The following is a 60,948-nucleotide window of genomic DNA, read 5'->3' as shown; positions in this document are numbered from 1 at the left end:
CTATAGAAACCGAACAAGAGCCCAAATTCGAAAAGGCTGGGTTCAAGCCTGTCACACCGAGACCACAGTTGCTGAGGTCGGCATTAAGGCTCAGTAGGCACTGTGCCTATTTCCTGCCATCCACTGCACAAAAGAACTTGGGAAAATGTTTTCGTAGTAAAGGAATCTGGGTTAAACTGCAAAGTAGGGGGAAAATGCTTTATAAAATGTTCTGGACTTCAAAAGAACTACCCTAGCATAGAAGGGGCCTTCTTGTTCCAGAATCACAAGTGAGCCTCCAGCACAACTCTGTTGAAAAGGGAACTTGTGTGGAAAAGTTTGAACAGATTTGGCCCTGTGCCCAGCTCGGCTCCGAGCCACATTCCTCTGGTCCTGACTACGTTCAGTTTGCTTATTATGCTCCTGTTAATACCTCCTCACAGCTTGAGGAGCTCCTGCACAAGAGCCAAGATTCAGATTCCTGCTCCCCAGTTCATGAAAGAGATAATGAGAGATTGGAGACTCAGCAACTTGCAAGAGGCTGTCCTGGAGGGGGGTGGTGGTGGTGGCTGTAGGCTGGGGCGGGACTGCCCCCAAAGTTCTTAGCCACCTCTGTCCTTTCGTATTGCAGTGAGTTAGAGCCCAAGTGCAAATACAAAGGCTTCTTACATTATTTTTGAGACTAGGTCCCTCTGTGTGGCCCTCGGCTGGCTTTCGAGTAGCTATCCTCCTGCCTCATCCTCCCGAGTGAGTAATGCAATTATCAGGTGCACCGGGTCGCAATCCTCTGACCTCATTCTTTAGCCCTTTCTTCACCCTGCACATCCTTCTTTGGGTGCCTTGTCTCTACATCGGAGTGTCTGTAAGGGTCTTAGGAAAGTGTAGTAAACTAATGGGGACTGGCTCTGGAACAAATGCTGCAGAGTCCTGCCTGGCTAGCTAGGGGTGGGGCAGGAGCAATGGGTTTGCGCGCCACCTCGAAGTTATTCAGAGGCCAGGGAAGGGGACTCTGCGCCCAGAGGTGTGCGAAGGCAGTAGGCACCTCGCCACGCGGGTGGCTGGTGCAATCCCCTGCTCTCTTGCGTTGACTGCTAAGGCGGGTTGAAATTCTAAACTCCAGGAGGAGCAATTGATCACACGCTCCGATAGTGAGCGCGGCCAATGGGGAGGCGAGCTTCTGAGTGAGAACCAATCAGTGCGCGTCCTGAGACAGCGAACTAATGGAGCGCCGACTCTGCAAGCTGAAGCCCGCCCTGCCTTTGCATCCGGAGACGCGGGCTGTTCGCGTGGTCTTTGCTCCTGCCACTTTCCCTTCTGTCGCCTTAGCACCATGGAAGCCACCAAGCAAGTGGTTAACTTTGGGCCCGGGCCTGCCAAGCTGCCATACTCGGTAAGATGGCTGGGGTTCGGTCGGAGTGCTGGCATCGGGATGCGGGGCGTCGGGATGCGGCTGTTGAGATACATCGGTGAGCCGGAATGCCACCATGGGGAGATAGTTGCTAAGGCCGAAGTGCGCTCCTATGCACAGGTGTTTACCTGCAGCTTCAGTCAGGGCCAGCCTCCCGGCGGTGTAGCCTCAGCGGCTCCGGCGTGCACCGGCGTGCACCGGCGAGCGTGGGAGTGTGAATGAATGAGCGGTCGGCTGGCAGGCCAGGGGGCGAGCACGGCTCCTTCCGGGGAGCGCAGTAAACTCTGGGCGCTAGGAACGTAGTCCTCAGAACTCAGAAATCGAAAAACTGCCGGTCTCTCCCTTTTGGCCCCCACCGAACTCACCCAGTCCTCAAACCTTTCTCCTGGAAACCTACTTGTCTCCGCAGACTTTGAAAGGCTTTGGTCTGTTTGGCCAAGGTCCATTCACTTGATCCCGGTGCCATCCCGTCCCGTCCTGCGCGAGTTCCTCCCGCACCCCAGCTGTGTGGAATGAGATGCCTCTCGTGGCCTGCAGCCCATGGACCAGCTGCCCAAGCTGCTATCTGATAACCGGTTGCCACAACGCGCAAGCATGGCCAAGAATTGTACAATTATCTTTTGTTGAACCCTGGCGATCTCCCCGGGACACCACGGTCTCTGTTGGGTAGAAACAGGATCACACAGTGTGAGAGGGAGAAAGTTGCCTTACTTTTGTGGCAACAGCCGCACAATCGCACAATCGCCAGGGTTTATTCTGCACTCACTGTAGTCATCTTCTGTGACGTTCTTTGCTAGAACAGTGGGAACTTCTGGAGGCCTCCCCCAACCCCACTCCTCTGTGTTTTGGAGAGCTGGGTTGTTTTTTTTTTTGTTTTTTTGTTTTTTTTGCCAGGTTGGGTAAGGCAATGTCTCAGTACAGGCTAGCCCAGAATTTACTTTGTACCACAAACTGGTTTTGAACTATTCCTTCCTCCACCTCCCAAGAGAGGGTATCTTAATTAGGGCTACTATTGCTGTGATAAACACTGACCAAAAGCAACTTGTGAAAGAAAGGGTTTATTTCACTCACAGCTTTCTATAACAGTTCATTATCAAAGGCAGTGAGTCCAGGAACCTGGAAGCAGGAGCTGATGCAGAGACCATGGAGGGGTGCTCCTCTGCATGACTTTCTCAGCCTTTATAGGCTTAAGCACTTAGGACCACCAGCCCAGGGGTGGCACTACCCACAATGTCAAGTTGTCACAAAACTAGTCAGTGTGTAGGAATTATGGATGTGCGGCTAACTTTAATGCAGGAGTCTTCTCGATTTAGGTGAATTATAAAGATTTGAGAGACTTTCAAAATTTTTGACTGTCCATAAAGAATAATGAAATTTATGAAATGCTGTGCCTGCAGCTGGAGAGATGGCTCGGGGCTCTAGCATTTGGCTAGAAGTCTTTTTTTTTTTTTTTTAAAGTGGTTTTGGTTGTAAAATAAATTTTTTTATTTTGAAAATCATGTGTATTCATGTGCGGGTGTGGGCACATGAGTTCATGTGCCTGGAAGTGAGTTAGAGGTGGTTGTGAGCTGGCTGATGTGGGTTCTGGGGATCACACTCCAGACTCCTGGAAGAACAGTATGTGCTTGTCCCAGGCTGAGCCTTCTCCTCCATGACTCTTCCTCCCGTGAGTTAAAGGAATGCACTTGGATGGGTGCAGAGCTGGACAGATGGCTTAGCACCAAGAGTGGAGGGCCCAAGCTGGATCCCAGCACCCACTTTGGTTGGTTCACAACCACTTGTAAAACTCAAGCTCCAGGGTACTGGATATCTTCTGGCTTCTGAGGGTATGTGTATAAATAAGTGAATAATAAAGTAAATCTATAAAAAGGAAAGAGAAGACTAACAAGTTCAAAGGTGGTGTCAGGTGGGTGGTGAAGGGATCTGCTAGAGCTCTTGCCATTTGCAAAAGCAGGTCCTGTTTAATCCTGTTTAACACACAAAACACAAGAATCTGTTGCAGGCATTTAAAAACAGGAATGTATTCACTAAAATTTACTCAAATGTTTATTGATAGATACACAGAATTTACATATTGGTATACATGTATATTGCACACACATGTATATGGCCAATGTAGTTTCAACATATAATTTTTTTAAAAAGATTTATTTATTATTATGTGAGTACACTGTTGCTGTCCTCAGACACACCAGAAGAGGGCATTGGATCCCATTACAGATGGTTGTGAGCCACCATGTGGTTGCTGGGATTTGAACTCAGGACCTCTGGAAGAGCAGCTGGTGCTCTTAACCACTGAGCCATCTCTCCAGCCCAATTTTTTTTTTTTTTACACTAGATCGGCAGGATAGGATTCAGACCCTTTGACAAGGGTCTTCCACTACTAGTTAAAGTTACAGAACTTCTGTCTATGCCGGTTCTTAGCTAGTATCTCTTTTTGTTTGAGATAAGGTCTCATTATATAGCCCTGACTGACCTGTTACTAATTATTTAGACCAGGCTGGCTTCAAACTCAGCTATCTGCTTGCTTCTGCTTCCCAAGTGCTGTGATTAAAGGCATGTGCCACCACACTGTCTTGATGCCATCTCCGATTTGGATTCTTTATCACAGGATCTTTTGCAGTTGGTGTTTAATTTTAGAGCATTTATTTATTTATCTGTCGTTTTTTGGAGAAAGGGTCTCTTTACAACGCTCTGGAACTCATGTAGACCAGGCTGGCCTTGAAACTCAACAGAGATCCATCTGCTTCCGTCCTCTGAGTGCTGGGCCTAAAGGCCTGTGCCACCACACCTGGCCTGAGCCTTTCTTATGAATATCTTTTATTTACTTGCCAGGATCCATTTCTTGTCTCAGCCACATTCAACATGGAGACGTTCTTATTTAGCCAAACTGAGCTCTCTGGAGGTTTTAATGCTGTTTTTTTTTGTTTTGTTTGTTTTTCTTGGTTTAGATAAGGAGGATATATCTATCTATCTATCTATCTCCTGTTTTCTATTTATCCCCTCCACCCTTCCTTCTACTTCTGATTCCTTTATTCCTTTCCTTCCTCTCTCCTAATTTCCTTTCTCTTGGTGCTGGGGATTGAACCAAGGGCCCCCAGAGCGCCCAACACATCTTAAACCTCTGAGCTACATCCTTCCCTTCTGTTTTCCATTGCATGATAGGGGAATTGATATTGCTTATTTGATTTAATAGGAGAAATTTATGTGAATGATCGGTTTCCCAGTTAACGTCACATCAATAAATCCTCATGGCCCTTCGAAGGCTGCCTTATCAGAATGGAATAAATGTAGCCCACAACTGAATGAAAATCTTTCAGTGTGGGTTGAATACATGTTCTCTCTCCTCCACCTCCCCCCAGCTTTGCTGCAAGTGAGACCTGGGTTTCCTGTGTGCTAAGCAACTGCTCTATCTCTATATTTATCAATACTTTTGATTCTCATGAGGCCTCAGCTCCTGGAGTTTATCTTAATTCCCAGCAGGTTCTTTCCACTGCCACCCTGTCAGAATCCTTACTGCCCCCCACCCCCAACTGACCTTCCTGTATGATTTGGACATAGTTTTTGTTCCTGTTGGCCTCTGAGCTGAGAACTTTGTATGTTTAATAAGTGAGCCTTTAAGAGAGGGGTGAAAGGGATTTCTAGGGGGCATGTTTTCTAGGAAATCGGTAAATTTTTGTCTTTGCAAAAGCAACTTGACTCAACCGTGTCACCTAACTTCAGGCTCTGCTGGTATAAGTTGTGCCTGTGAGGCTCTGGAGAGGGCAGGGAGGGGCTTGGCTGGGAACAGACGCCTGGCACCTTCCAGGCCTCTGCTTAGCTGTCCCCACCTCCCAGGTGTGAGTGAGAGGGAAAGTTGTGCACAGAATTTTGAAATCTTTCTTTTCTTCTCCCAGGTATTGTTAGAGATACAGAAGCAGCTATTGGACTACAAAGGCCTTGGCATCAGTGTGCTTGGTAAGGTTTACTTTTGGATTCTGTTTTTATCCCCAGTTTAAAAAGGGGCAATCCTTCCAGCCCAAGCTTGGCTCTGTATGGCCTTCCATACAGAGCAATAGGTTATAGCTACAATAGGAGATCCTGTCTTAGAGGGGGGGAAAAAAAGGCGGGCATGATGACACACGCCTTTAATCCCAGTTACAGGTCCGTTTAGCTTTAAAGTCTTGGGTCACAGGTTTGCTGGAATCAAGGCTAACAAAACTTAAGTGTGCTCGAGAACTTTAGGCATAGCTCACTGGGTCGTACTTGGTTTTTACTGAACACAAGATGTGAGATTAGCAGATACTATACCTTTGCATAAGGGGCCACCAAGTATATGTAATATTGCTTCACATTCAGTGTAAAGTTTTTTATTATACTTAAATAAAAAGTTATAAAGCTCACAAGCTTCTAGGAAGATCTTGCTCATTAGTAATTTCTTTATTAAATCTTTATGTTGTTTAGGAAGAGAACCTCCAAACTCTAAAATTTACACATCTATCTATTTTCTTGCAAGTTGTACGGGCTGCACTGTGCGAGGGGACTGTCTTCCTGTGTTAATTTTTGTTCCTCTGTGTTGGGGCTATTCTTTTTTTTTTTTTTTCTTTTCTTTTTTTTCGGAGCTGGGGACTGAACCCAGGGCCTTGCGCTTGCGCGCTCTACCACTGAGCTAAATCCCCAAACCCATGTTGGGCTATTCTTAAGTATCTTTCTTGTTGTTTGTTTGCTCCTGTTTCCTTTTTTTAAATTTTGATACAGGGTCTCTATGTATCTAACTATGTAGAACTGGTTGACCTGGACTGGCAGAGATTCTCCTGTATGTGGCTCCCAAGTGCTGGGACTATAGGCGTTTGCCATCATGTCAGCTTTTTTTTTCCCCCTAAGATAAAATCTCCTAAAGTAGTCTAGACTGGTTTCAGACTCTTGACAGAGGCAATCCTCCTGCCTCAGTCTCTGAACACTAAGGTTATAGGAGGAAGCCACCATGTTTGATCCTTCTTTTTAAAGACAGAATCAGCTACTGGCTCAGGTTGACCTTGAATCTAAGCCCTCAACCTCCTGAATGTGGGATTAGGGAAGGACGTGGGTATGCCATCACTCCTGCTTAGATCTCTGGTAGAGCAGGGTCCGATAAGATCAGTTAATGTGGCACTTGAAAAATCACTGTGCTGTGACCATAGGAATGAAATGTTACCGTTTCAGCATTAGTGTGAGCTCAGGAATTGTCCAGCCAGTGAGTGAGGATGTGCCTACCATCTAACTCAGAGCTTTCCTTAACAGTATTTCTCCATAAATTTTACAACCATTTTTATTTGGTATTAATACTTGAACTCTTTGTTGTTACTCTTTTGTTTTTGTTTCTTTGCTTCCACAGAAATGAGTCACAGGTCACCAGATTTTGCCAAGATTATTAGCAACACAGAGAATCTTGTGAGGGAATTGCTGTAAGTTTTAACAAGTGTGTGTGTGTGTGTGTGTGTGTGTGTGTGTGTGTGGGTGTGTGCGCGCCTGAGTATATGTATGTGCATCACATGGGAGCATGTAGAGGTCAGAGTAAGTGTTAGATCCCCTAGAGCTGGAATTCCAGACCGTTGTGACCGGTGCTGGGAGTTGAAGCTAGGTTCTCTGTGAGAGCAGTAAATGCTCTCGACCAGTGCGATCCAGCTCTCTGGCCCTATATTGTATGGTTTCTTAAAAGACTGACTTGTTAGTTTGTTCTCTGTGCCATAAGCCTGGGTGTCTACTACATTATTCTCTATACTGAGCACTTTGTTTAGAATGTCCGCAGTGGCCAAAATCATCATGATTTCAGCAAAGATCTAGGCCAGCTCTTACTGACCTGCTTTACTCACTGCTCATCCCCATAGTTGGGATTGGCCATAGTTGAATTCTGAGGGTTGCGGGGCAGAAGTGGAATTCCCTAAAGAAAAGCAGGGCATTTGGACCATCGTCAGTGTCAAAGTCATCAGTGTTAAACCTGTAAACAAATGACTACATTGGCTAAGGCAAAGTGGTGGCGAGATTTTACCGTATTTCTTTTTCTTTTAAGGTTTGGATGTGTGTGTTAGTATGTATGTGTGCACTCACAGAGGCCAGAGGAGGACATTGGATACTCTGGAGCTGGAGTTACACATTTGTGAGCTGCCTGAATGTGGGTGCTGGGAACTGAACCTCTGTCGTCTGCAAGAGCAGACTGAGTTCACCCACAGAGCCATCTCCCCAGCCACTGTAGCGTTAGATGGAAAGTGTGCATTTAGTGGAGCAGCCCTCACCCTCCATATATGACGTGTTCGTTTATGTGTTTATGGTCCCGTGTTCTTATGCCCAGAGCTGTTCCCAACAACTACAAGGTGATCTTTGTACAAGGAGGTGGGACTGGCCAGTTCAGTGCCGTCCCCTTAAATCTGATTGGCCTGAAAGCTGGAAGGTGTGCCGACTACGTGGTGACCGGGGCTTGGTCAGCTAAGGCTGCGGAAGAAGCCAAGAAGTTTGGGACTGTGAACATCGTTCATCCTAAACTTGGAAGTTACACAAGTAAGTTCTGGGAACCGAAGCTGCCCGGCGAGATGGTGGCCAGCCATCGTCCTTTCTGTTCTATTGCTACTCTCCTCCTGACAGTGGTGATCTCAGTTAGATTGTGTGGCTATGGCGGTCTCCTGACTCCTCCTTCAGAATGATGAGCGTCTTGCTTACCCGAAAGCCCAGGAACAGCTTGGTGTTTTTATGGGGAGATCAAGGGCCCCAGGGATGCTGCCATGTTTTAGTCGCACCTTATTTCCTCCATGGTAGACTGTAGTCTGGAACTCGGTCCCTTTTCTAGGAAGATGGCTGCAGTTGCTTTTCAGCTTGTAATAGTCTACGTTTCAGTGCCCTTGCTAGAACAACCCAATAATAGTATCATATACCCTGCTACGAAGCACTCACTGATTCTGCCTGAGTCACCTTTTACCCCTACCGGTATACATTTGATTGGCTCTGCTGGAACCACAAGCGCCCAGAATGGGTAAGCACTGGGGTCCTAAGAAGAAGAAGCTAGTAGACACCAGCAGGTATAGGGTAGATAGATGGATACTTGATGACAAGGAAACTTTCAGATGACCGCCATTCCTTTTGTTGGTTTGTTTGGTCTTTTGAGACAGGGTCTTTCTACCTTGTTTGTCCTGGTGGTTTTGATATAGCACAGGCTGACCTTGAACTCAGAGCAGTGTTTTTTGCCTTAACCGTTCAAGGGTTGGATTAAGTGTGCGCACCAGTACACTTGGCCCCTCTGTGCTTCATTGGAATGCTGTGTGTGCCCAGTAAATGCTAAGAGGGTGATGGGTTTTCCCCAGCTTCGAGCAGTGATGGCAGGAATGAGTGGATAAGTCCTTGTTCTCGTCTGGTGCTTTGGAGTTAGTCTTCCCCTCAGGAAGCTAACCAGTCTCCTGGGTGACATCTGTCTGCATGCAAAAAAAGGAAAGAAGTATGCGGAATCTCAAATTTGCCCTCTGTGACAGAAATTCCAGACCCAAGCACCTGGAACCTCAACCCAGACGCCTCCTATGTGTACTTCTGTGCAAACGAGACTGTGCATGGCGTGGAGTTTGACTTCATCCCTGACGTCAAGGGAGCAGTGCTGGTCTGTGACATGTCCTCAAACTTCTTATCCAGGCCAGTGGATGTATCCAAGGTAGAGTATGAAAGGTTGGTTTAGGGAACCAGTGAATGTTTCTTTGAGCTCTTTTGGTAAATGAGCACACAGGAAAGACTTTGGGGAGTCTGGAGCCAGGATAGATGTCAGTAAATAGCTGACAGCTGCTTCTTTTATTATTACCTCTCTGAATAGGTATCTGTGCTTGGGGCCTACGTCAGGCCTCGGGAACTTGCCCACCTTTGACAGTGGCTCTTGAAAACTTGTTGGGCAAAACAGTGGGAGTGGCACGCACACTCCAAAGTCAGGTTACCAAACCCTGGTGTTTGTTCCTGTGTGAGCTTGAATGAGAGAGGTGCATGTATAGAGTCAGAGGGCAGCTTTATGGAGTTGGTTCTCTTTGTCCACCTTCATGTGGCTCCTGTGGTTCCTGAGATTCCTGGTGTGGCACTCAGGTTACCAGCTGAGCCATCTCCATTCTCTGCCTTCTTTTGTGGTGGTGGTGGTGGTGGTGGTGGTGGTGGTTCTGAGGAAGGTCAGAAATCCTGCTAGACAATTCTAAAAAGAGTTGTAACAGTTGTGCCACTCTCCCTCACCCTAATTTGGTAGTTTTGAGCCAAGGTCTTTACATGATCTTATCCTTCACTGTCCTAGAACTCACTGTGTAGACCATGCTGGCTTTGAACTCACAAGAGATCCTCTGCCTATGGTGCTCCCCTTTTTAATGTGGTAAAATATGTTTAAAACAGAATGTATTATTATACTCATAGTTTAAAAATTTTTTTAAGTCAACCAGGTATAGTGGAGTGCACCCCCTTAATTCCAGAGCTTGGGAGGCTGAGGTAGGCAGATGTCTGAGTTCAAGGCCAACCTGGTCCACACAGTGAGTTCAGGACAGCCAGGACCACACAGAGAAAATCTATTTCAAAACAACAAAAATTAAGTCTAAGTACAGTGGCACCAACCTTTAATCACAGCATTCAAGAAGCAGAGGCAGGGGGATCTCTTTAAGTTTACTGGTAGCCGGGTTTATAATTTGAGTTCCAGGCTAGCCAAAGGTATGCAGTGAGACTCTTTAATGTGTGTGTGCTATACATATATACATACATACATACATACATGCACGCACGCATGCACGCACGCACGCACGCACACACACACACACACACAATTATTTACCTACTGTTACTATGTCTGTGTGCAGGATGCACACTTGCCGTGGCATGCATGTGGTCGGTGGGCTCTTTACCGTCTGGACTACCTCACCGGCCCCATTTTGTCTGCTTGTAGGCGTGCAGCTCAGGGGTGTTAAGCACATTCACATTGCTCCGCAGCCTTCACCTCTGTCCAACTCCAAGAACTTTCAGATTTTGTACTGAAACTTTGTCCCATTAAAATTTCACACCCCAACCTTTGCCAACCACTATCGAGCTTTGTGAATTTGTACTCAAGGGACCTCCAATAAATGGGATCATATTTGTCCTTCAGGGCTTCGCTTAATTCACTGGTGTCTTCATGGCTTTATGTTGTGGCCAATATCTGAACTTTAGTTTTAGACTAATGTTCCATTATTTATGTTTATAACATTTGGTTTATAGCCATATTCTATGTCTTTAAAGAAGGGTCTTACTACATGGCTCAGTCCAGGCTACTGTCACCTTTTGTGCTGGGACTGCACATGTTTGGCTGCCCCAAACCATGTCACTTGTAAACCATACACCCTAAACCTACTTGGTTTCCCAAGGATTTCATGGGGGATAAAGAGGCAGGTCGTATCTCGCATAACAAAATGTCAGACATTGGTATATTTGAAAATCCCCCTGCAGTGAGTGTCTTACCCCTGTTGTTTGCAGTGCCCCCTTCAGATCAACTCCTGAGTCTCTCTACGTGGAAGTTCATATTGATTAATTTTGACCTAAATGTCTTTTAGATTGATTAATTTTATTTTGCTGAGCGGATGCTTGGCCTGCCTGTATGCGTGTGTACAGAAGAGGAGGACACTATGTGAGTCCTGGGAACTGAACCCAGGTCCTCTGAGAAGCAATAAGTCCTCTCAACCACTGACCCATTCTGCAGCCCATTGATTTACATTTGTAAAAATTTATATTTTAACCATTTCAATATTTAATGGAAATATGTAACTGAAATATTTGTCATTTCAAATTATGAAAACATTAGTAGTTGTGCAAAATAATTTTTTAGATTAAAAGATAGTATTTCATTTCGGTTACCAAAGATTGGAGGCCCCATTTTATTTTATTTTTCAATGTTGTGTGTGAAGCCCAGGCTTTATGCATGATAAGCCTGTTTTATTACTGAATTATACCTTAGTCCAGAGGGTCTTATATACCAGATTAGCTTTGAACTCACTATGAAGCCAAGGGTGACTTTGAACTCCAGATCCTTCTGCTTGCATTTCCCAAGAACTGGGATTAACAATTGTGTACCACCAAGCCTGAACCAGAAGGCCTATATTATTTAGTTAAAATAATTTCTTGTTATATGTATATTAGTGTATGTATATACAGGGGCCATGTGTGCTCTTTGAGTCCTCAGAGGTCAGAAGAGGGTGTTAGAACCCCTGGAACTAAAGTTAGAGATGTTTGAGTAACGCGTGTGGGTGCTGCGAAACAAACCAGGATCCTCTGTAAGGGCAACAAGTGCTCTTAACTACTGAGCCATCTCTCCAGCTCTGAGAGGGCCTGCTCTAAAGCCTGGTTTGGAAGCAGGACAAGGATTGCGAGAGCACGAGTATGTCGCAGGGCTTCACAGTCCTGGGTGTGGGAGACTTCTTCTGGGCAAAGGCCAGGCCTCAGGTCTCAGAAGTGCTGGCTTGCTTTTTGGGTAGAGATTTCTGTAGTATGACATGCTCCTAGGCAGAAATGGGTCGCTTCATTGAAAGCTGTTAGGGGAAAGCTAGATCCGTGCGTGGCTTAGGGTTGACTGACTACAGATGCTTCTAAAATAGCCAATGTTTCTTTCTCTTTTTAAAGTTTGGTGTGATTTTCGCTGGTGCTCAGAAGAATGTTGGCTCTGCTGGGGTGACGGTGGTGATTGTCCGTGATGACCTGCTGGGGTTCGCCCTCAGAGAGTGCCCATCAGTCCTTGACTACAAAGTGCAGGCTGGGAACAACTCTTTGTATAACACACCTCCGTGCTTCAGGTAACTCTGGGACTCTGGAGTCTTCCGTTCAAGCAGAGGCAAAGTGGAGTGTACCTCATTAGCCAGTGACCCAGGAGCCCCAGACACACTTTAGCAACCTTTGTCCAGCTCGCCTCTAGGCACTGTTTGGTCAGTTTTTCTTGCTACCAAGATGACAGTCTTGGTTTTTGCTTGCTCTCGATAATCTAGGCACCGACCGTTGACCATTAACCCACAAGGTCTCTACAGATAAAACACCATGGCCCATGTCTCAAACACGGTGACTTTCCAGGAGGAACAGGGTCAGGCTAGGGCAGGTGTGCTGGAATTCTCTCCTTCTGCTGGAGAAAATGCCTCTCACACACACCAGAAAGGGAAGAGTTTGCTGTTAAAATCCAAGTGGACATTTCCCTTGTGTTTCTGTGTCACCCACCTGATACAGAACAGTCTCCTGTCTCCACCCCCACCCCCAGTGTTCTGGGATTAACTCTCCTGATCATTCCTTACTCTTGGACCTTGGACTGAACATGTTTGTACGATGAATGTTGTCCAAGGGGTGGGGTGGGGTTCACTTCTATTTCGCATTACCCTGCTTATTTTTGGGGTTCTAGGCAGTGGAAAACTGAAGCCACGGGTACCAATGGGGACCCAACAGTTGGATTCCTAGAAGAGCAGTTGAGGTACCAGGCTGTGTGGGCAGGAGGTTAGAAGGTAGACCTACATCCCTGCCTTATGGTCCTCCAGGGGGAAGCATTAGAAGACCGAGTTTAAAGAGAGGCGATGGGCATGTTTACATGTGGTTTGTTAAGTTACACTGAACACTTCCTGTGAACAGTGAGAGAACAGGCCAGCTGTCTGGTGGGAAGTGGAAAAGGCTGGAGACCTAGAAAGTCCACATGCCAGCCCCTGGGCTAAGCCTCTGAAGGCCTTGGCCTCCTTTCTCAGATTGTAGTGGTGTCTCCAAGCACCAAGGTTGGTGAATATGTAGATTGAAAGTGAGCAGATGCAGAACAGGTGAAAGGTAGGGCTTGGAGGTTATCCCAGTACCCCCTGCTCATTCTTACCTTTGTTGATTAGACAACGTGACTTAAGTACTCAAAGTTCCCTATAGTGCTTTGTCATTCATGGATAGAAAATGGCTCACCAAGACCCACCTTCCCGTGGAGATGAATGGGTGTTCAGGGCAGGGGAGGTACCCTCAACCCTCTCCACTCCACACGTAGGCAGGTAAGGATGGAGACTTGTCCAAGTGATGTTCTTTGTTTTCTTTGTTTGGTCAGAGCCCTGAGACTGTGGGCCCTGGGAACTGTTTGACTCTTCTGGATACACTGGGCCATGAATTGTTATCGATAGCTTTATGCAGGAACTGGGCTGGAATGCAGGAGTGGGATGACATCCTTTTTAACACACTGGTAGAACATTCTCAGTCCTTTTAGAGAAGATATTAAACAGCCCTTTGAATTTCATAAAACACTTCTTATGCATATCGAGATGTTAAGCATTGTTTTTATCTCCAATGTGAGGGAAAAATGTCTTTTATCCAATTATCTTATTTCAGTTGGTGACAATATAGACATGGCGACATGCGTGTATCCCCTGGCTTAGGAGACAGAAGAATCGGGAGTTCAAGGTCATTTGCCAAAGGTTTAGCTAATGCAGGGGTGACAGATAGCCTGTGCAGAGGCTCTTTGGGGAGGGGCGCAGCTGGAACCCTCAGGTGATGGGAGCTGACCTTAGGGCCAGCTGTGTGAAGGCGTTCACAGGCTTCTAACAGAGGTATGAGACCCAGATCCCATCTGGAGCTCATCTGCAGCCTGGAGACTTCTGGTGACCTTTCCTAAACTCTGACACTAACACGCAGGGTATAATTTATATTGTTTTAATATATTATATATATAAATAGCACCCACTCTTAGCAAAAGTTTCCAAGTTACTAGGGAAACACTGCCTGCCTATCCAGTCACTCCTCATTAACCATCAAAGACTCTTCAGGACCCCCCCCCACCCCCCAAGGAGTCCAAAGTTCTTAGGTGGTCAAATCTCTTTTTTAAAAAATGGCCTTGCATAGCTGTGCACACCCTCCTTCATGCTTTAAGCCCTCTTTAGGTTATTTATGATACCTAATGTAAGTGCTCTAAGTAACTTATATACTGTATTGGGAAAGTAGTAATGACAAGGAAAGGATTTGTTTGCATTCATTCTAGACTCTGATTTTGAAATCTTTTTCTGTACAAGGTTGGCTGAACCCATGGTTGCCAAATTCAGGAGTTTGAAGAGGTCACATGTATGCCATCATGTGTTAATTGTGTCAGTGAACTGTGACCCACGCTCTTTAGACTTGTGTGGTTCCCTTTTCAACCCAACAGTGCACTGTGGGCATTCTGCTGTGAGGTTAAATGCAGGTTAGATGCTGCCCCTTTCCACCGACCTTTTCATGGCTGGATGCAGAGGACATTTCAGCTAGGCTAGGTGGTAAGCTATTCAGTGTGTTTGTAGGTAGCCAGCTTAGAAGTAGAGGCATCAGTCAGTTAAAAGTGTTCACCCATGGTGGAAAGAATTGGACCCAAGCTGTGGATCCACCTAGCATTGTAAGGCTTCGGTGGTTTCAAGAGCTTTGGCTTTAGAGGATAGAGGTTTGAGCTAGTAAGGTAGAAGCCCAAAAGACCGGTGATAAGCATTCACCCGGGCCCTAGCAGTGCTTAGCCAGGAGCGGGGTGAGAAAGCAGGCAGCAGCTTTCTCCCCAGGCTGGCTTTATTTTCCGAGCAGCCTGCTTCCTTCAGATCCAGCTGCTGCTCGCTGAGGCCTTGGAGACCCAGGCTAAGGGGCCTGGCTGCAGGCAGTCTGTAGAAGTGTGTTGGCTTTCTGCTGCTTTGGCCTGCTCAGGTCCTAAGAAATGTATGGGCAGCAAGCCTGAATACAGGCTCACGTGTTGACCCTGAGGTCTGCCTGAGACAGGCCCTATCTGGTTTGGATTTTCTTAGAGGATCTACAGTTTTGAAACAGGAATAACAAAGCATCAGGTAAAAAGTGACCATGGTTTCCTAAAAGTGTTAGTCAGGATTCTACTTGGCTCTGGTAGCCTGGGAGGTTCTGTGGTTCATAGGTGAGTGGGCTGTAGACGCAAGTAGGAGCAGTTTGCGGTTATGTACTTCTTGTAATGTCCCTGTGTGTCTGGTGTTGCTTTCTGTTGCCTTCTGGGAAGAAACTCCTGGATTCTTGGCCCACCTGGTTGAGACAGCGAATGACCAATCAGTCCACGTCAGAGGTTTCTGAGGGCAGCCCTTGGGCTGTCAGAGCTCTGCAGAGCTTTGGCTGCTGGCCCCAGGCCCTGTGTAGAGCACGGGGTTTGTGGGAGATAAGAGATTTTACACTTGGCTCAGAAAGGGATAGTCCTTGTTAAGGCTGGGCCTCTTAGAACCAGGAACACAAATCTGCCATGGCTACTGCAACATGTTAGTCAACAGGGGCATCCCTGTCACCATTTTTGCTCAGCCTTCCTTCCCATCAGACTTTACAGCTCCCATAGATCACTTTTATTCTACACCTGGACACAGCTACACTATAGAGGGAATGGAGCTGGGAGCTGACATCTGCAGAGTCCAAGCTCAAGGAGGACAGGAGACCTGCTCCTGCTCTCTGGGCTTTCAGTGAGGGGTATGTGGGATCTTTTTAAAGGGAATCAGAAGATCATTGGCAAACACCTGCCATTCTCAAATTCCATTTAATTCCAGCCTAGTGTGGGTACCTAACGGCTACCATTTGTGTCGGCTGCTCTTGCCGGATTCTGTGCCAAGCATGGGTTTGTGGGAGATAAGAAGTCTGAACACTTGGCTCAGAAAGGGATAGGCCGGTGTTTTGTGGCTGGGCCTCAGAACCAGGGACACAAAGCTTACACCATCTAATCTCCAGTTCTTTTCCTTTTTCTGCTTCATTTTGTGAACAGTCTTGATCTGTAGTTCAGGTTGGCCTTGAGCTCTCTATGTAGTCCAGGCTGAACATCCTTCCGCCTGCCTCAGGGGCAGAACATATGGGGTAACAAGATAGACTAGGCCACTACCAGGTGTCCACCACAGGTAGTGATGACACCGTGTCCTCAAAGGTAAAGGCAAGGCTTACATTTTTATGGTGACTAGTCCTGTGTGGTGCGTCTGGATGGTGATGGAATCTGTGGTGTCCATCACTGCCCACCTCTGCCAGGTGAGGCACTGACCTGGGACTCTGGGATAGAAAAGAACAGTGTGTGCTTCCAGCCCTCCAGCATTAGAGTCTGAGACATAGACACGGTCACAGAAGTTTAGAATAAATAAGTGGAGTGGTCAAGCAAAAGCAAGGCAGACCCCACAACCCTGTGTGGATCACACATAGGACCAAGGGACTCGGGGGATTCAGGAGGTGTGGAGAGCTGGCTTAGGGTGGGGTTGGGAAGACAGTCCAGAGCAGGGGTTCTCAACCTTCCTAACCATGCCACCCTTTAATCCAGTTCCTCGTGTTGTGCCGACTCCCAGCCATAAAGTTATTTTCATTGCTACTTCATAACTGTAATTTTGCTATTGTTATGAATTGTAATGTAAATATATGCGTTTTCTGATGGTCTTAGGCAACCCCCGTGTAGGAGTTCTTCAGTCAGGGTTGTTACCTGCTGGTCTAAAGAGATGGGGATGTGTGGTCCCCATTTGCAGGGGGCCTAGAGGGGCCTCTTTAGAGTATCACATGAGCTATGGCCGCATTGTCCTAGTCTGTGGCACGCTCTTCAGTGGTCTGCTTTTATCCATTTGTAACGATGCTAACAGTGTCAGTGTGACTCCCAATACCGGTTTGCTTACATGTCCTTTTGGCTTTCGCAGAGGTGAGCTTAATGGTGTTATGTTTTACCCCTGCTTTAGCATCTACGTCATGGGCATGGTCCTGGAATGGATCAAGAACAATGGTGGGGCCGCAGCCATGGAGAAGCTCAGCTCCGTCAAATCCCAAATGATTTATGAGATTATTGATAATTCTCAAGGATTTTATGTGTAAGTCAATGCGTTGTATCTCTTATGAATTGAAAACTTTTCCTTGAAACTTACCTGGTGTGCTGGTGATGATGGTCCCATGCCTCATGGGCAGAGGTGGGGAAGTTCTTTGCTCTTACACCCCATGCTGGAAAATGCAGCAAATGCAGGTCATGTTCCCAAATACTCTGACCTGGGGAAGTGCGCATTGCTGTCCGAGATAGGACCCCTCTCTACTCCTTCCTCCCTTGTGACACTGGAAAGCTGTTGCAGGAAGCTATCAGCTTTGCCTAAGGTTTCCTATTGGTCCCTCATGTTGTAAATCCCTGCTTCTGATAGCCATCTCCCTGTGTGGGCTTATGTTCGTGCACACACAGACACTTTGCTTTTAGAGGTCAGAGAACAACCTCCTTGTCAGCCCTCCCTTTCCATTTTGTTTGAAACACGGTCTCTTTGTTCTTCATGGTAACATTTACCAGGTTAACAATCCCATGAGCTTCCAGTGATTTTTCTCTCTCTTCTTAGAAGTGGTGGGATTACAGATGCGTTCTGCCCCATCAGACATTATGTGGGCTCTGGGAATTTGAACTCAGGTTCTCACACAGTATAAACCATCTGCCCACTGAACCCCCTTCTATCAAAGTTCACTGCCTCCTTTCTTGTAGGACAGGTGTCTCCATCGCTCACCTGCAGTCTGAGTGAGATGGGCTATGGCGGTATTTATCTAGTTAAATATTTTCATGCCGGGGATGGGCGATCATGTGTTGCTCACTGGCTGCATCTGTGAGGTCTACACCATACATAGATCTTGTAGGCGCTGCCTAGGGCTGCTGTAAGAAAACATCCATGAACTTAGCAGCTTTTAACAACAGAATTTCTTAGTTTTAGAAGCCCAGAGTTTAAGATCACGATGTCTTGGGTTTGGTTCCCTCCAGAAACTCTTGGAAGAATCTCTTTTCTCTTCTAGCTTGTTCTTGGCTTAAGCTGCATTATCTTGGTCTTGGTCTCTAGGGCCTTTTCCTTTTTTGTTTTTTGTTTTTTTTTTTTTGTTGTTGTTATTGTTTTTTACAAAAGTAAACCATATGAATTATGTGTCCCCAATACGTCAGGTTTTTCATGTTTTCACTATGTATCCCAAGCTGGCCTTGAACTTTCTATGTCCCTCAGACTGGCCTTGGATCTGGGATTATAGGCACGGGCTGACACTCCAACCTTTCATGACAGCTTCCTGAAGATCATTGTCATCATTTTGTCTACAAAAGACAAGTGTTCCAAAAAGATCAGATTCATGAATTCTAGATGACGAGAGATGGACATGTGTCCACTATCCAACATGGCACACCAAGCTTTTCGCTATAATGGCAGACGGGATGCACCTAGACTTGTACCTCGGATTTAGAAGCATCATGGATAGAAAGGCATTTGATCTTCCTTAACCCTCAGATGGGCACAGATGTTCGTTGGCCATATATCATGTGATCTGTTGTGAATGTGTTATATTGATATATCCAGTTCCATGTATATGCATAAACATTTATACTCAGTGAGCAAACCAGAACCTCCATTTTTAATGGTCATGATTTTTTTTTTAAGATATATTTCCTCAGACACACCAGAGGAAGGCATCAGATCTCATTACAGAGGGTTGTGAGCCACCATGTGGTTGCTGGGATTGGAACTCAGGACCTCTGGAAGAGCAGTCAGTGCTCTTAACCACTGAGCCATTTCTCCAGCCCTGTCACGATTCTTTGAGGTTTAGTCTGTTGTAATAGATGTATCTGCTGGACAGTAACTTGCACTTGCTTGAGTATCTCATGGGCCACATGGAATAGAAAAGACTGATTGATGCTGCAGTTTGTAAGGGTGAAGGGTACATGGCATTCTTGGATAACTAGACCAATAAAACATGGGCCCATCACTTTTCTCTTAACATGCCCCAACGTGGGGCACCATCAGTTGTTGTAAAATTATTAAGAAAAAAAAAAAAAAGCTGTCTTTCATCGCCTACTAGGTCCGGCACCGCAGTGCACCAAGATATCTGGTAGATCTCTTGCCAGAAACACACATGCCAATTCCATGGCGGCTAGTGTCTCTAGCCACCACACACTCTCTTAAACTTAAATCGCTACATGAAAGAACACACAGCACAATAACCTCTGATCCAGTTGATAAGATACAATTGCCCACCTTACAAAGCCCTGTACACATCCACCCCTTAAGAATATTCACAACAACCTATAAATACACAGAGTGGAATCTTAAAGTCAGCCTCCATGTTCTCTCTGCGGCTTCCTCTGTTGTCTGTTCCGTTCCAGTCTCCTCCTCTTCCCTCAGACTTTTCTCCCGCCCATCCTTCCTTCTCCTCCAATGACAGGCCTCGTTCTATCTTGTACCTTTACCTCCGTAATGAAATCATCCCACACATGTCAGTGGGAACTCTTGGCTTACAGTGGCTCTCCAGCCACTAGCTGGGATTACAGAGGTGTACCACCATGTTGGTTTTCCATGAGTGCCTGGTTTCTGAATTCAAGTCTTCATGCTTGCACAGCAAGCAGTTGGCTGACTGAGCCGTCTCCCCAGCCATTCTATTTTTCTAAACCAGAGATCTACTACTGTGCAAACTCACTAGCCCTCATCCTCATTGGATGTAGTCAAATGCCAGAAGAGTGTCTGCAGGCTCTCCATGGACAGGGCCATGTGCCTCCAGACATCCTTCCCAGGAGCCCAGCATGCTCACTGAGCCAGAGCTTGGCAGGCTCCTCCTCCACACAGTCCTCCCATTCTTCTTCCTCCTCTGCAATCAATTCCCTATTTCTGCGTGGTCCACTCTTCAACACTGCTCCACAAGGCTGCCATTTTGGAACTTCGTCATCCTCTCCAGCTAACCCCTCTTCCTCACCTGGAAGTCCGATCCCCTCTGCCATCTTTCCCTCGGAGGAGAACGACCGAGTCCCTTCTTGTAGGAGGGACATGAGGCTGTGCGTGACGTGTCTGTGATGTGATTGTTTCCTGTCATTTCCTCCTTTCATGGCAGGGTGGGTGATTAGCAGGCATGAGCTACAAGTCCAGATCTTTGGTCTTCAGACACGTGAAGGCCCAGCTTGTCTGCAGCCCTGAGAAGGGGCTATTTACTCGTGCTGTGTGGCTGACATGTGCTCGTAGCTCTGCAAATGACCCACTCAGTTGTCACAGGTAGTGTGAAACAGAGACAGTGCTGCCTCTAATGTTCAAGTGAAGGGACCGAGTCTGACAGAGATTAGATACAATTATACAAGTGAATGCTAGCCTACTGCTGTGTGAATGAGGCTTTCCCCCACCGGTAAATTATAACATCTGGGAAAGAGTTTGTTTGCTTTCATTTCCTTCTTTTTATTCATCTGTTTAGTTCTGAGACAGGATCTTATTTAGCCCCACTGGCCTTGAAATCACCGTGTGGTATAGATGACCCTGAACACTGATCCTCGTGGTTCTTCCTGAAACTTCCTGGGACTTCCTAGTTCCTGGGTTTACCGGCTTGTACCACCAGAATCTCGTACATGTTAAGCACTCTGTCAGCGGAATGCCAGCCCCAGCCCTCCATACTGTTTAATAAGCCTGTACATTTGTCGATGACATTTCAGCTCTTAGAAACATCGTTGGGATGATAAACGTGCTTTTCAGGTGTCCGGTGGAGCGCCAGAATAGAAGCAGGATGAACATTCCGTTTCGCATTGGCAACAGCAAAGGGGATGAAGCTCTGGAGAAGCGATTTCTTGACAAGGCCGTAGAACTCAACATGATCTCCTTGAAGGGGCACAGGTAAGTGCGCCTTGTCCCCAGGCCTGTCAGAGGCAGAAAGCAGCAAACGCAGGACTTACATAGACGAGGGTAGCGATTACTGACTTGCTGGGGAATAAGCCCACTTCTGGCTGGGTTGCAGTGCGTCTTGCATGGGGTTTCATCAGCACCGAAGGTACCTCTGGTTGGGCCGCCTGCTCCACTCTGGTGTTAACGGACGTCACTGGGCTCAGTTGAACATCAGGTTCTCTGAACAGGAGACAGGCAGCAGCAGAGTGCTCTGTCTGTGTTTAGAACTGCTGCATAGCGTAGCAAGTGGCATGGTCCCCAAACCCAGTCACCTTCTTCATCTGGATTTTTCCCCATCCCCTCATTTAGTTCCTTCTTTATCGAAGGTGTGATCAAAGACCTGTGTATGCATGCATCTCTGGAAATGCCCAGGGAAACCCATTCATTCGTACCAATAACACGCCAACAGCTACATTCAAACCGTAGCTCGTTTGAGGTCATTCAGTGGGAGTGTGGTGGATGATCTTCACCACACAAGGGATTTCCTCATGACTGGGAAGCTTCATGCTCCCTGCAGGAATGGTTTCAGGTGGGAGCCTGAGCTCTGGGCTCAGAGCCGCAACTCTCAGGAGGGGTTAGCGAAGGCTGTGCCGTGCCAAAGCTGAGATAGATGCCTTTTACGTGTCCTGTTCTTCTGTGATGTTGAGGTTCAAACCTGCGGCCTTCCTTCTAGACGGTAGGCGAGGGCTTTAGCACTGATTAGCCTTCTCCCGATTTTCTTGGTCTTACTGGTCTGGTCTCTGTTGTTCTAGGTCGGTGGGCGGCATCCGCGCCTCTCTGTATAATGCTGTCACCACCAAAGATGTGGAGAAGTTGGCTGCCTTCATGAAGAACTTTCTGGAGATGCATCAGCTGTGAGCGTGACCAGCCTCGCCCCGTGAGCAGCGTTCAGAATAACTTGGGGTTTTCTACAGAAACCTAACAGACGTGGACTCTTTCACATACGTGCTTTTTACAGATTTCCTTTTTCAAAGAATAACCACTAAGCCACGGGGCTCTGCAGAGCCGAGGAAACTCCCAGCTAACGGCCACCTTCACTCCTACTCGGCCTGGAAGCATTTTGAAAGCTTTCCTGTTGCTTTTCTAATGAATTCAGCCTGTCTGTCATCTTTGCTCCTTTCTCTAGGTGGATTGAAGGACTTGCCTTGGACTTTTCCCTGCTGGTTCCAACTGGTTCTTTATCATTATCGTATCCCAAGGAGGTTGAGAGGTCCTATGTACTGGACGGACAGCTGTGAGTCGGTCGGGTTCTGCAGCTGTTGGTTAAAGTCATCAGCGACTGATGAGCATTTTGGATCTGTGTACTACAATTCCCATAAAAAGACAGGCATGACAGGCCGTGTTTATGGAGTGGGAACTTTTTTAAACACCATACGGTTTATATCTATGCTTTTGAATTTCTAATGAAACAGTTCTGTAGAGGCTTTTCAGAGTTCGTTCAGCCAGTGACTTTGTGCATGACCGTCGTGTTGTGGACACTGGCACCCTCCACCCACTGCCTTTTAAAGCTGCTTCATGAGAAGGATCTAGGAGTTCCATGATTTACTTTTCTTGCCACAAGTAGAAGAAATGGTTGTTTCTTTGCTTTTCGGTTAGGCCGTTAAACAAAACTCAGTTACGCCCCCCACCCCCAAACTATGATCGCGTGGCTGTTTTTGTAGTTTAACCAGGGCAACACTGTACATTCCAGATCTTTGCTGAGGTCTTTTCTGTGTTAGTGTTAGTGTTCATGTGTTAGTGTTTTCGATTGACGATATGAAGAACATTAAAGTCCTGAGTCATCTAAACGGTTGCCTGCGAATGATTCTGCTCGCTTTTTCAGTCATGTTGCCTTTAACATTCCGACGGGAAGCCCAGGGTTTAAAATTAGCCTGTGATAGGGTGATGCAGCCCAGACAAAGGTGTCAGGCTTAGTTCTCGTGCAACTCAGTGCGGTTGCTTGCCTGTTACTTTGGAACACACACAGTCAGCAGTCCCTTCCAGTACAGCTCCCAGGGGACGGTTCTGTGAACTCTGTCCCTGTTAGCCTAGAAAAAAGCAGCAGCTCAGTTTTGAGCTCATCCTTTTCATTTGATTGCACAAGGAGAGAGAAGACACTGATTACCTAGTTCCCCTGGTCAGCTCATTTGTGAAAAATTGAAATAACACCCAGCATGGCAGGATGTGTGTATTTAAAACCAGCTCTCTTCTCGTCTGAAGAATGCCAAGAGCCAGTTTGATCATTCAGGGTCACAAACAGCACTGGTGCTCAGTTAAACCCCCTTCCCATGTGCTTGTGAACACCCATTTTCTCCATCCACTTCAACCCTTCATGTTGCAGCCAGCCCTGCTTTGGAAGCCATGGGATTATTCGAGCACCTCATCTCTGCCCCACCCACCCCTCCCACCACAGCTGCTTGGACTGACTTCCTCTCTGCTCTGTGTGCGGGTACGTGAGTGATCCAGGCTTTTTAATGTGGCTGTCAGTGCTTCCTAACATCTGCCTGGCTTCCTGTCTCTTGTGCTAATGGGTCTTAGAGCGTTTCTGTCACTTGTTTACCCAGGCCATGCTAAGCTTAGGAGTCAACTCCGTAAGACCAGCCCTCCTTCCTTCATGGCATCTGCTAGTATCTTTTGCTTTCTGGTTTTTTTTTTTTTTTTTTTTTTTTAATTCGTAGGATTATTTCTCTTCTCTGTGATGCTGGGGTGGCTGTTTGTCTGTCTTGCACTCAGATGTACAGACTGTCTAATGAACATAAAGCTCGGTGCATGGTTTCTTAGTATTGCAAACAGCTTGGGGCAGTAGAGGCAGAATGCAGTCTCAGCACATGGATTTGATCAAAGAGCAAAAGCTTAGTGCACAGTACAGTTCATCGACTGTAGGATTGACTGCGATTCTCTGATCGAGAGGGGGAGATTTCTAGAATCATCTTTACCATCTGAAAGCTTTTGGAGATAGTCCATTGTCTGTCTCGCATGGGAGACTCTGGAGCACAGATCTTAGAAAGTAACCAGAGCATAAAATGTGACCTTTGTTTGCCGTAGGAGATCAGCTGAGGCCAGTCTGTTGGGCACAGGAGCGTGGTGGGGAGGGGTGTGTGTGTGTGTGTGTGTGTGTGTGTGTGTGTGTGTGTGTGTGTGTGTGTGTGTAGGGGCACTGCAGCTGGCTAGGCCTTGGGATGAGAACCTGCTGGTCTGTCCCTGAAGGTTTAGAAGCAAGGCATCAGGGGAAGGCTTTGGGGCCCCCATGAGGCTGGGTGAAGGATTGCCTCTTGTTCTGTGGGATCTTCTAAACCGATTCTGAAGTTTATTTTTCTCTTGCAAAGTTCTTTATTCACGTGTGTCCTGATGTCATCTCAGTGGGGGGAAAGTCTCCCTGGGTTCTGTTGAACATTAAATATGAGGCTTTTCTGACAGATACAATAAAGCCTGCCATGATGATAAAGAGTTAAAATGTTTTCATGTCCCCACCGCATAAGACTTTTATGCCGATCCCCTACCTCAACCCAGTTAAAACCTGCTACATTCTCAGCTTAAAGCGACCAGCCCTCCCCTCCTTGTACACCAGTTCTTTTCAGACTGGCCAACTGAGTAAGAGTGAATAAAGTTCAACCACAGCCAGTGGAGAAAAGACACAGTCACCAGCTAAGTTAAAATAAAAACCATGTGTACTTCCTCTGACTGCTTACCCTTCTGAGCACACCCCCACCGCCACCCCCAGAAGGCGGCAAGTTGAACCTGGTCCAAGGAATTCCTTGGACCAGGTTCCTTGGTCTCTTTGTGATTCTTCCAAACTTCTCACACCTGGGTGCTCACTTTCCACACTGCTTTGATTCCAATACCGTGGCTCTGTTCTTTGCACAAGAAGGCTTGGAGATCTATTCCCAATTCTTCCTTTCCCTGTTAGATTCCTATAATTGGGAAGCATGCTCAGCGTCTTGTCATTGGTCTGTGGCCCCGGTGCCGGAAGAAGGCTTGGCATGCCCTTGGGTGAGCCCAGGGAGCTATTTTTTTCCCTCTGCTCTTTAGTGCTGAAACAGCCACTAAGACCATAAAAACAGACAAACACCACTGACAGATGACGTGGCCACTTCTGCCATGGGCATAGCAGGGTCTGGCTTCATACTGCTGGGATTAATGTTTGTTGTATCTTGTTTCCTGGGAAGGAAAATAAAATGAAGTTTCTCACGTTTGATTGCAGTGAACATAATTAAAAAGTGCCATGCTACTCAGTTGTTAAGAAATCAATCACTTTAATTGGAATGAAGATTCCTTAGCTCTCTTATTGGGCTCTTGGTAATTTAAAATTGGGATCCCTGACAGTTCGTGATAAATTGTCGCCTTTTGGGCAGAACAGGTAAATTGTAATTACTAGTGGATTATTCCAGAGTGGATAGAAAATCTTGATCAAAGAGATGTTGAAGAGAGAGGAGGGCTGGCAGTGGGCAAAGATTTGTGGAAAACTTTTTAAAGCTAAAGGACAGAAAGTGTGACAGAAAGAAGAGCTTATGTATTTTAAGATGCTAGAGATATAAATTGGATTTCTTAAGATGGGAACTAAGCATATTAGAAAAAGTTAACACATAAAGTTCTCCAGGCTAACAGAAATTAGCCCTATTTATTAACTAGGCTTGGACCTGACATGGGCTGGCAAGGTGGTCAGTGAATAAAGCGCTTGTCACCATGCCAGACAACCCGTGTTTGGTAGGTACCTGGACCCCAGTACCAGGAAAGAACTGTGCCCTGAAAGTCATCCAAACAAATTAGTAAATATAAAGAATGGTTTGGAATTTTAAGTCTTACGTTTTTAAGCAAGTACTCCACACCCAAATTTAAGGAAATCTAGAACATTTTATTCAAACAAGAACATAAGTCACCAGACTACAGAGAGTCTAGTGGCCCCACTGCCGTCCTAGCATTTATTTCTAACCTGCTTAAGGACATCTGAGGAAAAGGCTGGTTTAGATTGATTCTGTGGGGTATGTATTTATTTTGAAATATATGTAGTTAATTTTAAAAATTATTACCTGTAGCATCTATAGTAAACTGTCTGTTGGAATTGCATTCTACATCGTTATGTAGACAGTTTTACCTTGGGTGGATGAAGAACTGGAATGCGCTTCACTCAGAATCATGTCGCTAGCCGCTCCAGGGAGCGAGAAGTCTGCTTTTGCATAGCCTGTGTTTCCGAACTGTTAAGGCTGATTTCCTAGTTTGCTTTCTATTGCCGTGATAAAATGTTTGACCAGAAGCAACCTGGGGCTTACTTCAGCTTACATATTCTGACCACAGTCTAAAGGGAAGGAAAGTCAAGGTGGTAACCTGGTGGCAGGAGCTGGGAGGGTGCTTCTTACTGGGTTGTTCTTCATGACTTTGTCTGCCTACTCTCTGAAATCATCCAGGACCACCTTCCCAGGGATGGTACCCCATGACAGCCCATATTAGTCATTAATCTAGAAAATGCCCCTCGAGCTTGTTCACAGTCCAATCTGATGGAGGCATTTTCTCAATTGAGGTTTCTTCTTCCCAGATGACCCTAGCTTATATCAAGTTGTTTACAAAAAAGACAAAACAAAAACAAAACAAAACAAAAAACCTAGCCAGAACCAGCGAGTTGGAGATATGGTGGACACTATATGGTGCCTATTTGTAAGATGGCATTATAGTGCAATTACTATTTTTAGATCTAGTGTGTGTGTGTGTGTGTGTGTGTGTGTGTGTGTGTGTGTGTAGGTCAAGACAACCTGAGGGAGCTGCTCTCTCCTTCGGACACTGCAGCACAGTAGAATCAGATGCTAACAACTAAGTGATCTATAGTTCACAGTCTAGTTTTACCATTTACCCTGTAACATCCCTATGCCTGTTTTTTTAGTCCAATATTTACATCCTCCTGTCCCACTTAATTGTCAGCTAAATATGAACTAGTTCTTCAACCTTTTGTTTATGTTATAGACAGGCTGGGAAATTTTTGAAGGCTGGTTATGGAGTAGAATATGGTTTATTCACGTTTCCTTATGGTTTCTTTATGATATATTTACTCGTATGTGTACGAGCGTTTGCCCACATCAATGTATGTGTACTACACTAGCATGCCTGATTCACACAGAGGCCAGAAGACAGTGTCGGATCACTCGGAACTGGACTTAAGTTGTGGTCCACTATGAGGGTGCTGGGGACTGCTAACCACTGGGCTGCCATCTCTAGCCCCTCCTTGTAGCTTCTTCATGCCAAGCAGCTTGTCCTAACCCCACCACCACACACACACACACACACACACACACACACACACACACACACACACACACACACACTCACAAACCCAAATAGATCTAAAATAATAATTGCTTCACAGAAGTGATAATGTGTGTCCTCCATGCATCCTGCCAGGAGACTCAGGATGCTGGTGTCTCAGGCTTCCCTGACATCTTCTTACCACTTGGTCCTTTGTGACAAGTAAGATACTTATAGGGGAAATATTTTAAGACTAAATTTTCTTTTCTTTATTGAATAAGTGGTACGATCCATGAAGAGAAAATAAACTGTAACAAGGCGAAGTTTACACCACTTATGCTTCCTCCCCCCCATTCCAACACTCGTGAATGTAAGTTGAGGTATAAAAGTACATTTTGGGAGCCCTGTGCCAGCACTTAGATTTATATTTCCAAAGCCCTGAAAATAACTTGAAAGGCAAGAAAGCCTATGTGTTCTGGCTTAGATTGGGAATGTGCACCACCCTTCCCCCTCCCATTCCCAGTGCAGTGGTGGGGAGATGGGACTTTAGGGGGTGGCTATCATAAGACCATGATCACATCAATGGATGGTTCATGTATGGATTGATTGCATCGACCACTGTCTCCAGGCCCTTTCCCGCTATGCCTTCTCACACTGCTTCCACATGAGGTAAGTAGGTTTGTTCTCTATGTTGCAACTGCATTACCACAGGTATAGAAACAATGGAGCCAAGTGAACCCAGACCATAGACTCTGAAACCGAGGGCCCCAACTACCAAAAGACTGAAGCCAGAAGATCTTCTAAGATGCTGTCCCAATGAGGAATTATTTGGGGCATTGAGTGTCATTTGTTGAACCAGGAAAAGAATTCTCTGTTCAGGGCTGAGGATTCCGCTTGCCCTCTGACTAGTCATACTTACTGGATCTCACTACTTTTAGGAGTGGAGCCCTTTGGCAATATGGTTCCTTAATCTAATAGCCAGATCCTGAGCTTCACAGCCTCGTTATGCTTTGAAAGATGTCATAACCAAAAGTTAAGGTCGGTGCCAATAACTAGCAGAATAGTCCCCGAGAGGAGGATAAAATCTTGGCCTCCGCAGAGCCAGGTAAAGAGTTGAAGGCATCTTAAATATCTGAGGAGTGAGACTTAGTTGAAGTGTCAGAAATGTAAAGATAAGGCTGAGGTGTAACTCATTGGGTGCAGTGCTCAGGGTTCAATCCTCAGTGCCACACAAACCTGTGCCAGACATAGTTCTGGGCCATCCTCAGCTATATAGTGACTTTGAGCTAGCCTGTGCTACATGCAGCACACGCTTAAAAAATAGTTATAGGTTATCAGGACTGATTATATTGTCCAGAGTATAAAGGCACCCAGAGTAGGACTTGTTTCTTTCTGCTGCTTCTTCCCTGGATGAAAGCCATCTTTCCTGAGGGTGAAAGTCCTTGCTTGAAACAAATCTTCAAGGTTATAGGGAAGTGGCATGTGATAGCTGGTAACATCCCAAGTAACAAACCTGCTCTCAAATGTGCTGGGGAGGGACTTTGCATTGGGGGTGCATTGCAATTGAGAACAAATCATGGTTTTAAGCAAATAGATTCAAATTAAAGCCCCAGCTCTTACAATTCAGCAACCTCACCCCGCCTTTTCCTTAGCAGCCCCTTCTGTGGCAGCCATTCAAGTTAGTCAGAGTCTAACTTTTAATAAAAGGTTTATTTATTTTCTGTCTATGAGTACACTGTCACCGTTTTCAGACACACCGGAAGAGGGCATCGGATCCCAGCACAGATGGTGTGAGCCACCATGTAGTTGCTGGGAATTGAACTTAGATTCTCTGGAAGAGCAGTCAATGTTAACGGCTGAACCATCTCCCCCTCTCCCCCTTTTACTTTCTTTTTTATTAAAGATTTATTTATTATATATAAGTACACTGTAGCTGTTGTCTTCAGACACACCAGAAGAGGGCATCAGATCCCATTACAGATGGTTGTGAGCCACCATGTGGTTGCTGGGAATTGAACTCATGACCTCTGGGAGAGCAGTCAGTGCTCTTAACCACTGAGCCATCTCTCCAGCCCCCCCCCCTTTACTTTCATTCACCTCATACATTCTGATCACAGTTTTCCCTCTCTCCATTCCTCCCAGTCCCTTCCCCACTTCCTTTCTCTAGCAGATCTACTCCTCCACAGTTTCCTTTTTTGTTTGTTTTGTTTTGTTTTTTTTTTTTCTAAATGAGCAAGCCTCCCAAGGTTATCCACTGAACATGGCCTAACAGGATACAGTAAGACTGGGCACAAGCTGCCATATCAAGGCAGAATGAGACAACCCATTAGGAGGAAAAGGATCCCAAGTGCAGGCAAAAGCATCACCGACAAACCCACTCCCACTGCTGGGAGTCCCAGAGGAATAGCAAGCCATACAACCATAAGGTATGTGCAGGGGACATAGCTTAGACCCATACAGGGTCCATGTTTGTCTCTTGACATTCTGTGATCCCCTATGAACCCTGCTTAGTTGATTCTATGGCAGTGTTCTCATAGTGTCCTTGACCCCTCTGACCCCCACAGTCCTTCCTCCTGCTCCTCTAAGGGTTTCCCCTAACTCCGCCCAGTGTTTGGCTCTGATTCTCTGTATTTGCCCCCATCAGTTGCTGCATGCGTCCCTCTGATGACAATTGAGCTAGGCACCAATCTGTGTATGGAAGAGTATAACTAGGAATCATTTAACTGATTTCTCTGTGTCTGTCTGTCTGTCTCTCCCTCTTTCTTTCTTTCTTTCTTTCTTTCTTTCTTTCTTTCTTTCTTTCTTTCTTTCTTTCTTTCTTTCTTTCTTTCTTTCTTTCTTTCTTCCTTCCTTCCTTCCTTTCTTTCTTTCTTTCTTTCTTTCTTTCTCTCCTTCCTTCCTTCCTTCCTTCCTTCCTTCCTTCCTTCCTTCCTTTCCTTCCTTTTCTTTCCTTTTCTTTCCTCTTTCCCTTTTTTCTTTCCCTTTCTTTTTTTCTTTTCCTTCCTTCCTTCCTTTCTTTCTTTCTTTCTTTCTTTCTTTCTTTCTTCCTCTTTCTTTCTTTCTTTCTTTCTTTCTTTCTTTCTTTCTTTCTTTCTTTCGCCAGTCATATTTGGTTCTATCCTGGATCTCTGGTCTGTCCCAGCTCTGGTTCCTGTCCAGCCAGCCAGCGTCAGGCAGAACAGATAGTAACTTGAGGGTTTTAGGCTGGGTTGATGTCTCAGTCCCACTGCTGGGAGCGTTGCCTGGTTACAGAGGATGCCAGTTCAGGCCCAGTGTTCCCCAGTTCTAGGAGTGTTTGCTAGTCTCACCCTCATGGATTCAATGGAGTTTTCATTGCATTAGGTTTTTGCCTTGTTCCTGAAATGAACCCCAATTCTAGACATCTCTCTCAGTATTCTTTGCCTCCATCCCCCAACCTGACCCCTTCTGTTCCCCAACTCACCCCCAGTCCACCCACAAAATCTATTCTATTTACCCTTACCAGAAGATCCATATATTCCAACTTAAGTCCCTCTTGCTACTTAGCCATTCTGGTCCTGTATACTGTAGCATGATTATCCGTTTCTTTACAGCTAATTTCCACCCATAAGTGAGTATGTACCATGTTTGTCTATCTGGGTTACCTCACTTTTAGGATGACTTTTTTTCTAGTTCCTACTTCCATCCACTTGCCAGCAAATTTCATGATGCTTACTTTTTTTTTTTTTAAACAGTTGAGTAATAACTCATTGTGTAAATGTACCACCTTTAAAAAAAATCTGTTCTTCATTTGAAGGACATCTAGGTTGTTTCTGGTTTCTAGCTAATATGAATAAAGCTGATATGAACATAGTTGAGCAAATGTTCTTATGGTTGGGTGAAGTGATTTTTGTGTATATGTTCAGGAGTGGTATGGCTGAGCTAAATGGATTCCCAACTTTCTGAGGAGCCGCCATATTGATATCCGAAGGAGCTGTCCAAGTTGGCACTCCCACCAGCAGTGGAGGAGCGTTCCCTTGCTCCACATCCTTACCAGCATGAGCTGTCACTTGTGTTTTTGATCTTAGCCATTCTGACAGGTGTGGGATGGAACCTCAAAGTTGTTTTCATTTGCACCTCCCTGGTAGCTAAGGATGTTGATATTTCTTTAAGTGTTCTCAGCCATTTGAGCCTCTGTTGAGAAATCTCTGTTTAGGTCTGTCCCCCATTTTAAAATTTGATTATTTGGTTTTTTGACATCTAGTTTCTTAGATTAGTCAAATAAATTGGATTACTTGGTTTGTTGGTGACTAACTTCTTGAGTTCTTTATCTATTTTGGATATTAGCCCTCTCTTGGATATAGGGTTGATGAAATTTTTTCCCCCAATCTGTAGACTGCCATTTTGTCCTATTGACAGTGTCCTTTGCCTTTCAGAAGCTTTGCAGTTTCATGAGGTCCCATTTGTTAACCGTTCATCTTAATGCCAGAGCCATTGTGTTCTGTTCAGGAAATTGTCTCCTGTACCAGTGCATTCAAGGCTATTCCCCACTTTCTCTTCTATTAGATTTAATACATCTGGTTTTATGGTAAGGTCTTTGATCCACTTGGACTTGAGCTTTGTACAGGGTGATAAATATGGATCTATTTGCATTCTTCTACACGCAGCCATCCAGTTAGACCTGCACCATTTGCTGAAGATGCTTTCTTTCTTCCACTGTATGCTTTGGCTTCTTTGTCAAAGATCAAGTGTCTGTCGGTGTGTGGTTGACTGTGTTCTTAAGCTGGCATTTAGGCTTCTGTGTTGGGGCCGATTATAGGTGCTTTTTCCTCTTAGTTTCTGTTTTATTTCTGGTCTTCTGACCTGAGTGGCCAGTGTTTCTGTTGGCCAGTGTGTCCTCTGGTCTAGCAGGGTATCTCCACTGGAGTTCTGGTATCCTGTGTGATCTCTGGGGTTCTGGGTGCCTTGTGTGGCCTCTAGTAAAGTCGAGAGCTTCTATCAGAATTATGAACCAGACAGGATATGGTGACAAGGAAGAGGTGGGTCTGTTGAGGGTAGTCTGGGCAGACTCCGAGGGAGTTTTAGTGGTCTGCGGGGTGGAGGCTTACCTGGGATTCTGGGTGCCAGCATGGTATTTGGTATTGCAAGGGGTTTCTGTCCAAGTTGTGGGACAGGATATAACCTTCTTATTTGTGTTGCTTTAAAAGTTATAGCACATTAAAAATGCTGTAGCTCTACAGCACTGTGGTTTCTTTTGTAACAAAACTTATTTTTAATTTACGTGCACTGGTGTTTTGCTTGCATGAGGGTGTGCGAGGGTGTCTGTGTGAGGATGTCAGGTCCCCTGGAACTGGAATCACAGACAGTTGTATAGCACCAAACTTTTACTATAAAAATTGGGGCTGGGCATGGTAGTGTTCACTTTTAATCCTAACAGTCAAGAGGCAGAGGCAGCCTGGTTTACGTAAGGCAAGCCAATGCCTCATGGTGAGTGAGACCCTGTCTCACAGCAAAGGAAGAGAGAAACAAACATGACTGGGGGGAAAGACTCTATTCGAAATAAAGCCTGGTACATTTATACATGCATTTCTCACACGCGTATTCCTCTGTGCTGTACTGGGCCAGCCGGTATGAAGCCCAAACAATCCTCTGAGAGGAGAGTGAGGCTGATTGTGAGAAAGAGAAAATAAAAGATCAAGAGACAGGTATGGGGGCTGCAGCTCATCACCACAGCAGCCTCGAGTGTGTGTCTCACAGCTTCTCATACCAGACCCTGGGCGAGCAGAGCCACAGGCTCACGGAAACGACTTGCTGAATTATACACATAAGACATCTATTCCCATGCAAACACCTCCCTATTCCCTCCACCTCGGTCACTAGGATCTTCAGCCCCTCCCCTTGAGCCTCAAGGGCACCTCCTCTTATCGCCCAGGCCTCAGCAAGCTGGGACCTCTGCCTACAGACCCTGACCTGCCTTGACTTTGCCTGGCAGGCAGACTTTCTCTGCTTCAGAGAAGCGGCAAACAGCTTCCAACACTGCCTTATTTAAATATGTTAGTTTCAAAATGATATTCCATATATATATACTTTTCTTTTCAATTTGTGGTAAAATACTAGGGCAATATTTCTTCAAAATAATGTTTATCACATACGTCACTTTTCCACTTAAAAATGGCCTTTTAGTTGTCATTAAATGAAAAAAAAATTCAGTGTAACTTAAATGGAAAAGAATTGGTAGCTGCCATTTTAAGCAAACCAGGCAAGAACCACAGCTGTTTACGTTGCCCCTGAAAACAAAACTTTGAACGAATCAGAGATGTGTTACAAAACTTCAGTAAGTTTGTAAAAGGTGCAGGGGCACTTTTTTTTAAAAATTCATTTGTTTTTTGTTTTTTTTTTTCAAACAGTCCTGAATTTTTATCACCTCCACTCTGTTTCTGTTGTGGAGATGGCATCGGTCCTCACTGAATCGACTAGAGCACTGTTCAAAGGCAAGCCAGACCCCAGATGTTAACTGCACTCTCCCCATGCACCCCCTGTCTCCTACACACCCACATCTCTCACGTGCGTTACAGAACATCAATACGTGTTCTAACGCTTTTTCATTGCTCATTTTTGTTGAAGTAGGATTTCCCTGGTCATCCTGGAACTCACTGTGTAGAAGAGGCAGGCCTGGGACTTACAGAGATTCACCCAAGGGCTGGGATCAAAGACGTGACTATCATGCCTGCCACTAATAATTTTATGTACAATCTTATAGTATGCAAAGAATTTGAAACAGGACATGACTTGAGACCAGTACAAGGGAGACCTTCCTGCAATGGGGAAACTAGATACATTCATACCCAGCTATGCAATCAGATTATAATCTATTTAAGTGACCCGAAATATATTTCTCAAAGCTGCTACTTAGTAGAAATGTCTCTGTTCAGTGGCATTGACTGGAAGGGTGGGCATTGGTATGTTTCCATAGAAACAGTTCAGTGCAACAGGAAATAATGTAATTTGGTCCACCTATCTGCTAGCTTAGGGACAACCCCTCTGTCCATCAGTTTATCCCAGCTTAAATTTAAGAACATTTGTTACTTTGTTCTGAAACTGGCAGAGCTGTCTGCCATTCTCTGCTTTTCCAGTTTGGGACCATGGGAGGCTATTCTATATTTCAGCTAAAGCAATTTTAAGTGCAATATCTTAAACATTCCATCATTGCATCCCTTTAAACTAAAACGATTTTAATACAACTTTCTTTTCCAGAGACAATAGTACGAGAGAGAAGACCTTTTGTAAAAGGTCTTGTTGACTTTCACCTCCTTGAAACAGGTTACTTTTTGAGGGAAATCGCTAAGCATCTTTCAGCACAGAGTTGCCAAGACCAAGTTATAACATGTTTTGCCAAGGCTAAGCAGGCGTACCTTAGAAGAATTTGAGGGACTCTCACCAAAGGATCCAGATGCACCTTTAAAACTGAAGCAAGGCATTTGGGCATTTAGCTGTTGGTTAGTGCCTGCCTACAACACAGGAGTCCTGGGGTTAGGCATCCAGTGCTGCACAGACTGGCAGGAAGTCCTAGTGCGTGGGACATTCAGACAGAAATATCAGAAGTTTAAGGTCATCCTCAATTGACTGGCGACTTCCTGGCCAGCCCGAGAAATATTATATCCTGTATTAGAAATGAAAATCAGGGGTTGGGGATTTAGCTCAGTGGTAGAGTGTTTGCCTAGCAAGTGCAAGGGCCTGGGTTCGGTCCTCAGCTCCGAAAAAAAAAAAAAAATGAAAATCAACAAACAAAAAATGGGCACAAAATGGGACTATAATTCAGTGGTTGAGTACATGCCTAGCCACTCCCCTGCACTGGGGGTCCAACCTTGGCAGGACCAAGGGCTTCTCCAGGGGAGATCTTTTCCCTGCTAGAAGTTCAGTGTGCAGAGCCCTCTGTGTGAATGAGGTGAGGACACTGCACAGACTTGTAACGGCTCATCTTGGTTACCAGCTAGATGTACCTGGGAAGAGTAAACAACAGTGGAGAACTGACTCCAGCAGATTGGCCAGTGCATATGTCTGTCTGTTGATTGATATCGGAGGGCCCAGCCCATTGTGGTGGTGCCATCCCTGGATAGGTAGGCCTAGGCTGTCTAAGTAAGAAAGTAGTTGAACACAAGCCAGTAAGCAGTTGAGTAAAGAGCATGGTTCCATGGTTTCTGCATGGTTTCACTGGATGATGACTTATAATCCGTAAACTGAAATAAATGTTTTCTTCCCCAAGTCACTTTTGGTCATGGTGTTTATTACAGCAACAGAAACTAAAAACTACAATAAGAGTACTTTCAGGCATAGAGTCAAACAAGTGTTGAGGGTCATTGAGATGGCTCAGCGGGGAAAGGGGAAAGGGTGATGGCCCACGATCCCCAGGACCTATGGAAGGAGGGGACCACCACCCGTAAGTTGTTCTCTGACCTCCACATGTGCTCTATGGCATGTGCTCTTGCTTGCATGTGTATAACAACTAACTAAATGTGATAATAATAAAATAAAACAGTTAAACATGAGTTAATGCCCATGGGTTAATGTCCTGGCTTTTCACCATGGGTTTGTAGCTCTTCATTATATTATAGATTACATCTAATGTCCACCCTGGCTTACATTCATGCTCACTGCCTGGAAACAGCATTGTGTTTCATAACAATGCCTCCATATAAAATACCACAGCATTGCAGCTCTATGCTCACAAAACATTAACAGTATTGGGCCGACCAGGCATAGTCTCTCTTTATTTTTAATTTTAATTAGCACATGGTGAGGTCATCTAGCATTGGAAGAGTGGATCCTTCTTCTGTGTCGATTTAAAGACTGAGAAGGCAGGAAACACCATATTTAGGTACTCAGTCAAGTTTCTGTGAAAGCGGAAGTGCTCACAGCAAAGGACAGAGACCCAGACTCCCCAGAGGGCGGACCCAAGATTGTATCCAACTCTGGCTGGCAGACACAAAACTCTTGTTTGGAGGTGGGGTGAATTCCTCTTTTGTGGGGCTATGGCAGGAGATTGGGTGATCTAGACAGAGAAAGGGAAACTGATTGCTTTTCACCACAGCTTCCCAGCCCAGGTGTCCCTCCCCATCTCTACCTTTGCGACAACCCCTTCTCTACCAGCTCTTTCTACCACGTTTATATAATCAATGTTTCTCCCTGTGGGAAACAACCTGTTATGACTTGAATGGGAAATGTCCCCCTCAAGCGAGTTTCATACAGTGTTGAAAAAGCTAGAGGGCCACAGGATGGTGAGGCAGCCAGAAAGCCACACAGCCACCCACTGGCTGGAGGCGTTAGCAGCTCCAGCACAGCAGGGCCTGCCTGGTGAGGACAGAGTTTCTAGGAGCAGAGTGACCCACGGGCTCTGAGTTGAAGAGGGAGTAATACCCTGGCTTCTTCTTTCCTTGCAACTTCAAATCCTGTGATAATGCTTCTGGTTGGTTGACCCCCAGCTGGTAATGAGCTCTAGGAGGTGGGGTTTACAGAGGCAACCCCTGTAAGAGAAGGTAAGGGCATGGCATCCTGGGCTCCTATGTCCCCTAGCATCCCTCCAGCCAGACAACACACGTCTCCGACTGTACACTCTGACCTCCTGGAGGATGTCTGTGACTGTTCGGAACAAGATTCCGTGACTCGTTTGCCTTTCCCCCTCTCTTATGTACCTGAGCCGCACGTTGTGAAGGTCTGACCTCAAAAACCCATTCATGATGACTGGTTTCCTCAGACAGTTCCCTAGTTCACTACCCTTCTGGACAACTACACGCTGTTTACCCAAAAGCCACTGTGTTAGGTGGCTCTCCCATCGCTGCCTTCCAAGAGAGGACCCTAATGGAGGAATGAAATGTTTTAGCTATTGGTTGGGTGGCCTTCCCTGGGTGCCGGAACAAGGGCAGGAACATGGAATAGAGGAGTTTGTTCTCTTCCTGAAAGACAGAAAGCAGAGAAAGGAGACAGAGGTGAGGCCCAGGTAGAATCTTTAAGGTAAACTTGGCTGCATTTAGCATCACCTTGATTGTCTATAATTGTGTGTGTGTGTGTGTGTGTGTGTGTGTGTGTGTGTGTGTGTGTGTGTGTGTGTTTAATTTAGCTAACAGGGAAGACTTCACCTTGAATGCAGGCAACTCTGTCCATGGCCTTGAGTCCTGAACTGAATAAAACGGGGGAACAGAGCTTCCTGATTGTGGATGTGACGTGTGAGCAGCTGCCTCATGCTCTTACTGTGTGACCTTCCCCACCACCATGGTCTTCATGGCTGTGACCCAACACAAGCTAAGATATTCCCAGTGTCCCAGTTACTGTAGCTAGGATCCAGGTCCCAAAGTTACCACAGCTTCCCCAAGTTGCCTCAAACAGTTAGGTTCAACACACAAGCCTGTGGGAGACAGTTCACATGCATATCATGGCAAAAGGTGACTAGGTTTCCTCCAGCAATGAAAGGGCTTGCTGTTTCTTTGAGGAGCAGCAAAGAGCGGTTTGTCCTTAAGAAAGATGTCACTCAAGTAAATTTTTAAAAAGTGGGGCAGAGGAGGAGGGAGAGATGACTCAGTGGTTAAGAGCACTGGCTGCTCTTCCAAAGGACTCAGGTTCAATTCCCAGCCCCTACAAAGCAACTCACAACTGTCTGTAACTCCAGGGGATTGATCCCACGCCCTCATTCAGACATGCATGCAGGCAAAACACCAATGCACATGAAATAAAATTAAATAAATATAAAAAAAAAAGAAAAGAAGAGAAAGATGTCACTCATGTAGGGGAGGCAAAATGTTTTGTGATTGGTCCTGAAAATTCAATGGACATGACCCAGGTTAGCAAGAGAAATGCACCACAATCGGTGTGTGAGATGGGGACAGCTCACAAGGATGTGAAGAACAAAGGAGTGGCCAAGCTCAAAGGCTTCTATGTTAGGCTGAACAGAGAAATGCAGGAAGGCTAATGGAATTATGTGGGAGAGTAAAGGAAAATAGGAATCTAGGATCTGTTTATGTAGAATTCTCTAGCTATGGAGGCCATAGAAGACTGTCTCTTATAGGACTTTCAACCTCTACTTTGAGGAAGCTGGGGGGAGATCGCCTGTTTTTAGTTTCTTTTGTTTATTTTTGTCTGATGCTTTTCTAGGTGAGGGATAGACCAGGCCTTCAAGCCGTGGGGGTGGGGGAGTGGGGAGATGGCCCATGACCCAGTTGCAGCGCTAGTCCTTGAATGCTCTTCCTGCGACTACTTCTTTGAAACATCTCTACAGCCCTGTTTTAAGTCCATTTGTGGAGGGGCTTTGGGTGACAGCTTGTCCTCTGGGTGAGGGACTCTGTGGTTAGAAATCCATGGCTCCAAGCCTAGCATTTGAAAGGTCTGCTTGCCGGCCTGCACACTCACAGTGTATGTTTGGAGAAATCAATTGCATGGGTCTCTTTCCTTTCTCTCCCCTAGAGATGTTACAGGCAGTAAAAGTGTCCAAATTTGTGAGAAATTGGAATAATCAAGACTTACCTGGATGGAATGCTATTAACGACAGCGATTCACGCCAGAATGCCTTTCATCGGAGACACTCAGGGTCTGTTAACAGATTAAAAGTAGTAAAAGACACCGGCCTAGAGATTTTCATTATCTTGTGCTCCGAAGACTCGGATTTCATTGGTTTGATGGGTCTGAAAACACATTTTTATTGCTAGGGGCATAGAAGCCTCGAGCAGGGTTGTTAATAAAGCACAGTGAGTTATAAGCACTTGTCTGATGGAGGGTAAATGTACCATACTCCGTTTTAAGAAAAATATAATATAAAAGTCTCACCATGGAAGAAAATCTTTATATGATCTTTTAAGAAAACTTTAAGAAAAATAAAGACATGACACTATATTAAATTTAAAGCCAGTGACTTATAAGCAGAGAAAAGCAAAGGCAGTCTGATTAAGGCTGCTGTCGCGTTCTGACAGGTCTCTCTGTCTTGCCTGTTCTCTGGCCTCCTTAGCTCATAAGCTTTTAGGGCACACAGGAAACTCCATTCCGATGTAGTACAGAGAACACGCACTGAGAGGTTCTCAATAAACAGGCATTAAATCCTGAGTCCGGAAGGGACCTTGAGACGCCCTCTCTTCACTCCTCCCGCTCCCGGGAGTGCAGAGTCTGAACCAGCTCCGAAGAAACAGAATTCTTCCTTTAAATCTCTAAAATCAGAGCCTCCGTGCCGTGAGTTACCTTCTCACATTTGCCTGGTGTTCTTTCATGGTTTTGTTTTTTAATCATTTAGCTGTTTTAAGGCATAGAGGAGAGAGGGCGGACTGGATGCACATAACCCTGTAGAGATCTTACCCATGTTGCTAAATGAACAGTCTGCACCCAACTGGTACCTACCAGCCTCTGGTTCACTTTCTGTCTCTCCGACTGCCGCACCCCTGCCTACGCTATTTGCGGTTTCTGAGTATAGCTGCTTTGGGTGAGGGGAGTCATACAGGCTTGATTAGAGTGTGGCAGACTCATTTCATTTACCACGGTGTCCTTAAGACTCTCTGTGTTGTAGCACGTGACATATATTCTTCCCTTTTAAAGGGTGAGTGATACTGCAGTGTAGGCGTAGTCCATATTCCTTTTGTCATCCTTTCTCTCTCTGTAGATGTCTGGTCAAAAGTACTTCTCACCTCCTGTGAAGAGAGCGACTATCTGCATGTCTCTGAGACTGCTTTCGATTCTTCTGAGACAGCCAGATGTGGGGTGGATAGAGTGGATAATCTCAAGGTGGTCATCTTGGGGAAGAGGGAGTCTCAACTGAAGAATTGCCTTCATTGGTTCAGCCTGTGGGCATGTCTGTGGGTCATCGTCTTGATTGGTAATTTGTGCACGAAGGCTCAGTCCACTGTGGGCGGTACCATCCCCAGGCAGGTGGACCTGGGGTATATAAGGCATCTATCTCGGCATGAGTCTGGAAGTAAGTTAATAGGCAGTGGTTTTCTGTGGTCTGTGCTTAGGGTCTTGGATTGGCTTTGCCCTGTGACAGAGTGTGATGTGGAAGTGTAAGTCAGAGAAACCCTTTCCTCCCTGAGTTGCTTTTGCTTGTGTTTATTGAAGCAACACAAAGTGAACTAGAACAGAGGATTCAATGGCAAGTCAATTTTTACCCCCTTGAGCCCACCATGCTGTTTTCCATAGTGACCACAGTGCAGTTTTGCATTTCACTGGTTGCACATGAGTGTTCCGTTCTCCCCGATTCTGTGTAAATCATGTATTGACTTCTATTTCCCTGGCTAAAGCTTGCACTGGACTTTTACTTTTTTGGTTACCTGTGAGTCTTCTCTGGAGTGTCTGAGTTGTTTGCCAATGTTTTCAGATGGGCTCTTACTATATTGCATAGGCTGGGGTAAGTGCTGAACTCTTGGGGTCCAGGGACCCTTCCTGCTCAGCTTCCTAGGAAGCTGGGACAGTGGTACTAACCCTGTCCAGCACATTCAGTTCTTTTGCAGGAGATGGAAGTGGGGGAAACAGGATCTCCCTGTGTAGCCCAGACTGGCCTCCAGCCCACAGTCATCCTCCTTAGGGTCCTGAGTGGCAGCAGACCTAGCTCTAGGTTTGCTTGTTCTTTTGTTGAATTGGTGGCATTATCTGCCAGTTGTTTCCCTCAGCAGGCTGAAGCTGAGTTGTGATCTCACGTGCTAGCGTTTTGCTTTGGTTGCTTGTGCTTTTATTGTCACAGTAAACAGCAACATCTAGGAGCGTCCTCCCTCTTCTTTTTGAGGTAGTATCTCATTGCATAGTCTAGGCTGGCCTCAAACTCATGATCGACACGAGTGCTGGGACTGGCTGCCCGTGTGCTGACAGACCTGGCTGTAATTGATTTAATTTTTGTATCTGGGCTAGGGAAGGGTTAGAGCTCCTTCCTCTGCCGGTTTCCACAGCAGGGTTTGCTGGGTGCCCTTACCCTTTGTAAGGTTCTGCTCCTTGCCCGAGGCCATTTGGTGGCACATGTCAGTTTTGGTCTGGGATCTCTGTTCTGCCCCATCGGCCTGTCAGACCAGTTTCAGACCAGGTTTTCAGACCAGTGCTGTAGCTTTGTGTTGTCCGAGCTCTGTCTAACTCTGGTGACTCTTTAGCATTGTCATGTGTTTTGAACTCAGAGTGTGAGGCTCCAGTTTTGTTTCAAGGACTAGGCGTTGTCTGCATACCTGCAGGCACAGTGCAGGTGAGGGGAGTCGTGAGTTTGAGACCAACCTGGACAACAGAGAGTGCTTCCAGATCAGTGTAGGCTAAATGGAAGAAAGACTCTGACTCAGAAAATCCGAGCAGAATTGTTGGGGGTATTTTGTTTTTTGGAGTTATTTCAGATTCCATATGCATCTTAGGATTTTCTTTCTATTTTTGTTGAAAATGCCATTGAGCTTTTGGTGGGGGCTACATTGAACCTGCAGATCCCTTTGTATGGCCTGCTTAACAATCTTTTCTCAAGTTCATGACATAGCATATTCAATGTGCAAGTCATTTGAATCTTTGTTCAGCCAATTCTAGTATTTGGAGGTGACTGCGGTTGTGCATATCTATACCTCTGGTACTTGGGAGACCGAGGCAGTAGGACTGCAATTTCAAACCCAACCTAGTAGGTTCCTGTCTCAAAACAAAACAGAAAACACAAAGCAAAACAGTAGACCTCTGTGTCTGTATCTAAGTGTTTCGTGTGATTTTATGTTTTCTTGATTTTCCCATTCAGAAAGTCAGTTGTTAGTGTGTACGTATATGACTAATTTTGTTTCTTGACACAGGAATTCTATATATAGCTCGCAGCAGCCTAGCAAGCACCTTGCCTGCCCAGTGCTGGGTCACAAGTGTGTCACAGCAGCCAGCGGCTACTCTTTGGATGTGTTGACTCTGCATCCTGCGACTGAATTTGTCTTAGTCCTAGTAACATTTATCTGGAGGAAGTTTCAGGTTTCCTTACAGAGATCCCATCATCTGGGGGCTGAGATTTTACTTCTACGCCAGTGTGACTCCTCAAACGCTTTTGTTGGGCCCAGCAGATGTGTCTAGGGCTTTGAGTGCTATGGAGAGCGTAGGTGTCCTGACCTCCTGATCTGGATGAAAGCTTTCCTCCGGGGTGCTGTCTTGTCACCAAGGCTCCTGTGTGTGTCCACGAGAGTATGAGCTCCACACTCGGGGATGCAGGGCCGTGAGCTCATGGCCTTCCTGAGGGATTCTCTGGAGTTGGATGGGAACTCAGTGCTAGGCCATGCTGCTGTGCTGTATTTGCAGGTCTTGGTGAAGATTCGGTCACTGAGTGTAAGGCAGCACTTGTGCCCCCATGAAACTGTTTCTGTTCTGTGGTTGGAAAGAACATGACCCCAGGGCTGAGATTAGTGTTTCTCAGATTTTTAACATGGATGTAGATTTGTTTGTTCGTTTGTTTTTGAGACGGGGTTTCTCTGTGTAGCTCTGGCTGTCCTGGAACTCACCCTGCAGACCAGGCTGGCCTTGAGGGATATGGATTTCCATACAAGACTTGGTGAAGTGCGGGTTCTAGTCCTGTATCCTAGCTAGTTTTCTGTCTCTGGGAAGAGGACTGTCAATTGGAAAGTTGCCTCCCTAACAGAGGCCTGTTGGCAACTCTGTGGTACAGTTTCTTAATTAGCAAATATATATGGGAAAGCCCAGCCCATTGTAGGTGTTGTCATCCCTTTGAAGGTGCTTTGGGAGTGTATAAGAAAGGGAGCTGAGCAATCAAGCAAGCAGCACTCCTCTCCATGGCCTCTGCAATGGTTTCTGCCTCCTGCCTTGTGTTACTGTCCTGACTTCTCCGGATGATGGATGGACTACATGTTATAAAATGAAAAAATCCTTTCCTCCTCAAGTTGATATTTTGTCATAGCAATTGAAATCCAACTAAGGCACACTGTATCCTAGGGCAAGGTGCTGGATGCTACATTTCTAGCAACCTCCCTTCCAGGTGGGTGCTGCAGATGCCACTCACTGTGCAATGGGGGTACCTTCAAATAGTCCTGCACTGTTGAGTCAGGGCAAACCCAAGAGACCTGTAGGTCTTGTGTCTTAGGGTTTCTGTTGCCGTGAAGAGACGTCATGACCACAGCAACTTTTATAAAGAAAACCATTTTATTGGGGCTGGGATGGCATATACATACATATATATACGTGTATACGTGTATACGTGTGTGTGTGTGTGTGTGTGTGTGTGTGTGTGTGTGTGTGTGTGTGAATCCTTTGGCAGTACAGAGCCTGGTGCTCAGGGTCAGATGTCAAGATGCAATGGGTGCAGTGTGGTCTCAATGGACTGGTGGCATGACAGTTGAAAAGAGCCCAGTAGGTAACAGGCCAAACGTTTGCATTTGGGCTGATAGAAGACCTGGTACTTTGGAATATAGCACACCAAATACCTCTGTGGAAAAGGCCAAAAATGTACTCAAGGTCATGGAAATTTCTAGCTGGGGATAGCATTGCCTACCCTTGAGAATTGCCCCCTTGCCATTCATTGTACAAGGGGCACATCTTTTCCCCTCCTAGTGCTCCTAGTATACCATTGCCTAACACTTTCTAGGCTTTTGGAGGCTGGAAACCAGGATCCAGTTGGCTGGGGCCCACACCTAGGGCTTTTGTCTGAGGCTGGCAGATGACATCATCTTTGGAGATTTGCATGTGGTCTGTCTACTGTGGCCAGGAATCCCTGACATCTCGTCTTCTAGGGATACTCATCAGACTGGCTGAGGAGAATCCATCCTAATCCCCCCTACACACACCCCAACACACACACACACACACACACACACACACACACACACACCTACTTCTTTAAAAGCCTCATTTCCAAATTCAGTTTCATTCTGAGGCCTTTGTAGATATGGCATCCACAAAGACTGTTTTAGGGGATCCAGTTCAGTCTATATGCCTGGCAAGGACCTGTTAACAACATAGTCCTAAGGGTTTAACTGTGGAAAGAAATAGAAGAAAAGCCATAGCCTTAGGGAAATCCTGTGGCCTTGGGTCCACACCTTACACCTGTCTTAATTGTACTTTGCAGCAAACAACAGGTATGAGCTTCTCACAGCCTTTTGCTAGCCACTTGGGGATTTGTTAGAGCCACACATTTGTGATGTAATCATGTTTTTTTCTGGACAACCCTACTCTCAAAAATTTTGTCTTGTTGTTTAAGAACACTTAGTCTTCTGTTTTTATATATAAAGTTCCAGTGTTGATGTATACTAATTATAGCTATGGTGTCTATCATTCTTAATATGTCAAACTAGAGGAAGGAGGCAAGACCAAAAACTAGAAGGTGGAGCCTCTTCCACGACTAGGATGCATCCTGAGGTAGAACTTACTGTATCAAGTACCATCTTCTAGACAACAGGAAAGTCCAGCCTCTAAGGTAGAAGCACTTAATCTCATCTTTCTGAGAAATACTAAGGAACATTAATTTCTCTTGGTTGTGTTTGAAGTCTATTGCAGGAATAATGCTGATATCAATACAATCCTCTACAAGCATGCCTAGGGAGCTTGGAACTCTTCTTCTGCCCAGTCACTCTTTGGGTCTAGCAGGCAGTGGCTTGCTGATGGAACCTGGAGAGCTTGGGTCTTGGAAGCATGGGACGATTCAATATGCACACAGAATGTTTGTGTGCAACCTATGGAGTGAATGATCTTGGATCATTCTCTGGCCTCATTGGCAGCTTTTGCTGGAGAGGATCACATGGGTGCTTGGTACAGCATCCTTTAGGGTGGGACAACTCTGGGAAAAAAGCAAAAACAAAACCCCCCTATAGATTGCCTTGCTGGGAGCATTTGTTTGTTAATCTGCCAGCAGACGTTCAGCCATGAGAACAGCACACATGTTGGGTGGGAGAGCCACGAAAAATCAACATCTGCAAACAAGGCATTCTCAATGGGGCAGGCTGATGAGACTGTGCCTTGCATTTTGGACAATAAACTCTATTTATGATAGTCTCCCGGTCATTAAGTTGCTCTGCTGTAAGAGAAAACTGAGGCTATTAACTTCTCTGGAGAGAACCAGAGGGAAGAGCGATCATTTCGTTTATAAGCAGAAGGGAAGGTTCTGCTCAATAAAGATCAATTAGACAGCTCTGTTAAAAGGCTGCTTGGGAGCTGGGCCAACTGGAATTCCAGTATGTTCAACCCATGTGCTGGTGTTCCCTCTACCATCTCTTGCCCGTACCTCACTCTGAGAAAGGTTTTAAGGGACTCTGGATAAAGTGCCAGAAGGTGGATGGTGGCTCTCCAATCTGCGGCTGAATGGTACTTGATGCTGGTGCCTGCATGCAGTTGGCAGTGGTGTTGCTGGGGACAGCAGGCAACTTGAGCAGCACAATGCTCAAGGTTCAGATGAGTAGCGGGGTGCGAAGAAGGACACAGCTTCCTCAACAGAGAGCTTGGCAGTCCGAGCTAGGAGTTCCCAGGATGCAGAAAGGTCTTATAGTATGAGCAGGACTCCCAGGTGCGTTACAGGACAGAGACCACAGTTCAAAGCCCTGCACCCTCTGTAGAAACACTTGCTTGACACTTGGAATTTCTTCCTAGGTATAAACACCGCACTCCTGTTTCCTGGCTTATACGGTGTCCTTCGTGTGACGTCCATCTTTTCTTGCTCAGAATCAGTTGCTTTCCTTCCAAAGCCCTTGGTGCAGTCTTCTTACAGTTCATGCTCCATGATCAATTTTCAAATGTCGGTCTCTCCTGATGTGAATCCCTTGTTTTATAACCTCATCCCTTCTTAGCCATTCATCTCTGGTATTTGGGGTGAGGATCTGTGTAGCTTGTAGTTTGGTCTTGGATAACCTCCTTTGTAGTCAGTGCCTTCGTGTTGGCTGGAGTTCTGAGTGAATCCAGATGGAATGACCTTGGCTCTAATCCACTTTCATTTAAAAAAAGATATTGCTGGATTCCATCATCCCCAGTAGTGAGCCAGACATCAAAGTCATAGGCTTCTCTGCATTATTTCCTACTTCTATGCACCATATCATCACATACTTAGCGGTTGACTAGATGTTAATTTATTATCCCTACATTTTTGTAGGTTAAAAACTGGGCACACTATGGGTATGTTTCCTGCTGTGCAGATGTGTTGACCAAGGCTGTGGCTCTCACCTGGAGCTCTGTGTCCACCCAGTTGGTCAGTTCATCATTCACTCACTGTTGGGAGAACCCATTATTTACGGATGCAGCAAAAGGACCCCTTACACTGTCCATTGAGAGTATTCAGCTCCTAGAGTCCCCTCACATGCTGTATCTCATGGCCCCATAACTTCAAAACCAACCATGGACTCTTCCAGTTACTGGAGTTGCTAGTGTCATGAGTTTGAGCCTTGGAGGCTCTGAAAAAGCTAGGTTTGGCCATTTGTCCTCAAAGGGACAGTTAAACAAATGATAGTGAACTGCAGAGCAAGGGGATTTATTCAATATGACCACTGAGAAGAGGATCAAATGGTCCAGCGTCCCCCACACCTAATCCTCAGTGCCCTGGTATGAAGTGTAGGCTTAACTAGAGGGAAAAAGTAAAGTATAATCAGGCAGCCCTGGTCAAGGTGTGACCCTACCCATCACCTACTTGTCACTGTCTCAGCTCTAGTCTCTCCTGAGGGGGTCTGATGAACTGTGAAGACTGACTGATACTAAGCTTCAGCCTTTTCCTTCTCCCGACACGAGATTCCGTGCTGCGTTCCAAGTTTATGGAGACCACTGTTCCCATAGTTGGCAGCCAAGTACAGGGGCAGAGTGTGTATGTAGTGTATCATCTTTCTTGCCAGCTCGGTGATATCCCTACATCATCTTTCTTACGCTTAGATTCTCTCTGATTGGCCTATCTCTGACCCCTAGACCCAGGTTTAAAGAGCCTATCATATCCAATCAGTCCTGTGTGATCGGATGATTAGGAGATGGCATACGACACTGGAAATGACCATCTTTGAGCTATTTTGAAATTCTGCTACCCCAGCCAGTGAGATGACTTGAAAGCTTCACTTCTGTCCTCACCTGACCTACCAAGTAACCTCCTCCTCCTCCATCATTCAGTGGTGCCAGCGACGGAGGCCACAAATGTGCATGACCTGACTTTGAAAGCGCTCCCTAAGGAGGGAGGGAGGGGCAAGTCTAACGTTGCTCCATGCCGAGAGTGATGTTTCATGGCATTTGGAAGAGTCTCATGTAGATTACCTGCCTGAGACTTGACCTTAACAAGGTGACAATAAGCATCCGTGTCTTTTTTAAAGTGGCCTTTCGAGTGGTCAAATGATGGCCAGTCACCACTGTTTATAAATAAAGCATTAGACCACAACCTCTCTCACTCACCTGTAACATGACTTGTCTGCATTTGAGTCACGGGGATAGAGACCTTATGGTCAACAAGACCCAGTGCTCTATGTTTACCCTGCTGCTTTTTGGCTAATGCTTTGTTCTTCCTCTTAGGTGAGAAACATTACTTGGAGAGCTGGGGGTTGTAGCTGACTGGCAAAATTAGCTTGCCTCACATGCATGTGGCCCTATGGTTAATCCTTAGTACTGAAAAAAAAAATCACGTGTTAAAAAGCTAGGGCTAGCAAGATGTCTCAGCAGGTAAGTTGTCTACTGTCAAACTTGATAACCTGACTTCTAGCCATCTTACTCACAGGCTGGAAGGAGAGAGCCCCTTTCTGTCTCCTGACCTCCACATGTGTGTAATAACTGCACACTCATGCCTCTGCCCCTTATATGAATACATGAAATGTAAAAGAAGCACAACTTATGGTTTGGTGTAGGTCTGAACTCTGGGAAGGGTATTAGAGCTGTGTGGAGAAGCTTTGCAGGTAATTCTCAGCTCCACGGAAGCATTGCTGTCAGATGTGCCTTCCCACAGGCCAAGGGTAGAGAGCTTTAAGGGAGCTGTGATTGTCAGGCACCGGCCTTGCTCTTAAAACACCTCTGGATGCGTGTTTGTTTCCTTGACCTTGGCTAAGGCTTTGTACATGAAGAGCTTACCTAGGATGACTGTGTGTTCTGGGGTAGAAACATTCATTAAAGAGGCGCCACCACGTACACAAGGGACTCAGCCTGTAAGTGAGGTGGGCCTGGCAGGGCTTTGCCGATATCTGCAGTGCCCAGGCATCCCCCTCAGGAGAGGAGACTTCCTGTAAAGCAGCTTCCCATTATCTGCACACTGAGGACAAAATCAAGCTCTTTAGAATTCAGAATTCCCCACAGATCACCGACTATTGCAAGAGGTCATAGCTGATTACCATACAACGAAGTTTGTGAGGGAATATTTAATTTTACGATTGAGAACCCCGGTACTTAGCAGGAAACCTCTACCCTCCCTTATTTCTGAGGTTAATGCTTTTAAAAATCATTGCCTGATGAGCTCATGCAAATTCAGCCATCTATAGAGTTGTCGAAGGAAAGTTTTTAGACAAATTGCTATGCCTTTGCCACACGAATCCTCATAAGATACAGGACTCCGGTAATATTTAAAGTTTCCAGGGAGTTTCATATTTTACTAAAAGGGGGAAAAATCAATCTCGAGTCTTTTAGTCCAGTGACCAAAGAATCACTTGATTGATTCTGTTCTGCTGTGCAGGTGAGTATCCAATCCATTCCAATCTGATCTTATTGGGTTTGAAGTTGACTTTTTCTGAGAAGTATTAAATCAAGCGTTGCATGGACAGTGCTGTGATACTAGGTCCTCTCTACAGCCAATTTACGCAGCGTAGATAAACATTCTAGGTCCAGTTTCCTTAGAATGTTCTCTCCAATTCAGAGTTTATGTTGGCCACACGTGATTCTTCTTCTCAACAGCAGAGGGAGGCAAAGCTTTATGTAATGGTAAGACCCAAGCTTCCGGAAGGGACTCAACAATGAATTCTGACAAGGGTGGTATAGATCTGCGCGCACACACACACACACACACACACACACACACACACACAAAAGCACAATTTGAAAATGAGTTCATTTGACTTTGACTTCTGGTTCTTAACAGTACCACTTGAGAACCAAGAACAAGAAATCTGTAGAGGATACGGGGAAGGATTTTCACTTTGATGAAGTTTGGTGTTGGGGTCTGAGTGGCACCCTGAAACACGGCTGGATAGTATACAGAATGCTTCACGGCTGGGTGAATTAACACCCTAATCAGGTCCCATGGCTGAGTTCCAGTTAACGGACTCACAACTGATGGCATTTTTTTTCCTTCAGTAAGGGAAAAAGCCAGAGCTGCAGAAAGCTATGGGCAGCATGGATCCCAGCTGTGTCTGATTTTAATGCCTCTTAAGCAAGCGCCTTTCCTGGCTGCCCATCCATACAGCGTTGCAGCGGGAAACTTGTGGCCTTTTTGGAAGGTTGCAGGGGGTGGAGAATTCATTTATTCTAAACAGCATTTATTCTAAACAGCCAGCAGCCTTGACTAGACTCTACCTGTCTGTACTCTGTGGATCTGAAGGGAGCAAACAAAGAGACATGGAGCCTTTGGATGGGCCATTTAAAAATTTGGGTTATTTTCATTCCAGAAATGGATTCATTAGGCAATCACAGTACCAAATGCTTTTGGTAGCAGTCTTTGGGTGACTGGCCTGGGTGGAGCTTGCCTGCGGTGGACCCAAAATGACAAGACTCCTGGACCTTCCCTGTTCTCTGTAGAATGGTGAGCATGATCCGATGTTCCACAGAGGCTGTTATGAACACCCAGTGAAATGTATCTCCGAAATGATCAAGAATTCTAAATCATGTATGTGGCAAATTATGTCTAAGTTTGAACTGAACTGAAATTCGAGTGGGGCAGGAAGAGCCAAGGCAGGCCAGGACTAGAATGAAGCAGGCAGTGTGGTTGAGACACAGAACTTAAGGAGGAGTATTCTCTCGCAGGACGTTTTCGTGTCATCTCTGAGTGAGTGAGAACCCACAGACCCATGTTTTCTTACATTTTGTGCTCTAGACACTCTGCTTGTCTCAACTATGGCAATACTGGTTGCAAGCATGAGTGAAATTCATGCCTGTTAGAATTCCGAGTGCAGTCCATAGTGATGGTAGAGAAGTTCATCTTTACCTAACTTACCTTTGCAGAGGCAAGCGCCGAGAGACTATTTCCTGGGCTTACTTCCTTGTACTTTTTCATTTGTTTGCAACCTTAAACTAGTCCTCTTGCCCCCATTTTCTTCGCAAAAGAAAGAGACATAGGGGTGGGGCTAGCTTTTCATTGTGGCTTTGGAACACTTCTTTTGCTCAATTGCAGATAAAGTGTCACGTGACAGGCACACCCTGACCCTGCTTTGCCAGTTTTCTCTCCCATGGTCCAAGCTTGGAGGTGTTTGTTACAGGATCTGTCTCTTTTTAAAACCAGAGTTTCATTTTTTCCCTGTTTCTGGTCTACCTGTTAATCCTTATTTATAATTTCTTGTCTCATTTAGTAAGGCAGTTTGGGATCTCCCAGTTCAGGGCTGGGATGCAGTAGGGTGCTTGTCCAGCACGCGACCACACTCTGGGTTCCATCCCTGGCACAGATGGGGGTGGGGGCACTCCCAACATAAGCACCTATCTCTAGGTAGTTCCATAAAAGGATCTGAGTGCTAAGAAACCAGTCATCATTAGGGATGAGAGAGTACACCTCAGGGAGCTTCACTTTGCACACACACACACACACACACACACACACACACACACACACACACACACACATGTACACGTACACGTACACATAGACTACTCTGCCTGTAGTCTACAATAAATGGCAAGAGCTCTTCACTCATCTATGCCTGTTTCTACCTTTCAAGCTTGCAAACCATCCTCAGAACTAATCTTTCTACACTTTGCATTATTTCCTCACATACTTAAAGCTTAAATGCTGACCCAAGAGGATCATGAGAAGGGACTTTTGGGTACTGAACAGGAAGGAATATATCCCTGCTATTCTTTTAGAAGGATCAATGTATAAATACTACTTTTTCCATTTAAAGTTTTAAGAGTGGTTAAGTAAAAACCACAAAGGCTATTTAGAAAACAATCCTCAGTAAAACATAATGGTACAAGCATTACTGTTTGGGGAATAATAGCTCAGAATAATGAGGTGTCCCGCCCCCCAAAACACACACCAAGTAGCAATCCTGCATCTTTGTTCTGTTCCTGAGCGACCAAGGTATAGCAATGCCAGGACAATGCAGATGTAGCGCCACCCAGTGGCTTTCTGGGGAGGATGGATTTGTTTCTAGGACCATAAGCAAAATCTCTAGGCATCCTGGAGTGGGCAGTTTACTGTAGGCAGAAGCTCTGTGTGAACAGCAGGGGAGATGCAAGTCAGTGACATTTCGGTTATTGTTAAAGTGACTCTGTGTGTTGCCACAGGCTGATGCCTGGGGCAACTCGGGTTCCTGTTACTTTTGAATGAATTTGCATTTTATGTCTTACAGTACCTCCACATATTAGGACAAAGTAGTGGCAATATACCCGGAGCAAGTCATTTGCTGTTCTCCAGACAGTGCTTATATGACTTTGGGGACCTCTGCCATAACTCTGTGGTCCGTAAGTTGGGAACCACTGAGATGGGATATTGGAAAGCTGAGTGCAAATGAAATCCTTAACTCAATGTCAGGGGGAGCATGCTCTTTAAAAGAATCCTGGGGTGAGTTCCCGCCACACGGAAGACGCTTCTGCCATTCTTACTCATGAGCCAGAATGAGTCCTCTATGTGACAGATCGGCTTCTCAGGTCACTCATTACCCTTTCCCTCCAGGAAGCCCCACCCGTAATGAGCCCCGTTTCCTACAGGCGCTCTCATCGCTACCAGCAAACACCGCTTATTTCTGCCTCTAAATCTTTGTCTGTTTCCCTCTCTCTCTGACATTCAACCCGTGCCCCCTGTTTCAATGCCCTTCTTCAAGCTTCCAGAGTCCTTGTAGCCAACTGGGGCCCCTGAGGTGACCTTTCCTTCTGTTGACATTTGACATTCTGCCTCCTGAGGTCACACAGCTGCCTCGTCCCCTGTTCTGCGTTTGTTATGGTCTTCTCAGCTAAAACCTAGACTTTCTGACATTGGTCATGCTCAGAGCTCCTTAGAGCAAGGCACTAGGCAAACTGCAACGCAACAGAATTTAACTGGCTATAGTAAATGAAAAAAAAAAGAAAGGGGGTTATTAGGTATGCATGGGCAGGGATGGTGGTAGAAAATTCCATAAACTGGATATTCTACAGGTGATTTCAAGGATTCTCTTGTCAGCTAAATCATGCCTATATACTTGGCTCCCACTTCCATCCACAAACTGAAATAAAATGGCGTGAAAATTATTTTTATTAAACATATACAGTCTTTTCTTGTCTTTATTCTTAAATAAGGCAGGGCAGGGGCTATAGCATCGGATGGGATTGGGTATTGTAAACCACATAGGAGTGTGTGTGTGTGTGTGTGTGTGTGTGTGTGTGTGTGTTTGGGGTTGGGCTATATGCAGACATTGCAACATTTAAATAAGGATGCAAACACCAACAGATTTTGCTCTCTCTTGTGGAATCAATTCTTTGGGTACAAAGGATGGCTGTGTATGATGTATTGGTTATGTGCTTGGCACATTCCTGTTTGGCGAAATGGAGAAAAACATGAGTTTTCTATCAGGGACAAATAGGCTCACTCTCTAGAGACAGGACCCCCACGCTTGCTGGCAATGGCGTTGAAGATTCTGGATTGTGTTTCCTCTTTGCTCTTGTCCCCCGAGTTTGCCCTCTTTGTTCGTTCATGTGCCCTGTGGACCACCACTCAGTGCCTGCAGGGGGTCGGCAAGGCTTGGGGGCAGAATTTCACAGGTAATGGACAGCATTCCTGGGAGAAGCTTGCTGACCAATGTGGAAATCAAGCCAGTTGCTCAGACAAGTGACCTGGTGTGTGTGCAGCGGTGGTGGAACCCAGGTCTTGCTGAGGGTTCAGCCCTGTGTCCTTGGCTCTGGGCCTTGGTCTGGTCGTCTGCTAGCTGAGTGGTTGGTTACGTCACTTCTCTTGATGATGCCTGTATTTGTTCTGTGTTGGATTGGCTTTTTCTATGGGAACTTTTTTTTTTTTTCCTGGCCTCTGGGTTAAAAGTAGTTATTTAATGTACACAGGCCACTGGGCAACTGGTAAATGGTGGAAGTTTAGGGGATTTAATATCTTGGGAGGATTTATGCCAATTACTTAACTGCCCAAGTACCAAGTTCTTCATATTAGCTTTATAATAAGATGCACTGGGTTCCACATTTATCCCAAGAAGACAGGCTTACCCAAATCATCTATATTTCAGTAGGCAGTGCCAAACTTCAGGCCTCAGAAACGCATTTTAGATAATTTTTGCCATGCCATATATTTTAAGTATCATTAAAAAGCCATTTTCTTACTTTAAAAATATGTGTGCAATATATTTTATGAAACCTATAACAAGTCTATGAAAAATTGATTATTTTTTCCACAGGGATACGTTCAAATGATTTTCATTCTGCTCACCCAGTGAAAAATCCAGCGAGCATTATGTCTTTTATCTTATTTACTCCCTCTCATGTGTATAATCACCGTGCTCCCAACAAAGAGAAACGGGCTTCTCTGTTTGGGTAGCCAAATCATTTCCTGTTGTTGGCGGAGGAGTTGATGCAGATCCAAGCTAGGAAGCATGGTTTTCCTTTTCAAACGGGAAAAGCCTTATTTCCTACCCTACCTCCTTCCTTCCAGTTCCATGTGAACTGGGGTGGGAGAACCAAAGTGAGCTATGGACAGGAAGAGTGCAGGCAGGGCATCCGTGTGATGGAAGTGGGTCACCCGGGAGCCCAAGGAAGACACTCACTGTTCTGCCCTAGCGTAGGATTAGTGGTTAAAGGTGCAAATGGCCCCATTGGCGTTCTGCATCTCTCTGACGTACAAACCCAAGCTGCTGTGTGTGTAATGCTGTATCCTCCCGTGTCTGTTCTCTCCCTCCTCCTCAGGACGGAACATGACAGGAGACATTACTGTCTATCACCACCACTGTCTCTTCCGACTATGCCACCAAGTCTTCTTTCTATTGGAGGGCCCTGATACTTGTGACGCTCTTGGAACAGACAAGCTACAGGAACTGGGCAGCTTGGAGAAGACAAATATGAGGACAGAGTCTCATCTGTTCCCTGGCCTGTGCCCCTGCTCAGTTGTGATTGAAGTAAGGGCACAGGTGACACCTAAACTAGAGCCACACCAGGGAAGGTCTCATGGGCCAAGGCCAGGCCTTTGACTTGGCAGTAAACAGGCCACAGAGACTTCTGAGAGAGATTCGTGAGTAGGGCTCACTCTGAAGCTTTTGGAGTCATCCTAGAATCTAGAAGTTAGGTGCTTAATGAAAGCCCTTGGCAGCTGCTAGGGAAAGAAAGTAGGCAGGGGAAGGTCTGGAATATTGGGCTGCCTACTACCGAACCATGCAGTTTCAGCTCGAGCTACTTAGAGAGCTTCTGGGTCTGATTTCTTCTTTCTTGTAAAACACGTGCAATGTAAACTTTACTATCTTAGTAATTTTAATTGTGTAGTTCCATGAAGCACTTTCACCCTATGTGGGAAACAGCTCCTAGGACTTTTCCTTCCCTAGAACCAATCTAAGCTATGAGCAATGACTTCTTCTCAATCCTCTGCGAGCCCCCAACCACCTCTATAATTCCTGTTTCTCTGAATTTGACTATTCAGAAAGGTTTATTTTGGGGATTACCACCAAGATGACTTGGAAAACCACTCATCGGTCGGTCACCTTCCCTCCCCACTGCTGCTGTGACAGGGATGAGATTTAGGTGCTGGGAAGCAAAGAAATGTGATGTCTCACATACATGAAAGTAAGGTGGCTGGGCTCGCAATGTTAGAACTACTGGCTGTGTAGGGTTCTGGTTTAATCCAGTGCCTCTGTTTCCTTGTCCATGAGGGGGGGCTGGCACTAAGAGCTTCTGTATCACAACCCTGTAAGCAAGGGCTAAGTGAGGTAGATTGACTGAACAGGATTACCACTTGTATAACCCCTGCTGCTGTCACTGCGGAGTCACATGCGACAGCTCCCTGAAGGAAACTTTCTCCGTCTTCCTGCAGCCAATGCCCTGCTCTTGAGAATTTCTCAAGACCGAAGGAATGGGTGGCTTTAACTTGGTTTTCTTCCTGCTCTTCCTCACCTGGGCCATGCCTCCGATGTGGAGATGTTTCGAGATCATGATGCTAAGGGGAAATGAATGCAGTGCATGTGATTTAGCACAAGAAGGACAGATGCCTGTGGTGCTAATTTCTTCGAAGACTGGCTGTTTCTATGAGAAGGTGCTGGGGAAGGTGCCAGAGAGCCTGCAGTCAGAGAACCTGCACACAGACCTTTTTTTTTTTTTTTTTTTTTTACTGGACTTGGTACAACCCTGGATGATACAAAGTTTTCCTAAAAGTGCTCACGCTGGGAAATGGAACACTCTAGACTTCTCACTGGCAGTACCTTTGACAAATGGCTTGTAAAGATAGTTGCTAAAAATGGCGGGAAAGACTGGTGCTCTCAGGTAGCGATAAATATATCTTGCAACTTGGTATCTGAAAAATTACCTCAAGTTCCTATTCAAGGACCCCGCGTCTAGCACGTGTGTTTAGAACTTGCTGAGGATGACACAAAGCTTATTTCCTCTTTCTTCAGTCAGACGCCTAGAGGAAGGCGGGCTTTGATCTGTTATCACTTACCTTGGCCTTTCCTTCCCTGTTCAATATGAGCAGGTAATGTCCAGATGCAAAGAAGGTGGGTAGAGATGGAGTTTATTGGGGAAGAAGATGGATGCACTACGTCAGGTTCAGATATACTGATGCTCACTGTCACAGGTTGGGGTTAGGTTTCTGTTGTTCTAGCAACCAGTCTGAGCAAAACGAGGGAAGGGGGAGATGGATATTAGTTTTTAGTTTCTGATAAACATGGTGTAGAGGGTGTAGCAGGCATAGCAGCTCAATGTGTGGCATCCAGGGAGGATAGAGTAAAAGGTTGTCCCCCTCAGCTTCCTCCTCCTGATGCTGTTCCCCAGGGACACTAGCCCACTGGACCACTGGATGGTGCCCCTGCAATCAGAATTGCTTCCTCCCTCTGTAGTTTATTCTTGCTGTAAATTCCTTCATAGATGTGAGCTTCACTATAACCCCCTACCTGGGTGATTCTAATCCAAATGAACAAGATTAACCGTCACAGGGACTCTGAAAGTAGGGAAAGACTTTGAGTCACCATCTGCTCTTGTGTCACATGTGTTACAGTCATTACTATAAAGCATAACATTTTTTTGATTGGATCCAACAAGCTCTTTATTCATAGACATTCCCCAACATGGCACTTGTAGATACAATTGTGTATTTTCTGCCCTGATGGACTGTATCCTCTCCTACTGTGAGCCTAAAGGAATCAGTCACCTTTAAGCTGTTTCCTGCCTGAGATGAAGAAGCGAGCCCAGATGCATACAAGGCCCCTAGACTCCTCTCTCTGCCTTCTTCCCCGACACCCTAGGTCCACCTTTGGATGTGTGATGCTGTTTCCAGGCTGCTGCAGGCCTGCATTCCCAGTGGTCCCCTTCTTCCAGTTCTCTCTGCAGGCTCCTTCTCCACTGGGTATACCTCTCTTCTCAGCTTATCCTGTCTTCTCCATGAGACTTACCCTGAGAGCCACCCTTGGGAGTGTCAGTGGATGTCTATGCTGTGAACTCTTTGAGATGAAGTGGGTTTTTAAAATTTTCTTTTAACATCACTGTCTCAGATTTTAGGATCTTTGTGGTCCAGCTGTGGTTTTTCATCCTCTGCTTCCTTCCTCTCAAGGTGTCCCGATGCCACTATACACCAGACTGGAAGAATGAAGGGGAATCCAGATTGGGTGGAGTTCTGCAGGATTCTAGTCTGGCTGGGATTGAGTGGCAGGGATGAGAGGGTAGGGGGAGAAGGCCTTCTCCGAGGATCTCAGTGTTACAGCTCTTTAGGGGACGGCCTTCAGACAACCTTCAATGAACCAGCTCTCTGAGACAATCTTAGCTTGTGCATATTCCTTTATTTGGGGTGGGCTTGTATGCATACACTTTATTGGGGTAAACCAAGGGTTATACAATTTTAGGAATATCTAGGTAGGTTAAGGTGATTGGCTGAAAGCTAAGGTACTGAGATACCTCATTAGCATGAAGAGGTGTTCCAGGAATCTCAGGTGCTTGCTGAACAAGTTTCTTATGAGGGTAGGGTGGGAGTTGGACCTGTAATTTCACCAAGACTAGATGACATTTTGCAGTTAGAGAGTATGGGGGTTTTGGGCTTCCCAGACAACATCAGAGAAGGAGAAGTCTTGCTGGTAAAGGGAGACCCCCATTTTGTGCTGAGCTCAGAAGGCTATCAGGACAACGGTAGACTGTGACCTTAAATTAGCAAGGTCCAACAGACCTCAGCTGATCTCTCAGTTCCTCATGGGCAGAAACATCTTACTCATCCATCAGAAGAGTAATGCTTGTCTTCTAGTGATCACGTGGGGAATGGGTCCTATACATAACTTTAGTAACTCAGCTAATCTGTCATCCCACCCTCCTAAAACACAGTGGGAGCGGGAGAACATTTATGTATACCCTTTGTCAAGGTATGCATTAGTTTTGTACTTAGTATGCATTTCACTGTAGTGTCTACTGCCCCGGAAGTATATGTGATGTACAAATGGAGTAATTGTCTATGTCTGCTTAATGACAAAGATTTAATTCTAAGCATGTAAATCCTACTGTGGATATACACCATGATATAAGGTACAAGTTGACATCTCACATAACTAAGGCTCACCTGCCCCATGGCTTCTAGGGAAGGTTCATGATCTTTCTTCTTTGGAAGGTGTGGTGATACATCTAGAGAGGTCCAGTCAGTGGCAACTTCAGCTTTCCAGCTGCACACGATGAGGAGTGGAGTGTGGCACTCGGCAATTACGGATTGACAAGTTGGTTTAATATCAACTCCAGTGAGGACTTCAGATATGGAGTTGCTGGATTGATTAAGTAATACAGCATTACAGGACCTAATGGGGTTTGGTCGGGAGGAAGGTTTCACAGGGCATGGGACTTAAGGGCTCAACTTTGGAGCCCGTGAAAAGAGCTGATATTTTTACCTGTAATTGTGCCAGAGGTGGGGCATCTCTGATTATAGCTTCAGACCCTTGAATGTGGCTGGAGATTGGGGAAAAGCTTTAGAATTAGCAAAAGAAAATGAACATGAAGACAAAAAACCAATAAGTGGTCACGGAGCTGCCAAGAGTGAAGGCACTAACGAGACAAAATTAGTTCTTACTGACAACTTGAAATTGCCTGGAACATTATAAAAATCAATCAGCCTGTTCAAAGCAGACTCGCAGTGACCACTGGATAGTGTGATGTTTGCAATTTGTCTGGACACAAATTTAGAGAAGCCAGGAGAGGCTTAGCCTAAGATGTAGCTTTTGGCTGGTACTGAGTTTTGAAGAGATGGCTCAAAATGAGTTTCAATCCTAGTTATATTTTTCCAGCAACGCTAGAAGAGCTGAAATTAGTTGATTGCTTATTTCTCTAATCCAACCTACTGTCATTTTTCTCTCTTTACTGAGTATAATATATACATTTTAGTGTTTTCTCTGTTCAATTTTTTTTTGTAGCTTCTGTTTCCGCTATTATCTCCCTAGTGGCTTTTAATGCAATCATTATAGCCTTCAGCATTTTGAATTCAAATAAGTATAGGAAAATATTAGCCTACTAAATTTATTATCTAATAGACATGATGGGCACAGAAGATATTTGAATCTTTTGGGAGAGGCAGATGAGTAAATCTATAATTGTAGCAGGGTGTCTAATCGCACACAGTGGCAGCTGACTTGACAGGGCAAGTCTTTCATGCTTATTAATTATGCTGTAGTTTTTAATCTGGAGTCTTCCCAGAAGGCCAGTGTAGTGAGGACTTGGTTTCCAGCCTTGGTGTGCCTGGGAGAAAGAGGTCCTTTGGAATGTATGGCTTATTGGGAAGGAGTTGGGTTACCAGAGCATTCCTAACTAGGAAGCAAACAGGTGCCCTCTGTCGTGATGTTCTGTGCTATCATGAGTTCAAGGCAACACAGCAACAGAAAGCTACATACAGATGGGTTGTTAGAGCTTAGCCCGTGAATGGAGCTTTGTTAAGTAGTTCATTAAAGGTTTTTCATGGGCATACACATGAACATGTGCACATACACACAGAGTACACAGGCTCACAGGCAGACAGACACAGAGATGACAGAGAGAGAGAGAGAGAGAGAGAGAGAGAGAGAGAGAGAGAGAGAGAGAGAGAAGGTGAGAGGCAGACAGAGAGGGAGACAAGAGGGAGAGGGATCTCTTAAGTAAGCAGAACTGAAGAAAAGGATGAGCAAGGCAATGTCCCGGTGATATGAAGGCCAGTGATAGGAGTACCCAACCATGATAGAAAGTAGGATACACATGGTCAAGGTGATCGTGAGTCTGATCACCAAGGCCTTGTATTATGGGAGCCCAGGGAAGTCTGTAGAAATTCTCATACACAGAGATGCTTCCTTATAGATGTTTATCATGACTGACTGACTCACTAAGTAGAGTACTTCAGCTTAGGAGACCTCTGCTTAGATGCATAGCTTAGATCTCTCCATCCTTTATGGGAAGGAGCTGGTGTAGAACATGCTTCTCAACTGATTACTTTGCTCAGCAAAGAACATCTGGCAATGTAAATTGGTGCCGCGGGGGAATGGTTACCTGCATGTTGTCTTAGCATATAGAGGTGTTGCTTTGCTACTTAGAGGGCACAGAGAAGCACTGCTTTTAACCAGGAAATTGTGAGAAGGAGGAAGGCCTTAGAAGCACGAAAGTTTCTAGTTTACTTAAACAACAACTGGAATGTGGAGAGAGAATGCAGTTTCGTTAATGTGCCTGAAGCTTAGCTGATACTTCACAAGAGACCCCCATTACTGACCAGCAAAATGAAATATTGACTGAATTAGTTTAGTGTAGTTTAGAGCATGGTATGTAGTGGTAATAATTATAAAATGTCCCTTTAGATCAGCGGTTCTCAACTCGGAGGGGTTGAACAACTCTTTCACAGGGGTCGCCTAAGACCATCAGAAAACACGAATATTTATATTATGATTCATAACAGTAGCAAAATTATAGTTATAAGGTAGCAACAAAGTAACTATGGTTGGGGGTCACTACAGTGTGAAAAGCTGTACTAAATTAAATTAAATTAGGAAGGTTGAGAACCACTACTGTAGAGGTCTTATAGGTCTTATAGGCAATGGCTCTTCCATTGTAGCATCTTGATTTTTCTGATCTCTGCCTTGATCCCTGAGCTTGTGGGTGGATGGAGGATCTGGGTGTCTCAAATGACCTCACGGAGTGTGCGGGTTTCTTTGAAACATATTGGGCCCACTGCAGGGAGATGGACTCAAACTCCGTTGCTTTGGATTTTTGTTTTTTAAACACAGTGTGGCTCAGAAATTATTTTTCTTGATGTATTCTCGTTCATGTAAGATTTCGAGACAAGGGTCTTCTATTAAAATACCTAAATTACCGACCAGAAATAACTTCAAGGCCCCCTACCTAGGAATGTGAATCCGGCCACATATCGGGCACTTTAAGGTGTCTTGACACCTGTTGCTAGGTTCTCTTGCTGAGAACTGGGCTGCCCAAACCTTTTAGTTGTGTCCAATTTTGTCATCATTGTGTAGATGTGGGGAAAAAAATCTTTCCAGCATGGCCAATGTGTTCTGTACAAATGTATCAATTTCTCCTTAAACTGCCCTCCAAAGGGAACATAATAGATTTCACGGCTCCAGTGGTGAGGCAAGGTACTAACTAGCCACCTGACTCCGA

The 60,948-nt window shown here is 45.6% G+C and overlaps 1 protein-coding gene across 1 annotated transcript; it reads left to right on the top strand.

Annotated features, from left to right (window-relative positions):
- The first annotated feature begins 1,180 nt into the window (after nt 1-1,180).
- Nucleotides 1,181-22,763, top strand: Psat1 (phosphoserine aminotransferase 1). Its single transcript, XM_032891680.1, has 9 exons — nt 1,181-1,369; nt 5,284-5,344; nt 6,741-6,810; nt 7,695-7,900; nt 8,863-9,035; nt 11,990-12,159; nt 17,023-17,151; nt 20,791-20,928; nt 21,729-22,763. The coding sequence occupies exons 1-9, from the start codon at nt 1,310-1,312 to the stop codon at nt 21,832-21,834; spliced, it is 1,113 nt and encodes a 370-aa protein (XP_032747571.1). The 5' UTR covers nt 1,181-1,309; the 3' UTR covers nt 21,835-22,763.
- The last annotated feature ends 38,185 nt before the right edge of the window (nt 22,764-60,948 follow it).

Source organism: Rattus rattus, chromosome 2 (genome assembly GCF_011064425.1).
Source record: "Rattus rattus isolate New Zealand chromosome 2, Rrattus_CSIRO_v1, whole genome shotgun sequence".
NCBI lineage: Eukaryota > Metazoa > Chordata > Mammalia > Rodentia > Muridae > Rattus > Rattus rattus.
This window is presented reverse-complemented; position numbering and strand designations above follow the sequence as displayed.

Excerpts from the sequence above, each read along its gene's own strand:
- Psat1 (XM_032891680.1), top strand. The coding sequence starts at position 1,310 with ATGGAAGCCACCAAGCAAGTGGTTAACTTTGGGCCCGGGCCTGCCAAG. Across the intron at positions 1,370-5,283 it reads CTGCCAAGCTGCCATACTCG|GTATTGTTAGAGATACAGAA; the intron begins GTAAGATGGCTG and ends TTCTTCTCCCAG. Across the intron at positions 6,811-7,694 it reads AATCTTGTGAGGGAATTGCT|AGCTGTTCCCAACAACTACA; the intron begins GTAAGTTTTAAC and ends TCTTATGCCCAG.